This window comes from Callospermophilus lateralis, unplaced genomic scaffold (assembly GCF_048772815.1).
Source record: "Callospermophilus lateralis isolate mCalLat2 unplaced genomic scaffold, mCalLat2.hap1 Scaffold_86, whole genome shotgun sequence".
NCBI lineage: Eukaryota > Metazoa > Chordata > Mammalia > Rodentia > Sciuridae > Callospermophilus > Callospermophilus lateralis.
In genome coordinates this window covers 3,433,348-3,505,436 of record NW_027516693.1, presented here as the reverse complement: position 1 = coordinate 3,505,436, position 72,089 = coordinate 3,433,348, and the positions used below count along the sequence as shown (strand labels likewise).

At 36.7% G+C, this 72,089-nt stretch overlaps 1 protein-coding gene and 3 pseudogenes across 1 annotated transcript; 2 read left to right on the top strand and 2 right to left on the bottom strand.

Annotated features, from left to right (window-relative positions):
• LOC143641119 (A-kinase anchor protein 9-like) overlaps positions 1-4,916 on the bottom strand; it is an 18,047-nt pseudogene extending 13,131 nt beyond the window's left edge.
• Positions 4,917-12,377: 7,461 nt separating this feature from the next.
• Positions 12,378-17,453, top strand: LOC143387841 (transcription initiation factor TFIID subunit 4 pseudogene; annotated as a pseudogene).
• Positions 17,214-68,264, bottom strand: LOC143387819 (mucosa-associated lymphoid tissue lymphoma translocation protein 1-like). The gene is made up of 11 exons (XM_077108515.1): positions 68,038-68,264; positions 62,595-62,761; positions 48,870-48,991; positions 44,846-45,005; positions 44,033-44,211; positions 42,305-42,401; positions 41,551-41,583; positions 38,916-38,942; positions 35,124-35,156; positions 18,882-19,114; positions 17,214-17,327 (listed from the first exon to the last, which is right to left on the bottom strand). The coding sequence occupies exons 1-11, from the start codon at positions 68,262-68,264 to the stop codon at positions 17,214-17,216; spliced, it is 1,392 nt and encodes a 463-aa protein (XP_076964630.1).
• Positions 54,391-56,507, top strand: LOC143387825 (delta(14)-sterol reductase LBR pseudogene; annotated as a pseudogene).
• Positions 68,265-72,089: the final 3,825 nt, after the last annotated feature.

Here is a 72,089-nt window from a genome sequence, read left to right as displayed (position 1 = left end):
AAAGCCTAAAGCTTACACAATTTATAAAATATTCTGCCCCATTATTTGTAACCTTCTCTTGAGGCAGATTTTTGAGGATAAGTAAAGAATTGTCTTTTCCTGCTACCAGTCAACATCTGTCAGAGATTAAAAAAGAAAGAAAAGAAAACCCTGATTCTGCTTGGTTGACTAATAAGACAATTACCTATAAGGTATGTTTGGTTATAATTTTTTTGAATACACTCTTTTAGTTGTCAGTGGATCTTTATTTTAGTTATATACAGTGTTGAGGATGGATCCCAGTGCCTCCCACATGCTAGGCAAGCGCTCTATCACTGAGTCACAACCTCAGCCCATTCTGCTATTATTTTTCAAGTTCCTATGTGGTATATGAATAATGGCATTGAAAAAAAAGGGGAGGAAATCACTCTTAATGTTTAAAGAATATAAATGAAAAGAAAAGTGTTCCAAAGCTGAAAATACGTACGTTGTACAACTGGACTTGCTTCTGCTTTCATTGCCTCCTTCTGTCTTGACAATAATTCATTTTCTGCTTGGATTTCTTGTTGTTCTGCTTCCAATTCTTGCAGCCTATTACCTGCACATAACAACTCCTGCTCAAGGCGATCTATTATATCAGTTTTTTTCCTGAATTTGCCTTTCAAAAACAGTTTTTTCATCTACGTAGCCATCAATGATACCTGTAAGATAAAATGAACAGGAAATGGAATTACAACTCATTTAAATTTGAACATTAATATGTTTTAATATGAACAACAAAAGAGCTGTTAGCAAAACTTTAAATCATTCCAATCTATTAAGAGTCTTGAAAGAATTTGCTATTAATAGCAGCAACTTATTGACTTTTTTTTTTTAGATGAAGATGGACACAATACCTTTATTTAGTATATTTTATGTGGTGCTGGGGACTGAAGACAGTGCTTCACGTGTGCTATCAAATGGTCTAACACTGAACCATAACCCCAGCCTTTAACTTTTAATATGTACATTTGATTTAGCAGTCTTCTTTTTTGAGTACCAGGAATTTGAACCCAGGGGTGCTTTACCACTGAGTTACATCCCCAGCTCTATTTTATTTAGAAACAAGGTCTCACTAAGATGCTTAGGGCATTGCTAAATTGCTGAGGCTGGCATTGAATTCATAATCTTCCTACCTCAGTGTCCCTGGGCATGTCACTGGGATTACAGGCATGTGCAACTGTGCCTGGCCTAATGCAATCTTCTTGTTTACCAACCTGACATTAATGTGAAATTTCTCGAAACTTTCAAATACTTTGCTATACTGAAGTATCATCACTTTGTATATGCATAATTCACTTTATTAAAAAGATAAAAATAGACAAGTTCCTAGACACCTTAATGTAAATCAGATATTATAAATTGAATCACAATTCTAATAGAGTAGAGGAAAGAGAATGGGAGAGGGGAAAGAAGGGAATCATGAACTGAAATTGATTTCCATGCATGTATGAGTTTGTTGAGATGAACTTAGCTACTATGTATGACTATGAAGCTCTAACAAAACATTTTCTCTCAAGTTGGTATTTTAATTCTAGAAGGGCAAGGTCAATACCACAGCATGGGAGAAGAGGCAAAGCCCAAGGCTTTAGAGGCTTAAAGCCTATGGTCACCATTTAATAGTTAACATCTTTACCTTCAGTTTTCTCATTTTTAAATTACAGGCATATCTTAGGATGGTGGATCATGGTAACAACTCTCCACCATCCATTTCTTTATTTTCTACAATTCCTTTATATTTTCAGTAATTCTGTAAGTTCCTTTTATATTTAAATGTGTATATGCGGTTTTAAAAACTGCTTGGAAAAACTCTGAAGACAAACTACAACTACTTTCCAATGGCTGCTCTAAATTAGAGTAGATTTGTTTCTGAATTTGGCTGTACATCAAAATCTCTATTTTAAGATTGAAATTCTGCTACTCTGACTTGCCAAAGGCAAGGTACTTACCCTCAGCCTTACTGAGCTCCACTGCCAGCTGTTCTCTGGCCCTAGACTCTTCATGAAGGCGCTCTCACAGTTCTTCTTGGCATTTAAGGGACTCTGTTGCCTGTTGTTTCTGTTTGAATGACTCACGCATCAATTCTGTTTGTGTAACTTTTGCATGTTCAAGCTAAACAAGAAGGGAAAGAATACATGAAGGAAGATGAAGTGTTAGGAAAACCAGTGTCATTTTCCATTAAAGTAAGGATTTCAAATAAAAGACATATTACTGACTTACAGTCACTTAAGACAGTTCTAATGCATGTTAACATTTGTGGGTAGGATAAGTCAATAGTAGACTCCACATTTGTTTTGAACACTTTAGAATTCAGAGGCATTAAAAATACAGCCTTCTTAGAATGCTATCCTTGGCATAAACTGACTCCATTTTTAAAATAGTTTTTAAGATGGTAATACACACTTGAGGCCAAAACTCTCAATGAGGAAGTAGTTGAATCGCCATCACTTAATCATTTGTGTGAAATTACAAAAAAGCACTAACTTTGCTTTAGTTATCTGAGCTTTTATATGTCACCATCTACTTATCTTTTTTACTGAAACAACTACATGCAGAAAAAACCCAAAACTCCACAAAAAACAAAACTGAGCTCAAATGTTTCTAGTACTTAGCCCCAGAATTTTAAGAAATAATTGTATGTATTGACAACAGGCTTACAGCAAGTCTCTTAAATAAATTTTGTAAATTTACATAAGTTTGTGTATCAGAAAGACATTACTGCCATGTTTTAAGCTTAAAATGATAAAATGTAGTGGTTTCTAAGGTTTCTAATTAGACATTAATAATGTATTATAAAATTAAGATAATATTTAAAATCTTATTCCTAAAGACTTCTGCTCCTCACACCTGAGTGTTATTGCCAAACCAAATCAATTTCCAAAATATTCAGTATGCAATTATTGTTTTTTTAATTTAATTTTTAATGTTTTTTGTTAGTTGTAGATGGACACAATACCTTTGTTTTACTTATTTATTTTTATGTGGTGCTGAGGATTGGTGCCTCACACATGTTAGGCAATCACTCTTCCACTGAGCTACAACCCCAACCCCAATAATTGTTGTTTTAAAAGAATGTTTAAATTTTATTTATAACCTATTATTTTAAAAAGACTCATAATGGAAAATTAAACATAAATTTTAATTTGTAAATAATTTCCTAAAATATCTGTGAAAATATATTGTTACTTTAAAAAGGAAAAATTTTATGAACATGTTCATTTATAACTACCAAGAGTATTTTCCTTTAAATGTGGATAAATACTATATTTTAATTTTTACTATAAAAAAAGACCATGAAGTATAAAAATTGTACACAACTACTCTCCTGAATTTAGTCAATACATTTTTAAAAATACATCAATTGCTTCAATATGTACATAATTTTTTATTATATACTAATGACCTAGAAAATACTTGAAATATAGAGTTCAAAGTTATAACTAAAAAAAGATGAACTATTTTCCAAATTTACTACATAAATTCAATAGAGTATTTACAATAAAATAAATATTTGCTTTAGATAAATTTAATAAGTCTTTGCCTCTGTGCTCCATTTCATGACAAGATCTAAACCACCTTCACATACATTTATATATTTACCATGAAATCATGAAAAAAAACCTTCAGTTTTAGAAACAAAGCAAAAATCTCAAGCAATCAAATAAGTAAGCCTAATATATTTATTTACAATAGCAGTTGGGATTCACTTCATTTGGGATAAGAGTCCCCCTTAAAATTCTCATTTACATACTTTACACAATTACCTTCTATCCAGTTAAGGTATGATTTATTCCTAATATCTACAATAGTATGAATTATATAAAAATTTTAAACTCAATATTTTCAAAGTATTTAGTAAACTCACCATTATACTTAAAGTATGGATAAGCTTTAGTAAAGATTATGACACTTAAAACAAAAGTTGTAAAGGGTAACAACACTATTCTAAAAACCATCTGGTTTGTTAAATATTAGGTAGCATGTACAGTTAAAGTCACCAAAGTCATAAAAAGTGTTGAATAACTTGTAGTCAATCATTCACAACATATTTGAGAATCAAATAAACCTGGAATACTGAATATGCAGGTATCTTTATGCTAAACACCTTTAGCAATGTTTATAAGTTTTACATTAAAAACAGAAAAAAGATATTTCTCTACAGAATTAGTTGACATATAGAAAACTGAAAATAAGTTCCTTATGGTGTAAGAAAATCTAGAATCCAAGTTTGTTTTTACCTTGCCTGGAACTACTGTCAGTATGTCATGGATGTAAACAATTCATTTAGCTGGTCTAGGTATCACAATACCTATTCTCTCAAATATAATCATTCCATTTTTATTCAGGATTGGATTCATAAACACACAAAAACAAGAATTTTAAAGACAAGCAGAATATTTTTTAAACAATTCACCTGGCACTGGAGAAGTGTAATATTATCTCATTCTGCTTTCCGGAATTAAGAACACAGCCAAGTTGGGACTTTTAGATTACATTGAGCCCTTTGATACATTTAGGATGAATGGGCAGCAGTATATACCAAACAATAGCAAAATAAGGTTCTATTCTGTTAACCTTATTAACAGTACTTAAAATTTCATTTCTCATTATACTTATTTGTTAAACTAAATTAATATTTTATACTTACTGAATAAGGAGGGGTAGGCGGTGAAATTTTAGAAATTAGCTTTAATATGTGCCCATTTCTTTTATGAATCAAGTGGAAAATAGAAGTATTAATAATAACTGAGTTATTTTCATCCAAATGTTCACACAAAGGAAAAGGATACGGTAAAGGCACTCGAGATTCAACCTCATAAATATCTTCATCTTGTTCTTCCAACCAAGAGCCATCAAGTTTGACATCAAGTTGCCAAATAGGTCCTGTAAGAATCCATTCAAGAAGATGAAGGAGCCAAGCTTCTTCAATTATCAGTTTTCTACTACATTAAAAAGTTCCTTTTAATTTATCAAGATATTCCAATCTGTTTAGTGCTATCAAATACATAAAAAAAATTAATTCATACTACTGAACAATAAAAAGGGTGAAAATGTCTGGTGGGGGGGGAACCCTACAATTCTAAAAAACAAAAACAAAACAGAAAGACTCCTAAATGTCTACCAGTCTTTATCTGAAGAATCCAAAATAACACAACAAAAAACTGCACAAAAAACCAAAAGCACGCAAACAAAACACCACTGTTTTACCTAGAATAGGTAAATCCTTGAAGAATAAAAGAGTGAAAACATAAATGTGTAATATGCTGAGCAATAAAACTGCTTTTGGTATCAAATTTGTCTGTGGTAATAAGTAAGCCTTCCAAGCAGAACCTGGCAGGGAAGGTCAGGTTTTAAATCTCCATAGTAGCAGTCTTGAGAAACGGAGTTGCAACATTATTTCCCTTGGTCTTCCAGCTTCGCCCTATTCAAAAGGAAAAGCTCTTCCAAAGGGAGCTGCTCAAATAGCCTTGCAGGCTGAGCTAGAGGATTCTAGTTACTGTCCCCTGAGGAAAAGGTCAGAACAGAGGGTGTGGTTTAATGTCTTTACCTATATGTGCACTGACAGGTGGAATGTGAATTAATACGCCCACAAAAAAGCCTGCTTAACAGGATCCAAGTTCCACGTCAGATCTTTGAAAGAGTTATTTAGAGAAGTTTATAATGTGTCTAAGATAAGCTGGTATTTTTCCACCCTACTAAACATTGTTTTAGTTAAAAAATGTAAATAAAATATGTTTGAGTTTACATTACTAATCAGCTATTCAAGCGTATCAAATAATCATAATTATTTCTGGAAATTAAATTAGAATTTCTTTTTGATAATTCCTTAGATGTAATAATTTTGAGCAGCCACTGAGGCTAAATATAGATAATTCAGTTATAACTTATTTTCACATTGACTTACTTTTTAAAATATTTATTTATTTTTTTAGTTTTCAGCGGACACAACATCTTTGTTTGTAGGTGGTGCTCAGAATCAAACCCAGGCCGCACACATGCCAGGCGAGCACCATACTGCTTGAGCCACATCCCCAGCCCTCACATTGACTTTTTCATAGAGTGCATATTAAGGAAAAAAAAATCTTTTTAGAGCCACTTTGTATATTAGTTGATAATTACACCACTTAAGGTAGCCTATGAACCCTGACAGAAATGTAAAAGCAACAAATTGTCCATAATAGTTAGCTTCAGGTTTTTTCAGAAGCTTGAGCAATGCTGAATGAACCAGCCATTCATAATTTTAAAAGATAAATAACTAACTTATTACTAATAAAAGACTTTCAAGAATGAAATTGTTTTAAATAAAGGAAAAGACTTTCATTTTGGTGCCTTTTTTCCCCATCTGGTAACTGAATATCCTAAACCCACAAAGCCTTTTTAATGGAAAAAAACACACTAAAGCAAGTGACAGGCGTAAAAAGGCCTTTTATAGCTACTCTGACTACTTAAAGTAGTTTCTAAGAGCTAGTACTAAACCCTTCTCAGCAGACTAGTAACTGAGGCAGAGAAAATGAAATTTTTTTTTATACACAAGTCCCAAAGTTGCAAGGAGATGTAGTTAGGGAGGGGCAGTTGCTTCTTAAAGTTCTAAAAATTTTTGTTTATTACAGTTTCTTATATCCTGCAGTTAGTCTGTCAAGATGTCTTAACACCTATATGAGATGGAGGCCTGACCTTATGACTATTGCAGCTAAATGTGATTTTTTTTAAAGAGAGAGTGAGAGAGGGAGAGAGAGAGAGAGAGAATTTTAATATTTATATTTTAGTTATCGGCAGACACAACATCTTTGTTTGTATGTGGTGCTGAGGATCGAACCCAGGCCGCACGCATGTCAGGCGAGTGTGCTACCGCTTGAGCCATATCCGCAGTCCAAGCAGCTAAATGTGATTTTAATGAAGCTCCAGCAGATGTAAAATTATCAATACCCTAGCTGTTCACACTTTATGAACTGGTGGATCCCACACCTAGCCTATGAGATACCTCTTAAAATTCTCTTTCCCTGCTTCTTTTGCAAATTAGTTATTTTGATAATCATCCAATTTTTCTCATTTGAGGTAAAAACAAAACTGTGGGTAAGAAATAATTATTCATAAATAGCAGCATTTAAGTCAACATAAGAATTAACAACAAAGAAAGAAAAAAGAAAGAAAGAAATAACTAAGGAGAAAAATATACTCAAAGAGTAACAGATAAAGATGACCCAGAATGTGGCAAACAGTCTTTGTAATAATATATTAACTAGTGGCATACTACATTAATTGATATTCAGAAAGAATACAAAATAAAACAATAACAACAAAAAACTGCACAAAAAACAAAAACAAACAAAACACCATTGCTTTACCTACAATAGGTAAATCCTTGAAGAATGAAAGAATTGAAAACATAAATATAAATGTGTAATAAGTTGAGCAATAAAATACCTTTAAATTAAATGATATACTAATATTTGCACTCCAGTTTTGGAAACACATAGAACTTATTTCCATTAACATAAAACAAAAATCTTTATAAGTAAGGTGTGTCCTCTTATGACTAGGAACATGGGTCATGGTAAGAAACTAACTACAAACTTAACTACTGTTAAAAATGAATGAAAAAAGACTCAAAAGTAGTAAAGAAGAGTCTAGATGATGGCATATGATGATTATGACAATAATTCAAGTTATATTCAATTTTGCTTTTTCCTCTAGTTTAAAAACATACAAACCTTTCTGCAACTAAAAACTTAAAATACAATGACTTTAATTTCTAGAAACACATTTAACTGTCCAGACTAGCTCCTTATCCTCAGGTTTCAGAAGATCATGACTTTACCATATACGGGAGGCTATTAATTGACAGCATTGAGCTACATTTCCCCAATGAAAAAGGTTTACATTAATCATATAATGTCAAGCCATTTAACCTTTTTTCCCTGCAAATTATTTCCTTCAAATTGTAAAACACTTCTGTTGCTGTCTTTTGGTCTTCACTTTATTTACTTATTTCTCTAAATTAATTAATGGAGGGACGGACTAACTCATGCATACATTACCTGACCAATGCTAAGCACACTGGGGGCAATACTTGATGGCAAAATGTGTTTCACTACTTATAATTATGATTAAAACAAAAAACTTAGCCTGATCTTTAATTCTTAGATTCCCCTTTGAGAAATTATAGAAGCATGTAGCTTTGATTCCATTATTCTAAAAAATGAGAACTAGTAAACTCACAATAGTTCCTTATAATGAAAATCATTCTTAGAAAATAAATTATTCATTAATTTCTTCCAAGGAATTGTTTTTTATTTGCATTAAGTTTTATCGTTTATTGACAAATAATGATTGAATATTTTGAGGTACAAAGTGATGTTTTCTTACATGCACACACTGTGGAATAATCAAACACATCCATCACCTCAAATATTTATCATTTCTTTGTGGTTAAAATTCTCTCCTTTAGCAATTTTGAAATATATGTTAACTATTATCACTATGCTGTGTAATAGAACACCAAAAATTATTTCTCCTCTCTGAAATTCCCCCCTGCAAAGACTTCCTAAGAGAAATATTTTTTGGTAAATAATCTTCTTGGCTCTAAATAATAACCTCTGGATTCCATAAAACTTCAATTGCTGAAAGATTAATTCCCGTAAAACAGACGTTTCTATTTCCACCTAACTGAAAAGTAAAGTGTCTTTGAACTGATTCTCAAAGATAATTTTTCTGCAGAATTGGAGAAAGACCACTAAATAAACATTGTATTACAGAGATTATCTTTCTAAGGGCCTTAGAAGATTTTCTAAGCATGTTTCGTCACATTACGTTGAAAGCTATTCCAACAAATTGGAAAACTACCAAACTCCCCTGAAATTGTTCCTGTTAAGTTTGCCAACAATCTCTGTATTTCAAAATTCATTTCTCAGTTATAGTTATGATTAAAACTAAAGGATAACTAAACAAAAATCTTAGTCTGCTCTTTAATCCTCAGATTCCCAGAAGGCAGAAGTAGTAGTGGTTTAAGACCATGGATTCTGAAACTAAAGTACCTGGGTTCCCACTCTAACTCTCCTTAATTTATAAACCTGGGCAAATGACTTCTCTAACTGGTTTCTATGTTTCTGCTCTCCTTGTACTTTCACCACCCTCTACCTACTCTATTCTATTTTTAAAGATAGTCAAAGTGTTTATTTTGGAAAATACAAGTTAGATTCTCTATCTATCTAAAGATGGAAACAATCTATATGTCTTTTAAACAGTAAATGGATAAACAAACTGCTGGAATTTTCCTCACTTATTAAAAAGAAACAAACTATTATTAGACATAACAATATAGATGATTCTTAAATGCACTTTATTAAGGAAATAAAGCCTGACCCCAAAATTACATGATACATGTTTTCATTTATGACACTTCGGAAAAAGCAAAACTGTAGGAAAGGAAAGCAAGCCAGTGTTTACCACAGGCAGGAGGTGAGAGAGTGGCTGACTATAAAAGAACAGTGCTGGGAATGTTGGGGTGATGAAACTATTTTATATCATGACTGTAAGTGATGTAGATGACTCTACATACCTTTCATAACTGAAAGAACTGTCCACAGAATGATTTTTTTCATATATTAATAAGAATGAGGAACTAAATGGAATAAAAAAATCATAAATAAGTTATGACTGTTATATATATGAATAAAAATTACAAATGAGTTATGACTGTTATATATAAATATTCATGTATTATATTCACATATATTTGAATATATATGTGAATTTGTTTGTGTGTGTATGTGTGTTTGTGTATTCATATATGAAAAAAAAAAACACACCAACAGCGTGAGAGAGAAAAGAGTTAACCTAAGGTACATGAAAAACAATATTTTGACTGTATATTATAAGGCTAAAAACAAAAAGTACTACACACAAATAATGTAATCTAGTTAGAGGATTTGTTTTTCACAGGGGTGTAGGATAGCAATTCTGAAATTATATATGTATATATTATGGTTGAGCAAACAAATAAACATGCATTTGAACATAAGACTCTCCCTTTTTCACTGTTGGAGAACAAAGTTACTAAGAAAAAAGGGCAGGGCAAAACAAATGCTGTGGTACCAGAACTGGAGGGCTCAGAATGAATTTATGGATTTTTAAATTATACATGTATACAGAGAGATTTAGATATAGATAGAAGGATTAGCATACAAAGATATATTTTTAAACTATCCACTAACAGGGCTTAGAAGTAATGACATCCTAGTAACAACGAGAATATCTAGTACCTAGATCTTGGTTTCTAGACAGTATTTTCCAATAAAAGAAATATGAATTTCATGAAGAAGTGATTGATTCTAAAGTTAGGGTAGGAAAAATACAAGATGGGTTTGAAGCTTCTTGTAGTACTAATACTCAAAAAAAGCAAGTACACTTCAAAAGTATGTACCTCAAAAAGTTCTTAATGCCAAAGTTGAAACAAAACAAAGTATTAGGTTACAACTAAAAGGATAAATTAGTCATGAGTCTATACTGATATTGATTAGAAGTGAAGATATAGCTCATACAGCTAAATAAATAAATAAAACAATGAGGAAAGTAGAAAATTACCATTAGAATACCATAGTAATAATTACTGCATGCAAGATCCAACAATGGATGTAAGAATATTAGATGAAAGAAAGTTAAGGAGAAAGGTTATTTGCATAGTATCAAAGTACCTCCTCTAAGATAGTTACTCATTACAAAGGGGAAAACAGTAACATTACAGTTGAGAAACCCAGCAGATATCACAAGCAATGAAGATTAACATTACCTGTAATAATGACATATTGACTCACGTAACCAGGCATGAAGCACAAGATGGGCATAGCATTTTTGTGGTAGTATCAAAAATATACAGGCTTCATATAATCACAACAAACATCAGACAAATCCAAACTGAGGAACATTCTAAAAAATAACTGACCAAAAGACTAAAGTATTGTCAGAGATTGGTGAAACCAAAGATGACATGACAACTAAGTACACTGTGGGATCTGGGAATGAATCTTAGAACAGAAAAAACGTTATTATAGGAAAAACCAATGAAATCTAAATAGTTTATGCTTTAGTTAACAGTACTGCAACAATTTTAATTTCTTAGTTTTATAATTATATTATAGTTATGCACTATGTTGATGTTAGGGAAAGCTGAATGAGTGGTTGGTACATGGAAACTCTCATAGCTTTAGAATTTTCTGTAAGCTTAAAGTTATTTTAGAATGAAAAGTTAAAAACTGTCCCGTATGACTCCAAATATCATGGAGAGTTAAAGAGAGAAGAGGTCAGAGTATAATCTGGTTTCCAGATACACTTTGACCTTCTCTCCCATGCCTCTTTCCACTCTTCTTGCTCCAGCTCCCCTGTCCTCTGTCAAGCACACCCCCTGGCTTTTGTAATTGCTATTCCCCTGCCTAAACATTCTTTCCCATTTACCTGTGTATTAGCCTCCCACTCTTCTTTAAGGAATATGAATTCATATCACTTTATCAGAGAGGCCTTTACTTATTTTCCTCGATAAAATACTTTCTTCCTCCATTATGTTGTACTTCCCTTTATTCTTTTTCACAGCAGTTATTACAATCTATGCATCTATTTATTATTGGCCTCCACCATTAAATGATTATTATAATTTAATTATGCGAGCAGGGATTTTGTCCATTTCCCTTATCACTGTATCTCTAATATCTAGAACAATAATTGTTATATCGTAGGTATTCAAAACTTCACTGAATGAATGAATGAATGACTTATCTCAAACATCAAATCCCACAGTAAGCTTTATGGCCTGCACCTTACCCCAAACTGTCAGATGCTATTCAGAGTATCCTGTGCAGAGCTATTTGCCTGTATTTAACTGAAAGCACAAAGATATCACAGCAGTGCCAGTTTGTTATAAAAATGAAGAAAATAAATCAAGGTTAAAGGAAGAAGAAGCAAATGATAATATATTAAAGAGAAAAATGGGATACTAGTTATTTCACAAAGATGTTACACTTTATTTTGTGTCAATTTAACGATTAAATGTATTCATTTGGTTCATAATATTTTAGTTATTAACAATATTCTGAAGAAGTCATTGGATTTAACATCTATCCATGGTTAAGATTAATAATTGATCTGCAGTTAGTTTTAAAAACTGTCACCAAGCTCCTAGTCCCTTACTTTAGCACTTAACAAACTGAAACTCATTTGAAAAATACCATGACCAGGCTCTTACTGTACCTCACTAGCTAGTCACATAAACAGAGAGTTGTCATGTGTTATGTACTTGACCTAGGGAACAAAGTGTTTCAGGAAGATCCCACACACTTAACTGTTGACTGATGGCAGTTTTAATGACGATGGCGAAGTTTTCTCTAGTTGTCTGTAAGAGCAAATAATCTGTAGAAACCACTGTTCACTTGTCATTTATTTGTCATTTTCCATGGTGATTATCAAAAATAAATACTATAGTACATTAACCATAATGTGCATAATTTATACTGGCATTGAAGAGTAGCAACACTATCAACAGTGGTCAAGTTCCAGGTCAAAAGTATGTTATAAGGATCAAGAAAGAAAAAGTAGGGCTGCAATTGTAGCTCAGGGGTAGAACACTTGCCTAGCATGTGTGAGGCACTGGGTTCCATCCTCAGCACCACATTAAAAAATAAATAGGTGAATAAAATAAGGTTATTAAAAAAAGAAATAAAAAGTATTACCAGTTGTTTTCCTGGTAGAAAAAGCACAAATCATAGAATATAAACACTAATATGACTGAAATAAGCATAAACAAAACAAAAAGAAGAATTTAATACAGAATTACCTATACTACACAACTTTCATAGAATAAAAGGGATAATTAAGATGCATATGCATTCAAGCTTTAAGTACTGACTCAGCTGACTCAGTGGACCCGCATACTCTAAAAGTGGTTTATGGATAAGCATTCTAAAAGAGAGAGAATGCAGGACTTAGGCTAATTATAAAAGACTAAAAATGTAGTAAATCTTGGTAACAATGTGTATTTTTTTAATGATAACTATGGAATTTCACATTTCAACACAACATTTACAATGTCAATGTTTAAGTTTAAATAGTCTGCTCAACTTTGGGCTAAAGGAAAGGTGACTATAAAATTCTCTGATTCAAGAGTGTAAAATTAATGTCTTAATAATACAAATGAAGCTGAATTTTATGGGTACCATTTCATTTCCTTAGAAGCACTTAGGATGTTGATAATGAAAAATAAAATAACTCTTCAGAACTTTGAATATAGGACCACCACTGATTTTTTTAAAGAAAAATTAAATCATTTTTCCTACTCTTGGCAAATAACTAGCATTTGAGCTTTCAAGAATATTATGTCTTTGGTTCTCTGTGATGCTCAAGTAAATTTTTGAGTTACTGAAACAGAAGCTTTAATCATTCTGTACATGCTACAAAAGAAAGCTCTAGAGAAACAAGAATTGCTCAAGGTTAGAAATTTCATCTGCTATTTAACTACAGGCCTCAGAATTAATCTATGAAAACAAAAAAGAATTTTTTGGAACTACAAAGGACATATGTTTGCTTTAGTTTGGCCAATCAAAGTGCAAACCAGAAGATATATTTATCTAACTATTAATTCCGCATTCTTTCCCCCAGTGCTGGGGATAGAACTTAGGGCCTTGCATATACTGGACAAGTGCTCTACCACTGAGCCATATAACAGGAAATACATTTTGATGAATTTCCCTGATCAGGGGGTGGTAGATTGATATAAGAAGTTAACCAACTAATAGGGAATAAATGAATCAGTTTAAATGTCAACAATTGAAGAAACAGCTTAAGTAAATAATTTAACCCTAATAGAAATGAATCAGGTATTAAAATGCAAAATATAGGCGAGCCCCTCTGGAACCTCCTCCTGCCCAGGCGCCCTCGGCCGAGCGGCGGCGGCGGCGGCGGTGGCGAGGAGGAAAGATGGCGGCGGGCTCAGATCTGCTGGACGAGGTCTTCTTCAACAACGAGGTGGACGAGAAAGTGGGCCCTCGTCGGCGCCCGCCAAGCTGAGGCCGCTGCCCGAGGCCAGCGCGGGGCCCTGCCCGGCCGCCGCCGCCGCTGCCCCGCCCACCGGCCCCGGCCCCGGAGCCCCCAAGCCCGGCCCGCCCGGCCCCGGCCCCGGAGCCCCCAAGCCCGGCCCGCCCGGCCCGCCCGGCCCGCCCGGCCCGCCTGGCCCCGGCGCCGCGCAAACTTTGAATGGGAGCGCCGCGCCGCCCACCGCGCCGCACGCGGCACCTGCTGTCAGCCCGGTCAACAAAGGGCCCCCGCCGCCGCCCGCCGCCGGCTCCGTCATCCAGGCTGCCCCCGCGCCCGCCGTGCCTGCCCGGCGGCCCGGCCTCCCCGCTGCGCCCGTGCCCCCCTCTCCTGCCCTGGCACAGAACGGGGCCGGCGCTGCCCCCGCCCCCGCCCCCGCCCCCGCCCCGGCCGCCGGGGGCGCCGCGGGGCTCAGCGGCCAGCCGGCCCGGCGCGCCCGCGCAGGGGGCCAAGGCCAAGCCGCCCAAGACGGCGGGGCCGGCGGCGGCGGGCGCGGCGGCCAGCGTGCTGCTCGGGCCTGCGATGCAAGGGGCGCTGCCGGGGCCAGCCGGCGGCCCGCCGCCAGCCCCTGGACCCCCGGCGGGGCTGCCCAAAGGCGCGGCCGGCGCGGCGACCCCCAGCCTGCCGCGGACACCCTCGGCCGCCACCGGCGGGATCCGGGCCACCCTGACGCCCACCTGTTGGCCCCTCGCCTGCCGCAGCCTCCGCAGAAACCGACCAACATCCAGAACTTCCAGCTGCCCCCAGGAATGGTCCTTGTGCAGAGCGAGAATGGGCAGTTGTTAATGATTCCTCAGCAGGCCCTGGCCCAAATGCAGGCCCAGGCCCACGCCCAAGCCCAGCCTCAGAGCACCATGGCACCCCGCCCTGCGGCCCCCACAAGTGCCCCTCCCGTCCAGATCTCCACCGTACAGGCTCCTGGCACACCTATCATTGCACGGCAGGTGACCCCCACTACAATAATTAAGCAAGTGTCTCAGGCCCAGACGACGGTACAGCCCACTGCAACCCTGCAGAGCTCCCCTGGGGTGCAGCCTCAGCTGTTCCTGGGCGGCTCTGCCCAGGCAGCTTCACTCGGGACGGCCACAGCTGTGCAGGCAGGGGCACCTCAGCGCACGGTCCCAGGGGCGGCCAGCGCCTCCACAGCTGCCACGGAAACCATGGAAAACGTGAAGAAATGTAAAAATTTTCTGTCTACGTTAATAAAACTGGCTTCATCTGGTAAACAGTCCACAGAGACAGCAGCTAACGTGAAAGAACTGGTGCAGAACTTACTGGATGGGAAGATCGAAGCCGAAGATTTCACTAGCAGGTTATACCGAGAACTCAATTCTTCACCTCAACCTTACCTCGTGCCTTTCCTGAAGAGGAATTTACCCGCCTTGAGACAGCTGACCCCTGACTCCGCGGCCTTCATCCAGCAGAGCCAGCAGCAGCAGCCACCCGCCTCACAGGCCACCACCGCACTAATGGCTGTGGTGCTGAGCGGCTCCATGCAGTGCACGGCCGGCAAGACGGCTGCCTCCGTGAGCAGCGCCCTGCAGCCCCCTGTCATCAGCCTCACGCAGCCCACACAGGTTATCCAGCAGCCCCCGAAGCCAGGAGCCCTGATCCGGCCTCCGCAGGTGACCTTGACCCAGATGCCCATGGTCACCCTGCGGCAGCCTCACAACCGGATCATGCTCATAACTCCCCAGCAGATCCAGCTGAACCAGCTGAAGCCAGTCCCGGTGGTGAAGCCCACTGTGTTACCTGGAACCAAAGCCCTTCCTGCTGTCGCCGCGCAGGCAACAGCCGCACAGAAAAACAAGCTCAAGGAGCCTGGGGGAGGTTCGTTTCCGGACGACGATGACATTAATGATGTTGCGTCAATGGCTGGAGTAAACCTGTCGGAAGAAAGTGCAAGGATACTGTCCACAAACTCTGAGTTGGTGGGCACGCTGACGCGGTCCTGTAAGGACGACACCTTCCTCCTCCCCGCGCCATTGCAGAGAAGGATATTGGAAATAGGTAAAAAGCACGGCATAACGGAATTACATCCAGACGTAGTAAGTTATGTATCCCATGCCACACAGCAAAGACTACAGAATCTTGTAGAAAAAATATCTGAAACGGCTCAGCAAAAAAACTTCTCCTATAAGGATGATGACAGATACGAGCAGGCAAGCGATGTCCGGGCTCAGCTCAAATTTTTTGAACAGCTTGATCAGATTGAAAAGCAGAGGAAAGATGAGCAGGAGAGGGAGATCTTGATGCGGGCAGCAAAGTCTCGATCCAGACAAAAAGACCCAGAACAATTAAGACTGAAGCAGAAGGTGAAAGAGATGTAGCAGCAGGAGCTGGCACAGATGCGACAGCGGGATGCCAACCTCACAGCCCTGGCAGCCATCGGGCCCAGGAAAAAGAGGAAAGTGGACTGTGCAGAGCCGGGATCCGGAGCAGAGGGCTCAGGCCCCGGTGTGGCGGTCCCAGGCAGCTCCGGCATGGGAGCCCCCAGGCAGTTCACTCAGCAGAGAATCACACGGGTCAACCTCAGGGACCTCATATTTTGTTTAGAGAATGAGCGCGAGACAAGCCATTCACTGTTGCTCTACAAAGCACTCCTCAAGTAACACAGGCTGCCGGTGTTTCTGACGGAGACGCCTGGGGACGTTTTTATATATTTGCAGATTGCGCCTTTTTGTAACAAGCAAATGGGATATTGTTTAAAAACAGCCACCTCTTTGCAATGGAACAGTTTTATATTCCAGTTTCTAAATCAGCTCAGTGTGGAAGGAAACCTCTCCTGTAGCAGAGAACATAGGCCTGTGGATGCTCCTGAAGGTCAGCTACGCCCCCGCTCATCCTCGACTGAGTGGCCTTCTTGCCAAACAAGCCATATTAAAGACTGACGAGCCGTTCAGCGACCGCGCTGCCCTGCCAGCTCGCACAGCCCCCAAGTCCTCGTGCATTTTGGTTTAGTTCACCTAATGTACCACATAGGTGTCTGTCTACAGCCGATGACCTCATTTCACTTATTTTATTTTTGTAGCAGTCAGTTGGCTAAGCAAACTGATTTTTAGACTATTTATCTTCCTCCTCTTCCCCACTCCGCTTGAAGTTCTGCAGGAACGTGCGGTTTACCGCAGCATCGTCACCTCGAGTGGGCCCGCGGTCCCGCCTGGTGGAGGCCGGAGCCCAGCGAGCGGCCCCTTCTGAATGTGCTCAGCATCTGTACAAATGCATTTTATTTGCTACAGTTTGTGAAGCTGTAAGGTTAAAAGAAATGAGAACTTTTTCAGCATAAATATATTTTACTTGCACTGTGTTTTTTAGCTAAAAGTGAAAACTTAGATTAAATAAAATCAAAGTTGAGAAGAGTCATCAAAAGACTGTTTCTCAGTGTGAATCAAGTGTTGAAAAATGGTTGGTGTATTTTGTCAGTAATTGTACATAATCTTTGGCACATAACATGAAAATGGCTATGTAAACTATAATTATTTTGCTAAGAGACTGTATGCCAGCCGAGGGCCGACTTTACAGACCCCAGAGCAAAGCCCCTTCTTTGTACCTATTTTTTTATTACAAATATACTAATTGGTTCTTTATATTTTCAGAGGTTATTGTATTAAATTGTCTATTGATAGTACTTTTATGACTGTAAATACTTGGGCTTTCTCCGTGTGGTTCCTCACGTTAGACTTCAGTCTGCACCTGTGGACTGAAGGCTGATCAGTATTTTTTATCAGCACCTGAGAACTGTTACACCTTTTATTTTATCTTTTAGGAAAATCCCTGTCTTTCCATTTTTTCATGTAAATTTTGCACAGTTACTTGTTCATATGTAAATATTTTACTTTCAAAAATGAAGTTTTTAATTGCTATTGTTTTATATAGGATTGAAAGAAAATTAACTCCTTTATTAAAAACAAATCTATCTGTAAAAAAAAATAAAATAAAATGCAAACTATATATTTGTCAGAGTTACTATATCTAATAGTCACTGCTATTGCAGAAACATGCCATATTAAATAATTAAAGAAAAAAGTACCAAAGAAAAGCCAGTCATCAGAACAAGAGCTCAAAGGCATTCTTTTAACTTCTCAAAATTAATATTTAAAGAACAATATTTTTTTAAGAATTTTAACATTTATTTTTTAGTTTTCATCAGACACAACATCTTTGTATGTGGTGCTGAGGATCGAATCCGGGCCACATGCATGCCAGGCGAGTGCGCTACCACTTGAGCCACATCCCCAGCCTGTAAAGAACAATATTTTAAAGGAAAAACTGCTCAAACTAATTTCCTACCAAGAAATAACTTGTATGGTGAATTAATCTACTCATATTTATAAAAAGAATGTAAAAAACAAGTGAAGGAATTGCAAGTTTGATATGTAATACAATAATGGTATGTTATGACATACTACAACATATAGTTTTAGACATTTCCACTACAACATATAGTTTTAGAGATTCCTTATAGTATTAAATAACATTTTAATGGAACATTTCACACAATAGTGAAGTTAAAATCTCTTTTGATATAAAAAAAGTAATGTGTAACAATCTAGAAAATCTGGATATTAAAACATCAATAAGTTTTTGAACTGGAAGAGCTTATCATTACATTACCTTCACCACCAAAAACAGGACTATTAAAACTAATATTGGTTATCACAAATACAGCCAATTATTAAAGAGAAGTCTAAATAAATTTCTGTGGGACAGTAGAGAGAAATATTTAACTCATTTATGCCTTATGCAATATTCAGAAGGTATTAATTAGTAATAATTAAGGAGTTTACCTGACTACTAGTTTCACTTAGAGCTTCCAGTATTTTTTCAACTGCTGCTTGTAGTTGAGAACTAATATTCAGCATTAATTCTTCATTTTCAGGATCTATTTCAGTTCCAGCAAAACCAATCCTTATAAGGTGCTGCAATAATTCTGTTCCTTCCTCAGTTACTTTTGAACACATGCTATCATCAGTTCTTGGCATATCACTTCCAGAATAGGAGGGTATGGATCTGTCTATAACTAGAATAACAAAATGTTAAAGGCATACATTAATAACAATAATTTCACTTTAAATTTTTAAAATCAAGTCAAATTGAAATCATTTTTCAAAGTACATGTGTTTTAATAACAGCATTGTAAAATTGCAGAATTTAAGATTTGGGTTATTTAGTAATTTTTCTTTAATAAAAGTTTTGGGACTTCTTGGAGCCTGCTCCTGTCGGAGCATGCACCAAGTCCGGAGAGGCCGAATTCTGGCTCCCGGAACTGCTCTGGCCCAGGGATAAAGAACCTGCGGAAACTGTTTCTCGGTCCGGGTCCTGCTGAATACTGTGGAGGCCAGAGGGGCGGAGCAGAGCCGCCGCCGGAGCCCGGAACAGGCCCAGCGACCTGCCGGCGTGGTGTCGCATCGCCCCGGCTAGAGAAGGGGCCGAACAGAGCCGCCGCCCGCGCCCGGAACAGGTCCAGCAGCCTGCCGGCGTGGTTGTCAAGAAACCCCAATTGGAGTAGGGGGAAAGCAGATCCTCCACCTGCATCCGCAAGGTAGGCAGGCCTGTGACAGACTGGCAGAACAGCCCCAGCGGCCTGCCGGCGTGGTAGTCATGTCACACCACTTGGGGGAGGGGCAGAGCAGAGCCGCTCCCCGAGCCCGGATCAGGCCCCGCGGCCCGCCAGCGTGGCAGTCACATCACTCCATTTGGAGTAGGGGCAGAGCAGAGCCGCCGCCCAAGCCTGCAAGGTAGACAGACTTGCGACCGACCGGCGGAACAGGCCCAGCGGTCTACTGGTGTGGTAGACACATCACACAAATTGGAGGAGGGGCAGAGCAGAGCTGCCTTCCGAGTCCGCAAGGTAGGCAGACCCGCGTCCGACCGGCAGATCAGGCCCAGCGGCCTGCTGGTGTGGTAGACACGTCACCCGTCATCCCAATTGGAATAGGGGCAGAGCAGAGCCTTTGCCCGCGGTCGGAGCAGGCCCAGCGGCCCGACAGCGTCATAGTCACGTCAACCCAATTGGAGCAGGGACAGAGCAGAGCCGCCACCCGCGCCCAGAACAGGTCCAGCGACCTGCCGGCGTAGTAGTCAAGACACCCCAATTGGAGTAGGGGCAAAGCAGATCCTCCACCCGCGCCCGCAAGGTAGGCAGGCCTGTGACAGACTGGCGGAACAGGCCCAGCGGCCTGCCGGCGTGGTAGACACGTCACACCACTTGGGGGAGGGGCAGAGCAGAGCAGAGCCGCTCCCCGAGCCCGCATCAGGCCCAGCTGCCCGCCACTTGGGGGAGGGGCAGAGCAGAGCCGCCGCCCTCGCCTGCAAGGTAGTCAGATCTGCAACTGACCGGCAGAACAGGCCCAGGGGTTTGCGGACGTGGCAGACACGTCACCCTAACTGAAGTAGGGGCAGAGCAGAGCCGCTGCCTGCGCCTGGAACAGGCCCAGAGGCCCGCCGCCATGGTAGTTACGTCACCCCAATTGGAGTAGGGGTAGAGCAGAGCTGCCGCCCACGCCCGGAAAAGGCCCAGCGACCCGCCGGCGTGGTATCACGTCACCCCAATTGGAGAAGGGGCAGAGCAGAGCCGCCTCCCGCGCCTGGAACAGGCCCAGCAACCCGCAGGCATGGTAGTCATGACACACCAATTGGAGTAGGGGCAGAACAGAGCCGCCGCCCGCGCCTGCAAGGTAGTCAGATCCGCGACTAACTGGCAGAACAGGCCCAGGGGTTCACGGACGTGGTAGACACGTCACACCAATTGGAGGAAGGGCAGAGCACAGCCGCTGCCCACGCCTCCAAGGTAGGCTGACCTGCGACCGACCGGCAGAACAGTCCCAGCGGCCCGCCAGCGTGGTAGACAGATCACCCCAATTGGAGGAGGAGCAGAGCTGCCGCCCGCCCCTGAAAGGGAGACTTTTCAACTATACAAGAGCAATATAAATATATAGGGGGAAAATTTCAAAATCACAACAGTTTCACCAAGCAGAAAGAAACACGAGCAATATGAAAAGACAAGGAAAGAAAGGACCACAAGCAATGCAGGTCAACTCAACTTTAGAAGAGGTAATAGCTGCAGCAGATGGAATGTCACATAAAGAATTCAGGATATACATGCTGCAGATGATCTGGAGTCTCAAGGAAGACATTAGACAGCAAAATCAGACAATGAAAGATCACTTCGACCACTTCGACAATGTATTACATAAACAAATCCAAGAAGCAAAAGATCAACTATACAGGGAGATAGAGGTAATAAAAAACAAACAAACAGAAATCCTAGAAATGCAGGATGCAATAAACCAACTTAAAAACTCAATTGAGAATACTACCAGCAGAGTAGAACACTTAGAAGATAGAACATCAGACAATGAAGACAAAGTATTTCAACTTGAAAAGAACATAGACAGCTCAGCAAAACTGTTAAGAAACCATGAGCAGAACATCCAAGAAATATGGGATAATATAAAGAGACCAAACTTAAGAGTCATTGGGATACAGGAAGGTATAGAGGTCCAAACCAAAGGAATGAGCCACCTATTCAATGAAATAATACGAGAAAACTTCCCAGACTTGAAGAATGAGACAGAATCCCAAATCCTAGAAGCATACAGGACGCCGAATGTGCAAAATCATAAGAGATCCACACCTAGACACATTATAATGAAGATGCCCAACATACAGAATAAGGAGAGAATTTTAAAAGCTACAAGAGAAAGGAAGCAGATTACATTTAGGGGTAAACCAATCAGGATAACAGCTGATCTTTCAACACAGACTCTCAAAGCTAGAAGATCCTGGAATAACATATTTCAAAAACTGAAAGAAAATGGGTTCCAACCAAGAATCATGTATCCAGCGAAATTAAGCTTCAGCATGGAAGATGAAATTAAAACCTTCCATGATAAACAAAAGTTAAAAGAATTTGCAGGTAGAAAACCATGTCTTCAAAACATCCTCGGCAAAACATTACAGGAAGAGGAAATGGAAAATAACAATGAAAACCAACAGTGGGAGGTAGGACAGTAAAGGGGGGAAAAATAATCAAAAAGGAAAACAAACCATGTTTAGTAACATAAATAAACAAATATGGCTGGAAGAACAACCCATATCTCAATAATAACCCTAAATGTTAATGGCTTAAATTCACCAATCAAGAGACACAGGCTAGTAGAATGGATCACAAAACAAGACCCAACAATATGCTGCCTACAGGAGACGCATTTGATAGGAAAAGACATACATAGACTGAAGGTGAAAGGTTGGGAAAAATCATATCACTCATATGGACTTCGGAAACAAGCAGGAGTGTCCATACTAATATCAAATAAAATAGATTTCAAGCCAAAGTTAATCAAAAGGGATAAAGAGGGACACTACATACTGCTCAAGGGAACCATACACCAACAAGACATAACTATCATAAATATATATGCCCCAAACAATGGTGCAGCTATGTTCATCAAACAAACTCTTCTCAAGTTTAAGAGTCTAATAGACCAACATACAATAATCATGGGAGACTTCAACACACCTCTCTCACCACTAGACAGATTTTCCAAACAAAAGTTGAATAAGGAAACTATAGAACTCAATAACACAATTAATAACCTAGACTTAATTGATATATATAGAATATACCACCCAACATCAAGCAGTTACACTTTTTTCTCAGCAGCACATGGATCCTTCTCAAAAACAGATCATATATTATGTCACAGGGCAACTCTTAGACAATATAAAGGAGTGGAGATAATACCATGCATCTTATCTGATCATAATGGAATGAAACTGAAAATCAACGATAAAAGAAGGAAGGAAAAAACATGCATCACTTGGAGAATGAACAATTGGTTACTAAATGATCAATGGGTTATAGAAGACATCAAGGAGGAAATTAAAAAATTCTTAGAGATAAATGAAAGCACAGACACAACATATCGGAATCTATGGGACACATTAAAAGCAGTTCTAAGAGGAAAATTCATTGCTTGGAGTTCATTCCTTAAAAAAAGAAAAAAACAACAAATAAATGATCTCATACTCCATCTCAAAATCCTAGAAAAAGAAGAGCAAAACAACAGCAAAAGAAGTAGAAGGCAAGAAATTATTAAAATCAGATCTGAAATTAATGAAATCAAAACAAAAGAAACAATTGAAAAGATTGACAAAACTAAAAGTTGTTTCTTTGAAAAAATAAATAAAATTGACAGACCCTTAGCCATGCTAACGAAGAGAAGAAGAGAGAGAAATCAAATTACTAGCATGTGGGATGAAAAAGGCAATATCACAACAGACACTTCAGAAATACAGAAGATAGTCAGAAACTATTTTGAATCCTTATACTCCAATAAAATAGAAGATAGTGAAGGCATCGATAAATTTCTTAAGTCATATGACCTGCCCAGATTAAGGCAGGAGGATATAGACAACCTAAACAGACCAATATCAATTGAGGAAATAGAAGAAACCATCAAAAGACTACCAACTAAGAAAAGCCCAGGACCGGATAGGTATACAGAAGAGTTTTACAAAACCTTTAAAGAGGAACTAATACCAATACTTTTCAAGCTATTTCAGGAAATAGAAAAAGAGGGAGAACTTCCAAATTCATTCTACGAGGCCAACATCACCCTGATTCCTAAACCATACAAAGACACTTCAAAGAAAGAAAACTACAGACCAATATCTCTAATGAACCTAGATGCAAAAATCCTCAATAAAATTCTGGCAAATCGGATTAAAAAACATATCAAAAAAATTGTGCACCATGATCAAGTAGGATTCATCCCTGGGATGCAAGGCTGGTTCAATATACGGAAATCAATTAATGTTATTCACCACATCAATAGACTTAAAAATAAGAACCATATGATCATCTCGATAGATGCAGAAAAAGCATTCGACAAAGTACAGCATCCCTTTATGTTCAAAACACTAGAAAAACTAGGGATAACAGGAACTTACCTCAACATTGTAAAAGCAATCTATGCTAAGCCTCAGGCTAGCATCATTCTGAATGGAGAAAAATTGAAGGCATTCCCTCTAAAATCTGGAACAAGACAGGGATGCCCTCTCTCACCACTTCTGTTCAACATAGTTCTCGAAACACTGGCCAGAGCAATTAGACAGACGAAAGAAATTAAAGGCATAAAAATAGGAAAAGAAGAACTTAAATTATCACTATTTGCAGATGACATGATTCTATACCTAGCAGACCCAAAAGGATCTACAAAGAAACTATTAGAGCTAATAAATGAATTCAGCAAAGTGGCAGGATATAAAATCAACACGTATAAATCAAAGGCATTCCTGTATATCAGCGACAAATCCTCTGAAATGGAAATGAGGACAACCACTCCATTCACAATATCCCCCCAAAAAATAAAATACTTAGGAATCAACCTAACAAAAGAGGTGAAAGACTTATACAATGAAAACTACAGAACCCTAAAGAGAGAAATAGAAGAAGATCTTAGAAGATGGAAAAATATACCCTGTTCATGGATAGGCAGAACTAACATCATCAAAATGACGATATTACCAAAAGTTCTCTATAGGTTTAATGCAATGCCAATCAAAATCCCAATGGCATTTCTTATAGAAATAGAGAAAGCAATCATGAAATTCATATGGAAAAATAAAAGACCCAGAATAGCAAAAACAATGCTAAGCAGGAAGGGTGAATCAGGCGGTATAGCGATACCAGACATCAAACAATACTACAGAGCAATAGTAACAAAAACAGCATGGTACTGGTACCAAAACAGGCGGGTGGACCAATGGTACAGAATAGAGGACACAGAAACCAATCCACAAAACTACAACTATCTTATATTTGATAAAGGGGCTAAAAGCATGCAATGGAGGAAGGATAGCATCTTCAACAAATGGTGCTGGGAAAACTGGAAATCCATATGCAACAAAATGAAACTGAATCCCTTTCTCTCGCCATGCACAAAAGTTAACTCAAAATGGATTAAGGAGCTTGATATCAAATCAGAGACACGGCGTCTGATAGAAGAAAAAGTCGGCTACGATCTACATACTGTGGGGTCGGACTCCAAATTCCTCAATAGGACACCCATAGCACAACAGTTAATAACTAGAATCAACAAATGGGACTTACTCAAACTAAAAAGTTTTTTCTCAGCAAAAGAAACAATAAGAGAGGTAAATAGGGAGCCTACATCCTGGGAACAAATCTTTACTCCTCACACTTCAGATAGAGCCCTAATATCCAGAGTATACAAAGAACTCAAAAAATTAGACAACAAGATAACAAATAACCCAATCAACAAATGGGCCAAAGACATGAACAGACACTTCTCAGAGGAGGACATACAATCAATCAACAAGTACATGAAAAAATGCTCACCATCCCTAGCAGTCAGAGAAATGCAAATCAAAACCACCCTAAGATACCATCTCACTCCAGTAAGATTGGCAGCCATTAGGAAGTCAAACAACAACAAGTGCTGGTGAGGATGTGGGGAAAAGAGTACACTTGTTCATTGTTGGTGGGACTGCAAATTGGTGCAGCCAATCTGGAAAGCAGTATGGAGATTTCTTGGAAAGCTGGGAATGGAACCACCATTTGACCCAGCTATTCCCCTTCTCGGTCTATTCCCTAAAGACCTAAATAGAGCATGCTACAGGGACACTGCTACATCGATGTTCATAGCAGCACAATTCACAATAGCAAGACTGTGGAACCAACCTAGATGCCCTTCAATAGACGAATGGATAAAAAAAATGTGGCATTTATACACAATGGAGTATTACTCTGCATTAAGAAATGACAAAATCATAGAATTTGGAGGGAAATGGATGGCATTAGAGCAGATTATGCTAAGTGAAGCCAGCCAATCCCTAAAAAACAAATGCCAAATGTTTTCTTTGATATAAGGAGAGTAACTAAGAACAGAGTAGGGACGAAGAGCATGAGAAGAAGATTAACATTAAACAGGGACAAGAGGTGGGAGGGAGAAGGGAAATTGCATGGAAATGGAAGGAGACCCTCAGGGTTATACAAAATTACATACAAGAGGTAGCGAGGGGAAAGGGAAAAACAATACAAGGGGGAGATATGAACTGCAGTAGAGGGGGTAGAGAGAGAAGAGGGGGGGGAGGGGAGGGGAGGGGGATAGTAAAGGATAGGAAAGGCAGCAAAATACAACAGACCCTAGTATGGCAATATATAAATCAATGGAAGTGTAACTGATGTGATTCTGCAATTTGTATACGGGGTAAAAATGGGAGTTCATAACCCACTTGAATCAAAGTGTGAAATATGATATATCAAGAACTATGTAATGTTTTGAACAACCAACAATAAAAAAAAATAATAAAAGTTTTGGGTTTTTTTTTGGGGGGGGGTACTGGGGATAAAATCCAGGGTCTTGCACATAATAAGCATGTGCTGTATTGTTGAGCTATACTCCCAACCTGATAAAAACTTTTTAAGATAACTTTTAATAGATATTTATCAAATGACAAGCATGTAGAGTTTGCTAAGAAATGGGGACACTAAGGAGACAAAATCTGGTTCCTATCGTAAAGGACTTTACATTATAATGAAACAACACACATATATACATAAGGGAAAAAAAACTCTGTCGTGCAGTGGGATGTAACAGGTTATGGAAGAATAGAATAAGTGCTCCTAATTTGTTTGGAGTAACCTGACTTTTAAGCATTACATATTTGAACATTACCTGCTCTGGCTACAGATTAAAAGAAACAGATAATTTTGTAGCTTGGTATTTTTGTAAAAAGTATACTGGGAAGAAATTAGAATGATGAGCAGTGCTAATTTAACTACAGACACTGTTACCATACTATCAACATTATTGTTACACCTTACATAAGAAAATCTGGTTGACATAGGCAGATGATAAGCTTTGCAACTGAACAGAGGAGTATTAATGGAATATGTGGAGATACATAAACTGTTAGAAATTTGGGTCTGCAGAATTAGGGGTCATCTGTAAAAAGGTAAGAGTTTAAACACTGAAAGTGGTTACATCTGTTTTAGGTGTGATATTTAGTGAAAGGAGGAAACAAAGTTGGAGCCTCTGTATATCATAAGCTAACAAAAGAAGCCATATAAGAAATATCAGATAGACAGGAAAGGGATGTTCCAGAAGAGAACATTTCAAAAAGGAAAAGATTTTAGTGAAGTTATTTGCCTAGAAAGACAAACAGTCAAGGATTATGCTATGAATTTAATGACTGAAAAGTCACTGTTTTCCTCAGAAAGAAGTGTTTGTACTATAAGAACATAAACTAAAGTCAGTTAAAGCAAGAGTTAGTCTATTCTTTTTAATTTTTTATACCTTCATTTTATATATAAATTTTTTATGCAGTGCTGAGGATTGAACCCAGAGCCTCACAGGTGCTAGGCAAGCACTGAGCTATATCCCCAGCCCAGTCTCTTCTTCCTTATTCTCTTATGAAGTATACTGAAGTTTACCTTGTAGTATGTGTGTATGTAAGTTAAAAGAAACAAATAGTTATTTCATGAACATAAAATGAAATTTTATGGTACAATATGACATTTTGTGGTACAGAGAAGCAATCAATGGTGAAAAAAGACTGAAGATTCTGTGTACACATGGGAATAAATCTAAAACAAAAATTACAGAAAACACAAGCACAAGGTGAAACAAAGCCATTAATAAATGATCACTGAATGGTACCAACAACAAGAAAAATAGGCAATAAAGCACCTAGAAAAGATAAAGATGTCAATCAGCTTAATGTGTTTTTCAGGGCTGGAGATGTAGCTCAGTAGTAGAGTGCTTGTGCTTGCCTGGCCTGAGTGAGGTCCTAGGTTCAATTCCTAGCGCGTGCACACACGTGCACACACACACACCAAAAAAAAAAAAAAAATGAAGATAGAAATTATCTGAAATAATCTGAATATGTTCCATTAAATAAACAAATTTGTTTGTTCCTATGAAACAAAAGAGAAAGACAGCAAAATTATAATTACCCATAATGACTAGTCTGGGGGGAAAAAATCTGAGGACAAAAAAAAGAAGGGCTATTTTATAATATGCCAACAGAAATCAAGAACAGGCAATTTGGTGAACAGAATCACTTGAGTGGTGAACCAACCACTCAGATGTATGTTGTAAACACAGCAAATAATAGTTATTCAAGTCTTTTAGTCATATACTTTATAAATTATATCATTCATTTCCTGATGCATAATGGTAAGTTTTTCAGGTTAAAGGAGGATGAGCAATATCATAGTGTCTTCCCAGCCTCAGTGGCTCACTGAAGACCTTTATGGTTCCAATTGAAAATCATGCGAATCAAGCTTGACCCAAGTGTCTGACAGATGAAAACTGTACTAAAAGATATGGAGTGGAGACTTAAAGAAATTTGTCCAAAGTCACATTAAGGCAGAAAAAAAAATGAGGCTTTCTCATTATTAATCCAGTATTCTTTCTATAACTTCCCGCTGCTTCAAAAGTAAGCTGAAGCAAACAAACTTCAATCCATGGACTCCTACAGGAAAGATGAGCATTCTACCCCTAAACTATCACACTGCAAACCTAAAGGAAATTTTCTTTTAACAACCTACGGAACTCATTTTTATGAACTGATCTAATATCCACTCAGGTTCAAGTGATTTGACATTTGGCCAAAATTTCCTTTCAATTTCATAAACTAGTTTGCTTTTACAAGGAAGTGAATATTAGCACAATCATTTATTATTTTCAAGTGTTAACAAGTTCATACATGTTTAAAGCCTAAACAAATTCAGGCTTGAAGGCTGAAACTACATCACAAGTGATACTTTAAAAAAACAAACAAACAAACAAAAGTTGATTCACAATCAGATTAAGCCTTAATTTTTTTTGTTATGGTAAATAACACAAATCTTTCAAAGGTGCATTTTAGTTTTTACAGAAATGCTTCCATTAAGAAAGTAAAGAAATGTCAAAAGAACTTCTTACATATGGGGCATATTGTCAATATTTAAAGCCAGTATTTTCATAAAATAAATGTTTTTAATCATAAACTCTATTAATTCAATATATCCTTAAAGATGCAAACTAGGTAAGTATACCCCAATGATACTTAATTTTATTTGTAAAAGTAACATAGCCAGGCATGGTGGTACACGCCTATAATACCAGCAACTTGGACAGGAGAAGTATGGGAAGTTTAAGAGCAGCCTTAGCAACTTAAACCAGGCTCTACACAACTTAAGATTAAAAGGGCTGAGTTCCCACTTGAATCAAAGTGTGAAATATGATATATCAAGAACTATGTAATGTTTTGAACAACCAACAATAAAAATTAATTAAAAAAAATTTAAAAATAAAAGGGCTGAGTTATAGATTAGTGGTTAAGTGTCTCTGGGTTCAATTCTTGGTACCAAATCAAACCAAAGAATGATTTGTAAATATAAAAATTAAGATTGAGTTAATTAAATGGACCAGAAAAATTATCTGTGCCACAATATATTACACAATGTATTTCTTAACTTTGGATTGAATTTTTCTTCTAATGTTTTCTGAATCAACAGTTGATTTCAACAGTTAACATTTTTAAAGATCAATAATAATAATAATCAATAATAATAATCATAATCAATTCATATATGTACAAAATGGTTGTAAGTAAAATATTAAGTATGATTTAATCTTCCCTTGAACAGTAATCTCAGTGTTTCCTAGACTATGAACTACTATAAAACACAGACGGTACAGAAATTACTGAATAAGTGTTTATAGAATTGAACAGATAAAGTTGCTTATAATTAACAAACTATTGCTAGATATGTTAAAATAGACACTATCTATGGATACAGACAGTGGATAGAGGATTTGCTTTCTCCAAGAAAATGAACATGAAAATTATCCTCTGTGTTTGCTTGATCTCAATTACCAATTTGTCTTTATAACTCAGAACACTGCTCCTTAAGTAGTTGCTGTTGTTTGCTGAATATTCAGTAGCCATTTTAAGAAGTATCTATGAGAAATGCTAACAAAAAGGCAAAAAATATGTTTGCAATGTACAGAACATTCCTTAGTGTCTTTTGAATATGGAAGTCAATCTAGTACAGTTCTTACCAACAGAACAGCAAAATTCCTCCCTAGATAATTAAGTGAAACCAGTTAATTACCTTAAAATTTTTTTGGTAGTCACTTTTATAAGTTTTAGTTATTTTCAAACATTACCTAATTCTTCTTAATGCATCAACATCCATATATAGACAAAATAGTCCTTCATTGAGAACTTAACCAAAAGTAAGTTAATTTGAAAAATATATCTACCTAGTTTGAACAGAGTAAATGTGGAAGGAAGGCTTGAAAAGTCAGGATTATTTCATCTTGTATTTTACTAAAAATGGCATTGAAAATTATTTTTTAACTCACCTGAAGTGTCTTTAATTCAAATTTATTTTAAATTCCAAATCAATCTTTTCTCTGTAGTTAAAATGTACTGCTGGCTAACTAGTACTTAAGCAAACCTTCTGTAATTGGAATACTTTCTATTTTTCCCCATGAAGCTTAAAAACTAGAGTGTTTCAAAAATTGTAAAGCTCTGGCATTTCAGAATATTTCCTTCTACCTGGGCAGAAGTGGTTGGATGTGAAATGATAGTGAACTATAGGCTTGACCTTCTAATTTAAGAATCCAGGGCCTATTTCTCTGGAAGCACCTGACTAACCTTTCCCCTCTTTGATTTCCTGATATCTTCTCCAGCAAGGAAAAAGAAACAGAAAAAACAAGACAGATTGGAGGTCAGCAATGTGATGGTAAAAATTTAAAATAAGAGGTTCCAATTACAGATATAAAAAATGTGTTCTACATGTGTAATATAAATAGTAAAACATTCTGCTGTCATATATAACAAATTAAAATTTAAAAAAAAAAAGAAATTAAAAGAAGAGCCCAACCCACACAGCTACAGGAAAATGACAGAATTAGGAAAAAAGCCATCTCATAACAGGACAAAAACTGTCAAACCACTTTTCCAAAAGTAAGAAAGGACCTAACAGAGGATAGTCTTTCGTTTCTTATAATCACATTCTTCTAACTATCTCAATGAAAACTGGTGCTGTATTCCTACAAGTTCTTTATTTTAAGCTTTCCTGATTTACAGGGTGGTGATGTGGAACTTTTCCTTTATAAGTGGAGAAATGAAAGAGTCTTCTGGTTTATGTAGGCATACCAAGGTATATAATGGCAACTCTAAAACATTCACTTGCAAATGCTATACAATAATACATATAGTGCTTTGAACAGAGTGGCTCTGTGTTTGGAGGTGCATTTGTTGAAAAATACTTGAATATTCTCTCTCCTATATATTCTACACACAGAAAAAGTGCCTTGAACTCAGCAAGATGATTTGAAGATGATTATTTCACAAGCATATGAAACTAGTATTACCTCTTATGTGTTCCTCTTGGATACCTGACTTTACAGATGCCTCTGATTCTGATCTCCAAATAAGGCTGACAGATGACTGGCCTTTACTAGATCTATCTAAAATCCCAAGAACATGGCGGCCAATAGTTTCTTCAACAGCTATGGTAGTCTTTACAACTTCTAAGAGGATCTTCAGAAGTCTGTTGTTAGTTTTCTGGAGTGCAAACCTATACAGATAAAAAAAAACATTTATTAAAATATTTAATCTCTTTATAAAACATTTAATCTTAAAATATTTATTTATTAAAATATTTAATCTTTTTACAGTATAAAGCCTTTACTACTATCTCACCAAAAATACAATGCAAAATATGTGTTTGGTGAAAAGTATCATATAGATTTGCTCTATTAAAATAACACAATAGCACCTACAATGAAGTGCTTCTTACTCTTAATTTTTTTTTAAAAAAAGTGATTTGTTTAGAAAACAAATTTATAACATTTTTAAAGGTGCATTTTATTGACCTGAAAGAAATCAAATAATAATATTTTTAAGATAGTAATAAATTGGAAGAAAACTTTAAGGAGACATAAAACTTGAGTTTCAAAAAGTGTGGTAATACCAATATCTACATAATTGCATTAGTTATACTGATCGTGTTTATATACATATAAGGTTTATCTTTTTATGTGTCAGACAACAACATTTTAATAATTAAGAATCCAACTAGAAAAAAAGTGGTAGTATTTGTATAATTTCTTGGTGATAAACTAGATGTTTAAATTACAAGAACTGGCAAAGACCTGCTTTAAAAAAGGCTTTCAGTGAAACTACTCAGTCAACACCACAAAAAATATCATACGATGTTATTATACCTGCTCCAAAGACAAAAATATCTCTAGTTACACACATTGCACTCAGCCAGTAGGAAAAAAAACATATTTTCAACTAAGTAAAAATAATAGCTTGTCTTTTTAGAGATAAGAAATACATTCTAATTTTAAAATGAGAAAATATTGTTAATCAGCCTTCAAAATATCTTAGCACTATGAACATGTTAATGCCTATATTTCTAGACTTTTTTCCTCCTCTGCTTCACTCAAAAATATATACATTTTAAAAACAAAAACTGATCATACTGGACAATGTGTTTTGAAAGCTTTCTTTTTAGCTTAACATGAACATTTTACCATGTGAAAAAATGTGCTTCCATAAATGGTGATTCAAAAGATTATATGATTAATTTTATGAATAACTAAACAACTTACTCAACAGTTTAATTCAACAGAGATACTATGGTTATAAGCTTTATATTTAATACATGTAAGATATAATAAGAAACTTTCATAGTAAGGTTCCCTGGCCTAAGAGACTTCTTTCTCAACCTCACATGTTGTTTGACACATTACCAACAATCTGGTTGAAAGGGTATCTGTTTCACAGGCACATGACAGACCTATTTTAAGATCAGGTAATAAATGGAGAAGTTTTCCTTTAGTATTTGTCAAGTGAAAAAGAGAGTTCTATTTTTGTACCTAGATCAAATTCTCTGCTTACATAACAAGAATGTTTAAACCTAAAACCCCAAATAATTTAATTAGTGGGAAGTAACGGTTTTAATTCCTTAACTTTTATTTATAGAAGTTTTGTTCAAGTCCTAAATCCCAGGAGTTGGATAATGTGATTAAAACTGATATAATGGTAAAAAGAAATAAAGATGAGCAAGATGTTTATTTTATATTGGCATGGTAACTCTAATTTTCATACACTGCCTTTCTTATTTGAGTTACACACTGACTATGTTACATATTGATGATCCAATGGGGAAGCCAAAATCCTAGGGGCCAAATTCCTCCATGCAAGCTGAGGAAGTAGGTTAGGAGGACACAAAAGGGTAAGACAGTCATAGAAATTGGAAAAGGAGGAAAAAGTTAGTAGATATTAGTTCTAATTAAAATTTAAAAAATTATTTCCATTTGAACAAAATAAATTTTAGATACTGTGCTTAATATTAATGTGGGATAATGATAGTATAGTTTTGTACATTTTAATATTAACATCTACAAAATGAAAGTAAGGAACGTTTTGTTAAGATTGGGTCATTAATTTATTACTTTATAAAACTAGGATATGTATTAAAAGTTCGCACCTGTTATGCCATGAAAGCATGAAAGAAACTAAATGTTGAATATTTACAAATGCAGTAATTTTTTTCTCAACATAAACAAACCAGAGAATAGCTTACACTGAATCCATGCCCATACACTGAAGGAGGAAAAAAAAAATAAAGCTCACAGGTAGAACTGTTTTTAGTTTTTTAGGTTACAAAACAGCATTAAGAAGAATAAAATTAATCAAGAAAGGTTTGATGTTAAAACAATTCTAAACATTTAAAGTCAAGTTTATGATCAATAGCCAATTAAAATTTTTATTACATAAAAAGATTTAAAAATTTGTAATTTAATGTCTAAAAATTGATAATCTTTTATATATTACACATATATGGACATGTTTCATACATAGAAATATATCACACTAATTTGTTTTTGTTTTCACATGTTCACTTCTTTTTTTTTCTTTTAAAAGTTTTTAGTTGTAGATGGACACAATACCTTTATTTTATTTGTTTATTTTTATGTGGTGCTAGGGATCAAACTCAGTGCCTCATACATGCTAGGCAAGCACTCACCACTGAGCCCCAACACTGGCCCACATGTTCACTTCTGAATCATTCTTTATCTACATATTTTACCTACATGTGAACCGCCAGCAAAAGCTCAGTAACTGACTCATGTTAGGTGGGCGCTGTTGACATTTCACTAAAAGTAAAAATGGCTTCTTCAGTAACCAAATCCAGTGGTGAATTTTAGATATTTCCTTACCTGACTTCCATTGAAATCAATATATTGACTGTTTTTACCCTTTTAAATGTTAATCTGCTAACTTTTACATGGTATGAATCTCCTGGATATTCTCCAATTTTCTTGGTTTTCTCCCTTATATTTTCTTCTCTAAGCATTCTTTAAATGCAACTGTTCAGTTATATCTTGCCCTTCATTCTCTTCTGTTCCCACTGGAGAGGATGGGAAATCAAATGCCAAAATTTACTGCAATCCCTATGGCTTTTCTAATTTCTACTCCACCAAGAAGTCATGTTAAGCACTTCCTTTTTATGATATATTTAACAGGCACATGTTTCTCTTTGATTACATTTGTGATAAACACAGAAATCACGCCACAAAAACTGACCCCTGAAATGGAATTTGTTATCTTTTTAAAGCCTCTTTCTTTTCTAATTTTTTCTAAAAATATTAAAAATAAATGCTTGGTCCTAAATGGATTACACCTGTAATCTTAGCAACAACTTGGGAGACTAAGGCAGGAGGATTACAAATTCAAGGCCAGTTCTGGCAAGTTAGCAAGACCCTGTCTCGAAATAAAAGTAAAAATAAAAATAAAAAAGGCTGGGAAGTGGCTCAGTGGTAGAACACCCTGGGTTCAATCCCAGTACCAGGAAAAAAAAAAGGTCTCAACATTCAAATGTTTATAAAACCAAGTTAAAATATCTTAAATCCCTTCATGATCATCATAAAATAGAATTAAATTATGTTAATTATATTTTATTATGCACTTTAAACTCTACTCACCCAAAGGCTGGTCAGTTGTTTGCTCTTTATTATCTATATAAAGATAAAGAAAGCAAAACAGATGTTATTATTTAGGATACAAATATTTTCAGAGCTAAAGATGTGAGAAAAGTAATGAATGAAAACATCAGAAAAGTCATTAAAATGAAGAATATGGTAGAACAGAATTCACTGAAGGGGAGGGGAGATAGACAATGGGCACCAAAACACAGAGGAGGTGAAGGAGTTCTGTCATACTATAACCAAAGGACATAAAAACAGAATACTACAGGTACACAGCCACATCAATATTTATAGCAGCACAATTCACAATAGCTAAACTGTAGAACCAACCTAGATGCCTTTCAGTAGATGAATGGATAAAGAAAATGTGGTACATATACACAATGGAATATTATTCAGCATTAAAAGAGAATTAAATCATGGCATTTGCAGGTAAATAGATGGAGTTGGAGAATATAATGCTAAGTAAAGTTAGCCAATCCCCAAAAAACCCAAATGCCCAATGTTTTCTCTGATTTAAGGATGCTGATTCATCTTGTGGTTGGGTGAGGGTGTGGGAGAATTGGATGAACTCTGGATAGGGCAAGGGGGAGGGAGGGGGTATTTGGGTAGAAAAGGTGGAATGAGATGGACATCATTACCCTAAGTACATGTTTGAAGACGAATGATGTTACTCTACATTGTGTACAACCAGAGATATAAAAAAACTGTGCTCTATATGTGTAATATAAATTGTAATGCATTCTGCTGTCATATATAACAAATTAAAAAAAAACAAACCCGCAACTGCAGTCTACAACACATACACATTTCAAAATAATTAGAGAAGCATTTGAAGGTTCCTTACACACAGGATTGATAACATTTGAGATGAAGATGCTAATTATAGCGTGATATGATCATTACACACTGTATACATGTATCAGATTATATTGTGCTCCATAAATAAGTACAAATATTATATGTCAATTAAAATATAAAGAATTTAACCCTGGGTTCAACTGCAAGCAAAACAAAACAACAAAAACAAAGAAAGACTTTAAAAGGAAAAAAAAAGTGCAACTAGTTCCTAATAACTAATTTACTGTTTTAAAATTTTCAGATTTTTAAATTAGTGCTTTAGAGTTATGCGTTATAGATGGGTTCATCCCAACAAATTCATATATACATGGAATTCAATTTCAGATCACGATCCCCCACTTTTCCTTTCCATCCTCCCATCCCTCCCCTGTTGTCCTTCCTCTATTCCTTTCATTCATCTATTTATATTTGATTATTTTACTTATACATAAAGGTGAAATTCACACACACACACACACACACACACACACACACACACACACACGATTTTTAAAGATTTCATTCTGTATTACCCTTCCATTTCCCTTCCCTCCATTCTGCCTCTAAAATCTTCTACACTACTGATCTTCCCTTTAAGACTTTCATATTTTTAATAAAACTATATAAGGATGAGTGGAATTGGAAACAAGGTAGGGGAGTTCCTTTGATAACTGAATGACAAAACTGGGGTAATAATCCTTAATACTTTACTAGCAATAACAATCTGAAAATGGGAGTGGTGTTAAGAATAAGTACCAGCAGTAACACTGATGCTTTGGTTGGCACTGTTATAACTGCTCTCTACACAACAGATTTAATTAGACCTCACTTTACCCCATGAAGTATGTGTTATCATCAACTCCATCATACAGATAAAGAAAGAGGTTCAACTCAGTCACTTGCCCAAAGCTGTCAAGCTGGTAGTAGCAAATCTAGATTTTGACTGAAGGAGTCTCATTCTTGATCCTACACTCTTACTGTTATTCTACATAGAATGAAATTCCTCTCATCCTTGAAAGCCACCAGGAAGAGAGGGAGGGAAAGATGCAGTTCAATCCATTGTATGCCCACTTCTGTAGGGAGGGTAACTATTCACACATTTAGTAATATAAATGCTACAGGAGCCTATTACAAACACAAACTTTGCCCACGTCACTTTTTTTTTTTTTTTGTACCAGGGATTGAAACCAGGAGTGCTTAACCACTAAGCCTCATTCCCAATCCTTATAATATTTTATTTAGAAATAGGGTCTTGCTGAGTTGCTTAGGGTCTCACTAAGTTGTTGAGGCTGGCTTTGAACTTGCAATCCTTCTGCCTCAGCTTCCTGAGCCATGGGGATTACAGGCATGTGCTATGGGCCAGCCATGTGTCCCTCTTTTTAAACTCAAATTTTTTGTCTCTATGAATCTTGGGGAGTTAAGGAAGAAGACGGGCAGGAAAATTTTAGAAGTTTAGTAATGGATGTAAGCAGAAGGTTTTATGAAATAACTTCACAATGTTCATGAAAGGGCAAGAAATAATAAATTTAGGAAGAAGGATTCAATGTAGACCAAGTGAAACAACATCTGATGGTTCTCAACTGTATTCAGTTCTGAATGTTTGAAGCAAGTCGCAGGGTTCACATGAATTCGAGGATATCACAGCAAGGAAACTGATATATTTTGGTAATGATTTTTTTTTTTTTTTGCTTTATCGAGGTTGCCAATAGGCAATTAGCACAGCTCAAACAGCATTTAGAATGGTATATCTTTATTAATGAAATAGAAAACTTAATTAAATAGTTTAAACTATTAATTAAATACTTCATTTAATTAATAGCAAATAGCAAATAGGAGCTTGGGTATAGCTCAGTGGTAGAGTGCTTGCATGGCATGCACAAGGCCCTGGGTTTGATTCCTCACATTGCCAAAACCAAAAACAAAACAAACAAAAACTCCAAACAAAAAACACACAAACTAGTTATGTGTGTTAAAATAATGAGAAATAATGACTTTCTGTAGATATTAGATTATATAATTCCCTTCTTAATGTATTGCTGCATGCTTTTACTTTCAAATCTATTCACAGTCTCACACATCTATCTGCACCTTTTAGAATGCCTCATAAGCTATACTGACATCCTCTGCTTTACATTTTGATAGACCTTTTATCCTAGTTAAAGTCTTCCTTTATCTTGTTCAGAAATCTGTTCTGATTAAAATCAGCCTAGATTCTTAATACAGCCTGCATATTCCTGCCATCTGTCAGTCTCTTAATGATCACTGAGAAGCCTACTTGCATAGTGCCAGCTTTCCCCATTCACACACATCTCACCTCAGGTAAAGGTGACCTACCTAGCTACTTCAGATGCATTCTGTGTCTCCAGAATGGAGAACATGGGCTAAAGTATGACCTGTTCGGAAATGTAGCCTGTCACTTTTTTTGCAGTGCTGCGAATCAAGCATGCTAACCATGAGTTACACTGAGTTGCACTCCAGGCACTATCACTCTTTCAAACCTACTTCCCTTTTACCAAATTAAAGATCATCATATTACCCATTAACTCTTGTTTATGATATAAGGAATAATGCACAATTATAAAAAATACAATAGTATTTTATGCTGCCTCAAATACTTAGTTTTCTACCATTATTTTTGTTTCACTTGCATGAAATTCAACTTCATGTAAGTAATTTCAACTCTAAATTATATTCTTTCAACAAAAATTACTAATATTACTGTACCAAGAATTATCTATGGTGTTTTTACTGTATTCAATCACTTAAAAATTTAAAACTAGGGGCTGGGGTTGTGGGTCAGCAGTAGAGCACTTGCCTAGCATGTGAAAGGCCCTGGGTTTGATCCTCAGCACAACATAAAAATAAATAAACAAAATAAAGGTATTGTGTACAATTAAAAAAATATTTAAAAAATTTTAAACTAAAACATTTTATGTCTGTACTATTCACCAGAATGCCCAAAATCATTTAGTTCATCTGAAACAGAATAAGGGAAAATATATTACTTTAAATAATCTGCCAATTTCACACAAACAGACTAGAGAAGTAGTTTTTGAGTTCTTAAATTATGTCATAATGTTTTATTAGTTTAGAACTTTTCAAACTAAATGAAGAAGCCATGCAAATACTGCATAGGAAAGAATGCTGTTGTGGACATCATTTAGGACTATTAAGCTACTGTTGTTTTCATTAAATACTGAAAATTTAAATAAATTCATTCACAATTTGTTCAAAGTTTTAGATATTCTGGCCAATCATGGGGGGGGGGAACTCACAAGATGTCTATTTGTGGCAACTGTAAACTTCTTGAAACTAACAAAACTTTAATTTTAGAACATTATAAAATTTACAAAACTACTGAAAGAAAATTTACAAAACTACTGTACTCACTGACTTAGTGCCCCCCCACTTTTTAATCATCTTAGGTTAGTATGGTGTATCTGTCATGACTAATGAGCCATTTTATATTCTTTTTTGTTCTAGGACTCCACTTAGGAAACAATTGCTCAGACATTCCTTATTTCCAATGAATGGACAGTCTTGAGGAGAAATTGGTCAGGTATTTTGTAGAATGTCCCTTTACTTGGCTTTACCTGACGTTTTCCTTCTGGTTACTGATGTTTTCTCAAAAAGTGATTATGCTTCAGGAAAGTAGAGTGGTTTTAGAATTAGCCTGTACCCATTCTGGGTCATCTTACCACGGCTCAAGAACAGTTAAAATATTCCAAGCAAATGTCCATGTCAATATAGCCACTATTTCTAAAATTCTTCAAAAAATTTTATGAAGGTAAAAACTAACATTACCAATACATTTCAAATGTTATAATACTCATAAAGTGTTATGCAGAAATTTTATTATTATATGTGGCATAAATCAATCTAAGAGTGGTATGAAGCAGTGCATGGGCTGTGGAAAATTTCTTCTGCCTTCAGTCTACTCATTTCCAGTAGTTATGTCAGCACATTCTTAGCAAGGCTGTTTCACACGTTTGTCAAACAGTTAGGTGCTTTGGGCATATTCTGCATTCCATTGTGGGGGACCCTTGCTCTGGCCTCCTAAGTGATTGTTTAAAATCTGTACATGTGCATTACTGCTGCAGTTTTAATACAGGACAGATTTCATGCCACTCAAACCCCTAGACTTCACCTATTCAACCTCTGCCCCTTGTCCTAATCAAACATTTTAACAAAATACACAAAATGAAATAGAGGACATTATATTTTGTAGGTTAAAAAAAGATATAACATGGGATACTGTTCACAATATGTATCAATTCACCAACTATAAAATATCTCATCTTTATAGGCTCTTTAGAAAAAATTGGATCTAACTTTTCATTCTGAAATTTTTGGAGCAACTTCACCACCAGACTTTCATCTCTACATGTTCTGAATAGAGCTGTCTGAAAAAAAACAATTTTTTATATTTTTTGCCACTGAAAAAAATTACTTGAGAAATTGTGCAGGTATAGAAGCAGCATGGCAGGGTGATAATCACACGCATCACCATGAAGCCAAATGACAGTGCTCTCTTTTTATTTATTTTCACAGTGTTCAGGTATCCAATATTAGGATGTTTAAAAGAAAATATGCAATTAGGCAAAAAGGAGTTAGAGAGATGTTTGATGAGTAAATCTTCACATGGCTCTCTCACCTAGGGTTAACAGATCATGGATTAGAACTCCCTTATGTGAGAAAATTCTTATTTATTATAATGTACCAGGATAAAAACAATAGTTACAGTATTTTAAAGTGATATGATATGAAAGACAGGAGATATGAAAGACAAGAAAACCAGAAAACATGATTTAACATTATTTTCTTACTTTATCCAAGTAGAACCCAAGATTATGTAGTAGTCTGAAGAGGCAGCAAGTGAAAAAATACTTTGCTATCCACAGACATAATTTTACAAATCAATGTGACAGCACACTAAGGGAAGATATCTAAGTTTTAATATTTACTCTTTACTCATTACAATTTAAGTACAATGTTTGGCTAATTAAAATATATTAGAAGTTTGTGTTGAAATAGATTTTCCATTTTTTACATATTATGGTACAGGTGACTATAATCTATAGATTTGTAGCTTAAAAAATTCTTGTATTATTTTCAGAATATTTACTATTTGATTAAAACATGTAATAAACAACAAATCTCCTGTTCTGAAACTTTTATAGTAACTACATTTGCATTTGGGGGGCATCTTATAAAGGCTAACAGATAAAGTAATCTAAACAAATATTCATGACAATATAGCTACATATTATCTAAATTTTTGTATGATAAAATTCAACATTAAGGATTAATCACAAATGTTTATTATTTAAAACAAGTTATGCAGGAGCTTTGTTATATACAACAGAAAATCAACTTAAGACTAATAATTTCAGAATTTTGGTTTAATAGGATCTGTGGCAATTCATAAAACTTCAATGACTAACATACATTATTCTTCAATCAAAATAATTTCTTAGAGCTAGTATTTTTTCCATCACTGCACTCAGTAAGCTAGAGCACTTCACCAGTCCCCAGAGCAACCAGCATGCAAGAGCCTTGGTCTTGAACCAAAGAATTACACTACCTTCAGTGCACTCCACTGCCTCATCTGTTCTTCCTTGTTTCAGAGAAAACAAAGTTGAATATATTATAATTCATGATCTTAGGAAGGGCAGCCATCAAGCAAAGAGATAAATAGCACAAAAACATGTGGGCACACCAACCCATGCATCACCATCATCTACTACTAACAACAGGATCACACACATAGTAAGCTTCAATAGCATAAACTCCCCAATTATGCTGTTCATAGTGGGGATTGTTGAGTAATAATTATGTTTTCCTTTATGAGTCTGTGATGTTTACTTTTTAAAATGTTTTATTAAAAATCTTTCTGGGCTGGGGTTGTGGCAAAGAGGTAGAGCGCTTGCCTAGCATGCGTGAGGCATTGGGTTTAAACCTTAGTAACACATAAAGTAAAATAAAGACCTTCCACCTAGAACTAAAAAGTAAGTATTTAAAAAAATCTTTTTCTATCAAATCAAGTTTTTTTTGTATGTAAAGCTTTAAAGAATATGTTTTCTTGCCATGAATGTTTAAAATAAACTAAAACATTTCAAGAAAATTAAAATTACTTAAATGGCTTTTGTTTGGATTCATTTTGCTTTTTGTATGTGACTCTAGATATGAATTTAGTGTGCATTCTCTCAAATTATATATAAACAATATAACTCCTGACATCAAACACACTGTTAAATAGTATGGGGTTAAAAGTAGAATTTCTTTTGCATAAATGTTTCAGTTTATATAGCTTATATTATATGAGTAATATAGCTTACCTATGATGACATCTACCTTCTTGCTATCCTGACTGTCTCGATCATTATAAACATGACACCAGTAGGTTCCTTGATGTTCTAAATCCAAATAGGGCACCTGTATCAATATTAGAACACATACACATTTCACCTTAAGGTTTTAATTTAAATTGGCTTGGAGAAAAGTCATCTTGTACTAAAAAAAATTTCTAAAACATTTCAGAAGGCTTTAAATATTCTTAGATTATTTCCATTTACTAGGCTAAATAGTAGCAAGGAAATAATATGATTTCAATAGTGGTGAGTTTGGCATAATACTATTTGGAATTTTATACAGACACCAGGATTAAATTCTAATTTAAGAACCAATTAATTTAATTTATTTTTATTTTTTATTTTTTCAAAACAGAAAATAAATATTTTAATGTACTGTTACATTCATTTCCATTAGAATATATTTATGGAACTTACACCAATACCATTTTTAATCGGCTATTCTTTCTATTTACATGTAGTTATTTACCTCCCGGAGAGGTTAGCAATTTAGGAATAATTATTAAAATAATAATATACTTACATATTGGTTTTCCCCAAGTGCAGAATTAAATATCAGATACTAAATTTATAACCACATTTGTCAACACTTTATATTTTACCTTCTTATATTAACATTAGGAGGAAATCCTTGATTTTACAATGTAATGTTAGAATGTGAAAGTATTAAAAGTTCATTAGAGTAAAACTGAACCTCAAGTTATTATATGTCATAATAACCAAGGTACATAATTTTACATAGTTTTGTAACTGCAATATTATTATATACATAAATGTCCTATGTAAGTCTTACTTTGGCTTAAGATATCAATTAGCTAAAAAATTATTCATGGGCTGTGGATGTGGATCAAGTGGTAGCGCGCTTGCCTGGCATGCATGCGGCCCGGGTTCGATCCTCAGCACCACATACAAACAAAGATGTTGTGTCCGCCGAAAACTAAAAATAAATAAATAAATAAATATTAAAAAAATTACTCATTAGCAAAATAAAGCTTTATTTGAGAAAGTTATCTTATTTATGTTAAACACATTTTAATATTGTATGTAAAGTTTTAATATTTGGTAAGGAAAATTTATTCTTATCATCCCTATTTTTTTATTATTACAGGGAGAATCTTGCCCTGGATTATACAGTACAGTAGGTTATAATTATTTATGTAACTTTTATCAATTAATTAAACTTAACTTTCATGATGTACTTTTATTTATCTATAAAATAACGGCAATGAAATAATATATTACCCCTAAGATCTCTTCCAGTTCTAAAATATAATAGTAAAGTGTAAATTATATAAATTTGTACATTTATAAAAATGTATCTCTTAAAATGATTTCAAAATAGCCTTGTAAAATATGAATTTCTATGTTGCAAAACTGTCAACCACAATTTACTTTCTTACTCAGTTCTAAAATATGCTTACTTTATCAAGTCTCCTTAGAATATGTTGAAATAATGTCAATAATGAGCATTATAAACATTGTTGGTAATGATTATATAATTTTTTGGTTAACATAGATATAGCCCTCATTATGAAATGAAATAAAGTCAGCAGAACCAATTAATTTTAAATCAAAAGGGACTGGAAATAAAAATGTTGAAAACATTCAAGCACCTTGAAGAATATGAGTTTTAGTGTTCACTTTTCATTTTAATTCTACCATTTATTTCCCCAAACCCCCAAATCAACTACCTACCATGTATAGCTTTTTTGTCTCATGTGGTAATGGTGATTCATTTTTGAACCACTGGTAGTGAGGAATAGGGCTTCCAATAGCAACACACTGTAAAACCAATGTGCTGCCTAGCATTAGCTTTTGGGACTTTGGTTCAACACAAATTTGCAACCTGGATTCAGGCAAGCTATCTGGACTTCCTTAAATTAAAAGAAAAAAATCTCTAGGTTAAAAATAAAAAACACATTTTTCCTATAATTAAAAAAATACATAAGTCCAAGTTCACTATTCAGTTTTCACAATCTTTAAAAACATTTGCTAAATTAAGTTTCACAAAACTGTAGTATTATCAGAAACATTAAGAGATGTTCTGAGGATAAGCAAGTGCTATGACAAGTAAGTTTAGAAAATTCTGAATTAAGCAAAGTTAACAGGCAGGTAATGGGGAGAAAATAAGCTTGAGATGCAGATGCTGTGCATGAAGGCAGAGTAATAGGTAATGGAAACTGCAGGGTAGAGGAGCTCAGCAATAGGGACCAGACTGAGAAGATTCTGTGTTATCTTAGAAGATGGCGTGAGCATGCAAGTGTGCATATGCACAAACATGAACACACACACACACAACACACACACACACACACAACACACACACACACACACACACACACACACACATGAAAGATGATTAAAGCATATGGGGTCAAATCTTAGTGACTAGTGACAATGTATTAGACAAAGTATGTATGTGAGCTTTTGTTACTATTTTGACACTTTGAAGTTCTTTTAAAGTAAAAAGAGTTAAGGCAATTCATCAAAACATCTTTTGTCACTTACTCCAGAAGCTTTCTGTTACTTCTGTCACATCACAAACATCCAGCTGTGACCACTGGCTGAAATCAAAGGTAAGATTATTATTAACACGACAGACATAAAAGCCTGCATCTTTTACATGCACAGTGTTAAAAATAAGTTCTGATGCATTTCCATATGGAATCTGTGAAGGAATAAGGGAATATAAGTGTATATTCATCAAAAAGGCATCTTAAAATATATGACATAATTCATGATATAAATTTGGTAATTTTCCCCCTCCAAGTTCTGAGATATTAAAAAAAAAACAAATAATAGCATTTGGAGTTATTTAGGACTTGAGTTAATAGAAATCAAGAGGCTTTTTAAAAAAAAAATCATTAAAAGGAGTGAGATGTCTTCCAAATATCTTCCTGAAACTAATAGAAAAGCTGCTCTGCTATAAAAACAGTTCAAATGTTCAGTACTGAAAGGATTTGCAACTGCAACCTTTGTAAGTTAAGTAGCATATAACATGATAAACATCACTATGGTGTGGAGAAAACACAATTAGACCTGGCTATAACTTTCAGTTTAGACCAAATGAGCTGTGAATACATGGACACATTATTTCACCTCATCTACAAAATTCTGTAAGAGGATAATCTTTAACAAACCATATCCAGCTGGGCAGAAAAGGGTTATGGAAAGCATGTAAGTGATAGAAGGGATGGCCACCCAGGGTCTCCTGAGTTCTTCTGCCTGGGCTCTATCAGTGTAGTAAGGTTTCTTTCACCTTTGCTGCTCCCAGTTCACCTTTGCTGCTCCCAGCAATTCATCAACTCCACCCAACTTGGACACACTGCCAAGGGGCTTCCTCAAGTGCTGCCTCATTGTGTTACAGCAGCCCCTTGCAAGGTTATTTCAAGGAGACTGCAACTCTTCCTTTCCATACTCCAACCAACTCAACTCTCAGTACAAGAGCAAGAGCATGTCACTGAAAATGGAACTACTGGGATGAGAGGCTACTTAGCATGGCCTGACAATCCTTTTATGTTACCCTGCTAAGCCTGCTTTCCCATTAGATGATTCAGTAAACTTTCAAATCTCTTGCAATCCTACTTCTCTCAGACATTGAATACAAAGAGAAATTCTTTCCTCTTGCTGCCACTGAATCACAAACCCACCTATCAGTGCCCATGCCTATTTATAACTGCCCTCTTCCTTCCTGTTCAGATGGAAGATGCATCTTTCTAATAAAGACTGGTTGGGCTAAAGACCTGTGAAGACCCACTTGGCATCTCAAGAGTTAGTGTGAAGATTGTATTAAATGAAAGACATTTGGGATTAAACAGAAGCAGAAAAAAATCTTCTCATATGCCCCTTTTCTGACCAAAAGAAGAAAATTCTGGGAAATGAGGCTGCCATAAATTCTCTCCTAGAGTAACTTCTGCTCCTTGGAAGGTGACCAGAGTAAACCTACTATAAATCCCCTCTCCAGTTTTATGGCTATGAAGAACAGGAAAAGACTCAGCACCACTCAAAGATTATCACAAACTTTCCTACTCCCCTTATTCTTCTAGAAATTCTTTGCTGTTTTCCACATAAGTTTCTATGCAACTTAGGTATTTAATCAGTTAGCAAGTAACTTCTTTGTAGATTCCTGCATACATATGAATAACCTCCTTCTCTTGCTATTTGCAGGTTCCCATCACTGGAGGCAGAGCAAACACTTTTATTTTCCAACAATCCCATCCCCTCTGATTTTGCTCCTGTGATGCATCTATTTCTCCCATTTACTCTATCACTCTCCAAAACACACTCTAGTACCTTCTACCTTAAGTCAAAAAACAAACCTGTCTTGACTCCACATGCCTCCTCCAGGAAGTACTGAAGAAGTTGGCCACCTTTCTTCTTGAAATACTTTACTTTTTATTTTTCCTGGTTTCTTTACTGGTTCATTCTCTAATACTGAACTCTCAATGTTATTTATCTCACCAGATATCCAAACTTCCTAGCTTATTCATTTGGATGTATAATAGACATTTCAAATTTAACATGTCTAGTCAAATCCTTGATGTTTCTCCCAAAATCTATTGCAGTCTTCTCAACTCCTCAGCATAAATATGTCCCAGATGCTCAAGTGGAAAACATAGTCACCATCCTCTACCTTTCTTCCTTCTTCCTCATGTTCCACATCCTAGCTATCAGCTGACCAACTCTATCCAAATACAAGCTGAAATACCCTGGGATCCATCTCTACTCCTTTACCCAACTCCATACTAGGGTTATTTCTTTTGCAGCACAGTCAGTAGACACCTGGTCTTCTTTGATGTTCTCTGTTTCGTTCAAATGTTTTTGTGTTAAAAACATAAATCCTCCCATACTACTTATCTTTCTTAAAACCTTTTGTGGCTTCTCACTTTATGCTTATTTTCTTACCACATGCTTATTTTCTCCTATCAATGAACTCAAAGAAATGATCACATTTGCTTACCATCCCCTCCCCCTGAAATGGGCAGCAACCTTGCATTTCACTGCTCCATTGTCATTCCTTCAAATGTGACCTGGCACAAAACAGGTGCTCCACAAATACTTAAGTGGATATCTCCTAAAATAGACCGAGGAACATAAGAGTGGTCTGGTAAAACTTGACTTGTTAGAATTTTCAAATCCACTACAGGGCTGAGGATGTAGCTCAGCGGTAGAGCATTTGCTTAGCACATATGAGATCCTCGGTTTCATCCCAACAGGACACACAAAAAAGTCTTTTCTAAAATCCACTTTAGCTCTTCATATCTAAGATGTACTCCACAACCACTACATTTACACCTTTCTCCAACCAGGAAAAACCTTAATGCAGTAGGGTTTTTCTAATACTTATCTTGCAAAAGGTGTTTATTCAAATAAAAGCAACTTTGCAATAGAAAAAAAATGGTAAAAATACCTTTCACTATTATGTTCCAACAGCCAAGGCACATATTTAATTCTTATAACTCCTGATGGTAGGAGTTCATGTGGTGAATAACAGTAGTCAGCATTCCAACACAGACCTGTCTAGCTCCAAAACCTACATGTAATCTTTTTACTACATTCCATAGTTGCTCTACTTTACCTATGAAGGGATGGAAATTAAAAAAAAATGATATAAAACCACAAACTTTTTCTATGGTTTAAGGTGATTCCATGTAAGCAAAGATCATAATCTCATGGCTCTTTTACTTGGTTTCAGATTTGCAAATGGAGCCTTGGCATCAAGTTTTAAGGATGTTGAATTTACTGTGACGAACAGGTTGAAAAGAAAATGCATAGAGTTTCAAGGTGTAATGTTGGAGAAAAGTGGGTGAAGGAGAGGGAGTGAAACAGAAAAGCCCACAAAAGTGGATATATATGGGACAACCAGACAGAAATCCCTAGTGGCAGGGTGGCTCAAAAAATTTCAAGAAAAGATAATTCTAATATATGATTTTAAATTACTTATTGGAAGGTGCAGGCATCTAATCCTTCTACAAGTGGAATAAATGCCCCACTCTGTGAACCTTAATTTTACTTAAGAATGGATAGGACCAGGGGTATGGCTCAGTGACAGAGTGCTTGCCCAGCATGTGCAAAGACCTGGGTTTGATTCCCAGCAAAAAAAAGTCTATATCTTCTAAAATAACATAGTTCTGTATAATTCTTCAAATAATAACATTGCATTAGCTTTTCATCTAGCCTTCAAAGACTTTTAGCTAAGAATTGTGGTTGAAATATAATCTGTTGTAAAGAAATTGGAAGATATGTTAAAATGTATCAGTGATGGTTCCTATTTGCTAATACTTTTGCCCTGAGTAATCCCTATTTCCCACAATTTTTATAGTGAAAAACTGATTTCATCATTGTTTACATTGTCTTGGCAATTTTGGAATTATGTTACCATAATAAATATTTTTGAATACTTCATTAATAATATTAAAAATATCTATCAGACTCTTAGCCAAATTCCTAAAATTGCAGTTAGGACAAAAATATTAGTTAATTTTCAATCTTTTTCTCTTCTTGAAGAAATTAAAACACTTAAAAAAATCACCTCTTTATTCATTTTGAACCATTGGTATTGTACAAAAGGATGTCCAGTTGCCCGGCAACACAGTTTCACAAACTGTCCAGCCAAGACTGCCTTTGATTCTGGGTTTACAGTGATCTTTAATCCTTAAGAAAAAAAAGTTGTGTAAATAAAGTCACAAAAGATGGGTTCTCCTTGAATATGTCTGAAACCCAAAAAGGAAATATTTTGAAAATAACCTGTATATTAATCTTTGTCATAAATGTGTTTATTCAAATAAAAGTAACTTGCTTCTACATTAGTTTATGAGGTTGTGGGCTGTAGGCTTTGTAGAATCTTGAGGAAAAAAACTTACCTGCAAAAGACATTGATTTAATCTACTTCCACATGACTGGAGGAGAATTACATTTCTTCAATTCTTAAACATGTTTTTCCTACATTCTAATACTTCTGAAATCAGGATGCGCTTCACAGCAGACGTTTGCCAGGCAACAGTATACTGTAGTTCTCAGGGCCTGTTCATGCAAATACCTGGTCCAAAATGCTCACATGGCTGGGATTTCAACTGAATTAAGTGCACTATTAGTAAAATAAGAATTAAATTTAAATGTCTGCTGTGGGGTCTCAATGTGTCACCTAAAATTCGTGTGGTGGAAATAGTCCTCCAGACAACAGTGTTGGGAGGAGGGCCAGTGGGAGGGGTTTAGATCATGTGGGCTTCATCCTCACGAATGGATTACTACACTATAAAAAGAGCTCTCAGGAGTGGGTTCACTCTCTTGCTTTTCTGCTATGTAAAGACACAATAGCCATGCTTGCCATTCTACCTTGTGTCATGTGAAGCTAAAGCAAGAAGGCCCTCATCACATATCCATGCCTTGATCTTTTTTTTTTAAAGAGAGAGTGAGAGAAAAGAGAGAGAGAGAGAGAGAGAGAGAGAGAGAGAGAGAGAGAGAGAATTTTTTGATATTTATTTTTTAGTTTTTGGCAGACACAACATCTTTGTTTATATGTGGTGCTGAGAATCGAACCCGGGCCGCACACATGCCAGGCGAGTGCGCTACCACTTGAGCCACATGCCCAGCCCCATGCCTTGATCTTAAACTTTCAGTCTCTAGAAATGGAAAAGTAAACTTTGTTCTTTAGAAATTAACCAGTCTGGCTGGGTGTGGTGGCACATGCCTGTAATCCCAGTGCTCAGAAGGCTGAGGTAGGAGGATCACTAGTTTGAGGTCAGTCTCAGCAACTCAACAAGGCCCTAAACAACTTAGTGAGAATTTGTCTCAAAATAAAAAATAAAAAATGCTGGGGATGTGGCTCAGTGATTAAGCATCCCTGGGTTCAATCCTGGGTTAAAAAAAATGGAAAAGTAATTTCCCAGTCTGTGGCATTCTATTTAGTAGAATAAAACAGATTAAGTAAGATGATAGCATAAAAATGTCATGAAGTGACCATATTATGACTTAGCACTGATATGAAACCTAAGCTTTGGGGTAATCTATTTGCAGCAATAGATAACTGACATTACAAAACCTCCAAAGTTAGGAAGTTTTATATTTGCCAAGATTATAATCCATAAAACTTGGTTAACTTATTTTCAGGAAGAAGAAAAGATCATTAAAACTTCCTGATCCTACTTGTTTTCTCACTTATCCTGAATGTGATCTCAAAACTGTTTTTTTTCCTCTACAACCCACTAATCCAAAGTAACAAAACAAGATTACAAGTAATGAGGAGAGATAAGAAATGATAGCAATCTTAATATATCAGAGATACTAAGTTTTTATTAAAAAAATAACTGCTTAAAAGTAAAATGTGAAACCATACCAGAAATATACCAAATAAAAATAAAACTTGAGTAAATATTTATTGCATACCTAGCACAATTGATGATCTGGAGAAATCCTAGACAGTCTTTAGCAAATTAGTACAATTTCTTAAAAAAAAAAATTAAAGCTCTTGACAGGGGAGAGACTTCAGTTTCATTAATCATTTATATTGAGGATGAATGAAGTTCAGAATTTTTTTGAAATCTGTGACACATATTGGTGGGAAAGTCACAAAACTATATTTTATTTATTTATTTATTTTTTAATATTTATTTTTCAGCTTTCGGTGGACACAACATCTTTGTTTGTATGTGGTGCTGAGGATCAAACCCGGGCCGCACGCATGCCAGGTGAGCGCACTACCACTTGAGCCATGTCCCCAGCCCCAACAATACTATATTTTAATGTCTCCACATTTATCATTTATCTACTTGGGAAGTCTTACAGCACAACTTTAAAATGTAGATATTCTGATTTTCCAGGTATAGGTATGATAAGAAGGGGAGACAGTTGCAACAATGATGAAAAGGAAAAAATAAATATAAAAAATATAGCTTTGATTAAACTGGCTTTAAATATGGATGGCCTCAGTACCTCCAGACACAATCAGACTCCCCCACCAGTTCTTGCAGGTTTCCAATGGGAAAGGTTGTAGCCTACCATCATCTGACCAGTTACTCAGGATTAAAACTTGGATCAGTCATCCTTGAATGCCTCTTCCTCCTTCGTCATTCTGCACTTGCAATCTGTATGCAAGCCCTGTCCATTAAGCTTTTCCATGTTTCACCATCTTTTAGTACCTTAATCTTTTTTTTTTGTTTGTTTGTTTCAGGAGTTGAACCTAGGGGCTCAACCTAGGGACTCTTAACCTCTGAGACACATCCCAAGCCCTTTTTTCTATTTTATTTAGAGACAGGGTCTTGCTGAGTTGCTTAGGACCTTGATAATTTGCTAAAGCTGGCATAAAAGTACCTCCTCCTACCTCAGCCTCCCAAAGCACTGGGATTAAAGGCGTGTCCACCACACCTGGCTCAAGTGCCACAATCTTAATCCAAGCTGCTGTTAACTATGCAGTGATAATAAGCCTGTTCACTTATTTCCTTACTTCCAACAAACAGTCCAAATATCTATTAAAACATAAATTAATTCAAAATCACTCCTGTAATTAAAACCCTCAAGTGCCCTCCCACTATACTTGGAATAAAATTCCAACTCCTTACCACAGTTTACAAAGCCCCACATGAGCTTTTCTCAATCATTCAGGTCTCTTACTAAAATGTTAGCAGCTTCTCTGGGAAACATCTCTAAATTAGCTACCTTTCCACCCCAAGTTCCCTATTACTTGAAATACCCTTTCTTGCTGCCTGTCTAATCTATTAAAATAAAAACTCTGTGAGAGCAAGGACCATGTTTGTCTTAATCACCAGTTTACTCCACACCTAGAGTAGCGCAGCACCTGTCAAACATAGTGGTACAGTGGGGTTCAACATGCAGTTGTTAAGTGAATGTGCAGAATAATAAAAATTATTGTAGCAGTAATTTACTGGCTGTTTAATATGTACCAGCATTTTTATCATTACCCTCCAAAATAACTATAAAATGTAGATATGAATTATATCTATGTTGCAATAAAAAGAAGTTATTTGCAGAAGATCAGACAAATTATCTCTTTTTTCCTTGTAAAAAAAGGCAGAGCCAGGATGTGAATCTGAACTTTTTCCAGTGATTGTCAATGTATTCTCCACATCTTTGCCCCAATAAGCCTTTCTTACTGAAGACAGTGTCAGGCAAAGCAAGTCTGTACAATAATACTGCTTACAAATTTACCATCCACGTATTCTCTGTAATTATATAAAAAGATAAGAGACAATAACTATAGAAATTAAAAGGCTTTCTTACTAGAGAGTCTTACAATGGAATGAATGACTTTACTGGAAGAGAATCAAATGGCATAGATGTTCTAAAGGCATCTTTCCTTTGTGTGGGACACAAAACTAAATGATTTCTAAAGGAGATTTCAATTCAGTTTGTAAACTGGCCCTATACCAAAAATTTTAGTACAGTCTAGTCTTTAACAACAAATAAATATATTTGTTGTTATGTATACACACATACAGATATGTGTATACATATCTGTATGTGTGTGTATATATATAAATAAAAAACCCTATCACTTATTGCTTCAAAGACTGAGAATTTATAGGCAAATTGAGATTTGGAAACTGCCCCCAGTGAGTAGTAAAGCAAAGAAGTTGCAACACCTCCCATTTAAACCACACACATTTCCTTCCTCCCATGATTCCTTGTATAACAGGGAACCATGGTCAACCCTTAACCACCCCTGTGCAGCGCCAACTAGTCAGAAGGTGCTGAACAAAGGTAAGGAAAGAATCTGGCACCATGCTATGTAGGATGTAGCAAGGTACACAACTGAAAGTTCTATTTTAAATGGTGAATGCACAGTTTCCTGGCAAACAAGCATATTTTCAGATAACATCTGCAAAGAAGTCAAGAGAAGTTACTAGATTTCCTGTAAGCCTGGGAGAATATGACTAGGTATGATGAAACTAAGGATTGTGCTTTACAAACACACACACATATTATATTAAGCAATAAAGCAAAGTTTAAAATATTGCTAGAATTACAAAAAAAGGTAAATTAGGACGATTCTTGGTTTGAAAAAAGTATTCATCATAGGTTCACTTTATGTTATTTTCACTATTCATGTAAATATTGATGTAATTTACAAACACCCTTTCCAGAAACAGATCTATTGAATGTGTTTAAATACATCTACTTTCAGAGGCCATGAACCAAAAAAAAAAAAAACCAAACACAAAAACAAAAACAAAAAAAAAACCCATCAGCTTCCAACTAAAATGTTTTCTCAATGTTACTCTAAAAATTTCTAAGCTATCACAGCAAACTATCAATGTACCCTACAGCATTCCAGAATAAACACCCCTCCTCTTCCTGTAAGGTAACATCTCCCCTTTTATACAACCAGTGCATGCCCACAAGTATCCTTCTTACATGTCAATTTGCATCTATGAGAGTAAATCTAGTCTCCCACATCCATCCCTTGTTGTGCTGCAGGGCTTAAGACTGAACACTCCTCACCCAGAAACACATTCTTTCAGACCTCACTTAATACTCCCTTTCCATCTCTATTTTTTAATCTTATTCCTATCCATACTATCTCTGTCTTTTTTCACTTCTTGTTATTTTCTTTTTTCAGGAATAATTGCCAATTTTTTGGATCCATGAAACAAGCAAAGACCTTTATAAATAAGAAATAGCATTTAAATACTTTTAAACTTGGTAATAAGAAAAAAAAATTTGAAATCCATGGGTCAAAGAGGCACCTGAGGTAATAATCCATAACTAAGTTTCTCAAATGACCTAGAATTTTCTAGCATTTTGAAAATGGTACTTGATTCAGCAGACCTAGTTTTTAATCTTACCTTTGTCAATAACTAACTGTGACTTTGGCCAAACAATAACTTCCAGGAGTCTCATTTTCCACATAAGTATTTGCCTGTTAAGATTAAATGTTGGGACGGTCTCGCTGGGGGCGGGGCGGGGGAGGCGCGCGGCCGGCTGGGGACTGCGGGGCGCGAGAGCGCGACCCGGCAGCGTCGCGCGTGTGGAACCGCTTCCGGGTGGGTGCTGGGCGACTCTCCCGGAGCGGTTCGTGTTCCCGCCGGGCCCGGCGCAGACTAATTTTAGAAAATGCCAAGTAGGAAATTTGCCGATGGTGAAGTGGTAAGAGGTCGGTGGCCTGGGAGTTCACTTTATTATGAAGTAGAAATTCTGAGCCATGACGGCAAATCCCAGCTTTACACCGTCAAATACAAAGATGGAACTGAACTTGAATTGAAAGAGAGTGATATCAAGCCTTTAACATCCTTTAAGCAAAGGAAAAGTGGCTCAACTTCCAGTTCTCCCTCCAGACGCCGTGGGGAGCCGAGGGAGCCGGCAGCTGAGGCAGTAGATCAAGATCACGCTCCAGATCCCCTGGTGGAACACCTAAGAATTCCCGAAGATCCGCCTCTGCTTCCCACCAGCCTGACATTAAGGAAACAAGGAGGGAAATTTTGGAAGTAAAATTGACTCCACTCATATTGAAGCCATTTGGAAACAGCATCAGCATATACAATGGGGAGCCCGAACACATTGAGAGGAATGATATACCTCGTAAAAACACACAGGAAAGATTCATTTTGTCACAAGATGGTAGCTATATATCAACAGAATATAGTCTTCGTCCAAGAAGAGAAGAGATCAAATTAAAAGAAATAGATTCTAAGGAAGAAAAAGTTGCTACTAAAGGACCCACATCACCAAGAACCTTTGAAGTGACCACCCGACAGAAGAAGGACTTGGAGTTTGGAGGAGTACCTGGTGTGACCCTCATCATGCTTGGCCTGCCTGTCTTCCTCTACCTGTTGCTGTTGATGTGTAAACAGAAAGATCCCAGTCTTCTGAATTTTCCCCCTCCTTTGCCAAATTTGTACGACTTATGGGAAACCAGAGTATGTGGAATCTACCTGCTATGGTTTTTTGTTCAAGCTCTGTTCTCCTTGTTGCCAATTGGGAAGGTTGCAGAAGGAACCCCTCTTGTTGATGGAAGAAGACTCAAGTATAGATTAAATGGATTCTATGTATTTATCTTGACATCTGCATTCATCGGAACATCTCTCTTCTGGGGTGTTGAGCTTTATTATGTGTACAACCCTTTCCTTCAGTTTGCCCTTGCAGCCACTATTTTTTCAGTGATCATGAGTATTTACCTCTACGCTCGCTCTTGGAAAGCACCCAAGGATGAACTGTCTCCTGCCAGCGCTGGAAATGCTGTCTATGATTTCTTCATTGGCCGTGAATTAAATCCTCGAATTGGAGCTTTTGATCTCAAATACTTTTGTGAATTGCGTCCCGGATTGATTGGATGGGTGGTTATTAACTTAGTGATGCTTTTGGCTGAAATGAAAGTACAGAACCGTGCTGCTCCATCCTTGGCAATGATTTTGGTTAACAGTTTCCAGCTCCTGTATGTGGTGGACGCCCTCTGGAACGAGGAAGCCGTGTTGACGACCATGGACATCATCCACGATGGGTTTGGATTTATGTTGGCCTTTGGAGATTTGGTGTGGGTTCCATTTATCTATAGATTCCAAGCCTTTTACTTAGTCAATCACCCTCATGAGGTGTCTTGGCCTGTAGCTGCTGGGATTATTGCTCTGAAACTTTGTGGATATGTAATCTTCCGATGTGCAAATTCTCAGAAGAATGAATTCCGGAAAAATCCCACTAATCCAAAGCTTGCTCATTTAAAAACCATTCATACTTCTACGGGAAAAAAATCTTCTAGTTTCTGGATGGTGGGGCTTTGTTCGCCACCCCAATTATTTGGGTGATCTCATCATGGCCCTGGCATGGTCCCTGCCTTGTGGTTTTAATCACATCCTGCCTTATTTCTATGTGATTTACTTCACCATGTTGCTTGTCCACCGAGAAGCATGCGATGAGCACCAGTGTAAGAAGAAGTACGGCCTGGCATGGGAGAAATACTGCCAGCGCGTGCCCTACCGCATCTTCCTGTACATTTACTGATTCTGTTCTGGTGATTAAAAATGCTTCCATTTGTGAAAACAGGGGGAAAAAAATCCAAACTCTCATTGCACTGACAGGATCTGTAAGTTTTGAGTCAGGACTCTAGAGCCAAGTAGTATGTCTGTTAATATAGCCATGCATATTTTTATTAAATTAATAACAATGTAAGAAACTATACAAATAACAATGTTAGAATTTGCTTTTAATAGGAAATTTTCAATCCTTAAAAATTTGAAAAAAAAAGCTAGTCTTAAATGCACTGAAAAGAATACTATTGATATTTATAGTTTTTAATTCCAAATTTTGATTTTTTTCCCCTTTTGCCAGTTGGTTTTTCTGAAGTGAAAACACTGCTCAATTTAGAATACATTTGTGTTTCATTGCATTAAGAAAACAATTTCATTTGCTTCTCTTTAAATCATTTACAAGTTATGTGATTTTTAAAGGAATTCGCTGTACATGGAGAGTGATGGCAGGTTAGGAGCAGACACTGTTTAAAGAGGCCCATTGGTAGCAGTTGGCTTAACTTCAACTTCTGAAACTGCATTTGAAAATGTACATACATAGCTTATTTTTATGTAATATATGGTGACTTCAGATTTTTCTGTACAGTATTTTGAATGTGAGATAATTGTCAGGACTAAAGTAGCTTTTTAACAAAAACATTTTCAGTATTTTAAATTAAGTTTTGTAAAGTAATAAATGTGAATTAAAAATTTTGAAGCAATTAGAATTCATTTAATATTGTATAGAGGATGCTCTTAAAACATAGGAAAGGTATTTTTTCTTAATCCAAAGTTTGTGAATTTGGCTTTGCTACCTCAATTGCAGGTGTGTGTTTGCCTTTATAAACTCTTACAAATAGAAAAAATAGAATAAATATATATTTTTGGAGAAACATTACTATTTAAACATTTTTTTTACAAACATTGGTGTTCAAAAATTTGCCATTTAAGGCTACTATTTTTATATATTTTTTTGACTTTTAAAATTCAACAGTGTTTTTGCTACTCTTCATTTAAATTGAACAGTGATTTTGCTACTGTTTAGCTCATGCAGTTTATACTGTATTTTGTCCACATGTCCTTTATGTCCACAAAACCTTGAAAAGGAGTGCTATCTGAAAACAAGGCGTTAACTTAAAATTGCTTCTTTTAATAGATGTGCATAAAGGAAATTTAACCTTTAAATTCTAGTGAAGTTGATGTAGTCTCATTCATTATTAATTGTCCTATAATGGAACAGTAGCAAATTCACCAAACTTTTGTATTAAAAACTAATTGTTCTCAGTATCTTAAACATAGGGGAATGTAATACTTATAGTGTATGTTTGGGTTTTAATTCTACATTTTATATATGAGCCATTTAGATATGCATTGTTCATCCTACCCTGCAATTTGAAGTATCTATAACCTAGCTTATCTTAATGTGATCATGGAGTTGGTTTTCTCTAGCATTCTGCATCCTGTAATGTTTAAACATTGCTTTGGTGAAATTGTCAGTGTTTTATCAGTACTGATGTATGCAAGCAAATTTTTTTTGTTGCCTTTTTTTTTTTTAAAGTTATGCTTTTCTCCTGGTATTGGAAAGTGGTGTTCTAGAAGGTTCTGGACTGGATCACAGGGAGGTTTTGGGGGAGGATGGAGAACATTCAGTTCTTTTCCTGGCAAGGAAAAAGGTTTGTTATCAGATGAGTACTGCAGTGCTTGGACATCAGCTACAGTTTGGTTTAATTTTGCTTTTGACATGTTTATTTGACAAGCTTTATAATGAAGTTTTAAGTTGGAAATAAAATTTAAAATAAAAAAAAGATTAAATGTTCACACTTCACTGAGGTATGAAGATAAAATTGAAGATCAGGTATTTTGGAAACTAAAGAATACTGTTCAGTAGTCTCTGCACTTATCTTAGAGATCATTTGACAATAAAAATTGATATAAAACATAATGAGAATGCTACAAAGAATTCAAGAATAAAAGTGATATGAAATCAAAGAAAGGGGTGGGGGCAAATGGAAAAGATGCTCCTGAAATCATGTGCTGTGTCATAGTTATCTGATAGGTATCTTCAATGAAGCATCTTTTATATGAAGAAAGAAATAAAAACAGCAATATCACAAAACCAGGGTAAGAAACTTAGAATTCATCCTAACTGAACCCACATATACAATGTTAATTATCTTTAAATGTCCTCACATTTCCAGCCCCTGTTCTACCAATTGCAGGTAAGTATCTTACTTCTTTAGGTAATCATTTCATGATCTACATAAATATAACTGATAGAGCTTATAAGTCTGTGCTCAAAATGTTTTCACTTAGAATAAAAGAAGCAAAAATATCTTGAATTGCATATCTAAATTTATCTACATCTTCCAAGACTATATATGCCACTATTGTTGCTTTGGGATCAGAGTCTTTGACCCTTAAATACAATAAAGATCTGAAATAAGATCTCTGGTTAAAAACAATTTTAGCACATTTGATTACCTCCTTGTCCAATTCCCAAAGGAATAAAAATAGAGAAACACTGTGAGTGCTGGAAACCAGGAATGGATACCAGCCACACTAAAACACAGCTGGCCAACTACCTGCTGTGGAAAAGTGCAGTGAGAAAGAAAGCAGAAGGGAGGAACTTTAGTCTGGACTTCAGAAAATGTATTAGGTGCTAGAGCCTAAAGACAGCAAGAATTTCAGGATGAGTTCACACTCATCTAAGACTTTACATTAAATGGCTACTGAAGCTGGCTCCACATCACAGGGATTATTCAGTTAGAGATGGAGGAACATTCACAACTTTAGCTACTTCTGGTCTACCAAATATATAAAGGAAATTTGGCCAGTTTCTTAAAAGACATATCAAATACTACAGTTATCTCTCAGGGTTGTTTTACAGTTATCTCTCAGGGTTATTTTACATTATTGTTTCATAACAACTGGAATGGAATATAGCAAACTAAAGTTCCTTCTGTCAGAATATACCTAGAATTTCCCCTCCTCCTTGCATTTGGACTTGCAAAGACCTGTTCTAAGGCTCACAGCATCTTTGACAGAATTCATATTATTAACCCTAACCAGACCCCTATCAGAGCCCCTAACATCAGAGAAAAATCATCCGACCCCTATCAGAGAAAAATCATTAGACTTTCTGTGGAATAAGGACTAATATCATCCTGTGAAATGATATTAACTACAAAATACAGAGAAAACATTAGAATATTTCTTAGTTTTTACTAAGATTCAAGAATATAATACACTGAAAAGGAAAACTAGAGATTAGATAAACTTACTTTACATATACTTATTTTTACAGTTGACCTGGCTATGATGTTTGCCTCCCCTACTAAACTATGACCTTCAATAGGTAGAAACTATTATTTAATTCAGCTCTGAATTCACAATACTTGACGTCTGAGATAGCAAAGTATTGGAATACAGTAAATGTTTACGTAATGAATGAGCAAAGTCACAAATTGAGGTGATTCTATCAGAGCTTGCAATCTTCTCTTTTTAAAAATATTTTTGATGTTGATGGACCTTTATTTTATTCATTCATTTAAATGAGGTGCTGAGAATCAAACCCAGTGACTGACACATGCTAGGCAAGCACTCTACCACTGAGCCACAAACCCAACCTCAGAGCTTGCATTCTTAATATAATTATAATAGTTTTTATTTTTGATAGCCTTGATATTAAAATTCTTCTTTTTAAATCTTACATTTCTTTATTCTAATAACTATAGTGTAAATTTTAGATTATTGGGGAGCTATAGATATTAAACTAACAATAGTTTACTGCTTCCTAAAATTACTGAGCTTTATTAAATCCCCAAACTATTTCCTTTTAAATAAATAAATAATATTCAAGTAACAACTAATTTTATTGATACCATGTGGTTAATACAACAAAAACCTTCACAGAAACAACATACAAGTGGTAATATAAAAACTGTTTTCCTATTTCCTCCAAAAGAGCCCTATGGAATGATCTTGTAAAAACCTGTTTGCCACATATCAGAACAACCTGAACAGGGCATACTGACAGGAGAGTGCTCTTATTATTTGGAGAAAAGCACAAAGAGCAAAACTGTATTTTTAAAAGGAAGATTACTGATGTTTACTAGGGAGGCACTTTACCAGTTGCTGGCTTGTCAAAAGTCAAAATATAAAATATTATTTAAAAAATTCAGGCAGATCATTACATATCAATAAATTTATAACTCAATTTCAGTAAAGCCTTGTTTCACATACAGAAAACTTTAATTGGGAACCATAGATTTCAAGGTCAGTGACTGCACCACAAATTTAAGAGATGTGTTTGGCCCCTGTAACTGTCTAGAAACAATTCAACACATCATTACTCCATGTCACTCCTGCTCTTCTGATAGAACACTCCACTCATTTTACAGAATTGATAACCAATGGTCAGAATGATTGAAAAAGAGAAATGAGATTCAAAAGTGTTATTGAATTCCAAGAGAAGTTTCTTAAGTTTTCAGAGGCCTTATTGTTCTACAAAGTATGAGAACTTAGTGCCCTAGACTGGTGGATTTTGATCCTCACAACTACTGCGTACTCACTATTTGAGGCACTGGGCATATAAAAATTAATAAATAGTATCTTAAGAAGTTTACTGATTGGTGATGGACAGAGTTACATACTGGGGCATCTGTATTAGCAGCTAGTTATTCCTAGCTTGCAACACTTGATATGAAGAGGCAGTGGGAAACAAAAGCCAAACATTCAAAACTGTGCATATCTCAAAGGAAGCATTTACTGGTGGCTTATTTTACCATCTACTTTAGTAAATTGGGATGACTTGGGAGTCCATGTTTCTTCTCATTTGTTCATGATTTTTTGGTTATATCCCCAGCATATGTTGCTTCTGTTTTCCATTCAACAGGTTTAATTTTTGTTTGGTGATACATGTGGTTCCTGGAAAGCTGACTCAACTCAATTCACTACTGGCTTTAATCCAGGCAAATAAGCACATTCCATGTCCCTGGCTACAATGACAGGTTTAGGGACAGGGAAGTATACAAAACTAATTAATGAGAGTGAATCTTTTGATTTTTCTGGGAATGTGGGGACAAAGATACATGAGACCAGGAATGGATAGCAGACATCTTAAAAGGAAGCTTATGTCAAGAGAAGAACAACAAAGACAAAAACCAACCAGTCCCTTAGAAATAGGCTTTTCAGTCGGGACAAGCAATGTATTCCCTCTATTCTATCAGTTTGAGTTGGGGTTTCTGGTACATGTAAATCCATAGTTTACTGCTATACCTTCTGTCCCTAAATCCTTATTTAACATAACAATATATCATAACCAGGTTGGTTATATAATGAAGTGGCATACCTGAAATTTATATAAAACAGAGAGCTTCAATTCCTTAGTCTACGGCCCTTCCAAGTCTAGCTGGCCTCTTTGCTTTCAGTGGACACTTGGGAGCCTGTAGTACTGTTGCATCAGGCAACTCTGATACATGTCTTTCCTGACACTATTGCAATTGACTAACTCTAACTATAGCTACAGAGAGGAGGAACTGTTTCCTATTCCTCATTTGACTTTGGAAGTAAGATGCCTCACTCAATTTTGACATATTTAGGAAAAACTATTGTGATTTATTTAATTACACTTAAAATATCATGTTGGCAAAAAAACTTAAAACTTTAAACATCTGGCAGGTGTGGGGGCACATGCCTATAATCCCAGTAGCTCTGGAGGCTGAGTCAGGAGGATTGCAAGTTCAAAGCCAGCCTCGGCGATTTAGCGAGACCCTGTCTCTAAATAAAATATAAAAAAAGGGTTGGGGATGTGACTCAGTGGTTAAGTGGTCCATACCAAAATCAAAACAAAATAAAATAAACATCTGCCCTACTTCCTTTATCATCCATATACATACATATACAAAAATAATTGTGTGAGTTCACTTTTTTGGCTAAATGTTTCAGTGTCTGTTACCTATAACAGACAATACAGTCTTATCTATAATAAGATTATTATAATCTTACCTATAAATATTTTATCATGCATCTCCTTGGAATAGATTCCTCTATAGAACTACAATATTATTGCATGAACTCCATAATGTCAAATATGTAGGCTACATTAAAAATTTCCCAATTGTTTCAAAAACATCTCCTATAGCCGGTTCTTTGAACTATAATCAATGTTCATGCATTTTTATTTGCTTTTTATGTCTTTTTTGGTTTTGATATAGGACAAGAAAAAATTTAATGAAATTTACCTGGTAAATGAGATGGTTTTCTCTAAGTTTTACTCCACAAACTTCTACCAGAAAACCCACCTGGGGGGCTGAGAAGCTGAAGAACTTCCGTGTGTTCCATAGCCTGTAGGAAGTCACTCAATTCCGCTACCGTGCAACCTTTTTCACCCATTAGTTTTAGTAAACACAGGCTTGGGCTTCCTTCAGGCTCCAACACCTTAAGAGAACACTGCTCCAGGTCCAGACAACTGAAAATGACAAATTTATTCAAGTCAACAACCTCTTTTCAGAATGATACATCTACTAAATAGCTGAACCATTCCAGGTACTATAAGGGATTAATCACAAGTTGGTGTGTGCTGAGAAACTATTTACATTATCAGTGTTAGTGTTCTTTCCTCCTCCTTCTTTAGAATTTCCTCCTCCTCTTTATTCCCTTCACTCAATTCCCAGAGTTATTAAGGCAGGAGAATTCAAGAGAAATCTTGCAGCAGGATGTGAGAGAAATTCAACCTTGATAGTGATCAAAATTTTTGTCTTTCATTTGAAAATAAGAACTAGGAAGAACAGAAAAAATTTCTTTTTAACTTCTTCTTTGAAGATAATGAAGCTCAAGATGATCCAAAATGAAGGTGCTAAAAGGTTAAATTCTGCTGTTTTATGAAAGGAATATGCCTTCATTCCATTGGGGAACTACAATATCTGAAATAATGGCACATGAGCAAATACAAATAGTGCTAGTAGGGCTCTAGAGAAAAAGAGAAGCCAATGACTCAAAAATGTCACTAGATAAAACAATTAATGTTACAAAGTTAGCAATCAGAAAAGACTTAAAACACCCAAGTCAAGCCAAGGAACAAACATGGAAATAACATAAGGACTACTAGGCTTTTTTTTTTAACTTAAAACATAATGAATGAGCTTATATTTAATATAATACTTCTCAACATGGGATGTTACTCAATTAATACAAAGGTTGTTTTGCTTACACTGAATCTCTTCCAATGTCAATATAAAGGGTTCTTTTTAACTTTAAATCTTTTTCCATTTCAATATAATATATATTAAAATACATTTTCCAAACCTTTTTCCCCCTATAGATAAATGTTTTAATTTTGGCTATTTGATATGTAAGTACAATATTAACTTGGTATATAAAGCAAACAGATAATAAAAACATGGAGAAAAAGACTCCTTAAGGATTCAGGAGGCAGTGATAACTTGACAGTGGAGATCTGCCAGATTCTGGACAAGAGATTCTTCCTTCCTATTTCCTGTGCTTTGAGAATTCTGAAACTTTCAACTACTATTTACTTCATACCATCCCATGCTTTGGGATGGTATAAAGTAAATACAATTTATAGGCTGCAGTTTTCAGTACATTATTTGTTATAAAGAAAACATTTTTTCCATGTAACAAACATCTATTTTTTCTCATTTCATAAGAAACAACTAAGAATAAGAAACCATTACCGTTCATTGGGAAGTTTACAGACTAAACTCAGGTTTATCCTCAATAACACAAAAGTTTTCAGGGCAAAGTTTGATTCAGGAGGCCCTTAAAGGTTACATCTGTCCATTCTGCTTTTGTGCATACACACCAAGGCAAGCACAAATGCCTGTAATGCTGAGAACCACATCTAACAAGGTAGCGATTGCGTCCCGGTTTCTAGTGTTTCAACAACTAGCAGAACCAAAAGCAATGAAATGAGGACTAATAACAATTGTGTTGAAACTGAGGTTATGATATTGGGATCTTGAAGGCTGAGAAATGGTACATATAAAAATCTATCTGGCTTGAAATATTCCCTTTTTGGAGCTCTGGATGCTGAGGCTAAGAGAGCACATGTGACACCGCTTCTGGGAACCAGCCATTACAAGAATCAGGATTACTAAGTTTTTAAATAATCAGAATAAGATTATTTTTAAATAAGAATACTATATGCTAAATAAACTTGTTTTATGAGAAGTTTGCCAGGATCTAATACATGAAATTAAGACGTCATCTCATTAAATCTGATACTTTAACTGTTTACATTGATATAGAAACCCTCTGACTTTTCTTTCCCAAAAGACCAAATTGAAGTAATCAATTTCTCTTCCTATACAGAGGCAAAGAAAAAAGCAAGATTCTGAATATTCTGCATGGGTACTGGCTTTCAGCTAAGGTGATGCATGAAACATACTCAAATTTTATCTTTCCTTCCTTAGTTATATTCCTGCTTCCTGAGTCCTAATTCAGAATTTTTGAATTACATTTAAAAATTGCTTTATTACTGAAACAAATGGGCTTTGCTTTTTATAAAATCAAATGGAACATATTATAATGGCATTTTGGGGGGTATAAACCACAGAATTGCTTTTAGGTCCTTCTGCTTCTTCTCTTGGTACATTTACTCTCTGGAATCTTCATTTATTAATTCAATTTATCTATCTATCTATTTATGTAATTAGTTTTAATTTATCAGCATCAAAATTATGCCGGAACCACTTATTTATTAATCACCCAAAATAGGTAAATTTTTTCTAGGTATTGAGAATAGATCAACAAATAATATTTGCTACCTTCCTGAATTTTTCACTTTAGAGGAGGATAGATAACACACAAACCTCTCTCTCTTTTTGGTACCGGGGATTGAACCTAGGGGCACTGAACCATTGAGTCACATCTCCTGTCCCCGCTGCCTTTTTTTTTGAGTTAGAGTCTTGCTAAGTTGCTTAGGGCCTTGTAAACTTACTGAGGCTGGTTTAGAACTCTCGATCCTCTGGCCTCAATCTCCTGAGTTGCTGGGATTACATGTGTGCACTGCCATTCCCGGCACATCTCCTGATATATATCCATCTATCTAGTGTTTTGGAGAAAACTAAAGCAAAGCAAGGGGACAAGAAATACTGGAACAGATGTATGGGGTAATTCCAAATCTTATAATCCATAAAGTACTTATCCAGAGGATGGCTTTTAAGCAAACACTTGAAAAGTGGACAAGCAAATCATGTAGTTATTTGTGGAGACCACCTCATTCTGAATAAGCAGCAGGTACAAAGACGCTACTATATTCAGGGGGTATGACTAAAGTGGTGGTGGTGGAGAGAGATTGATTAACTGTAGGATGTAAAGTTCAAGTGTTAACTAGTATCTAAATAGCATTTTTACACTGAGATGGAAAAGCAACTAGAGGGTTTTGAAGAGAGGATAGACAAAATACGATTTAATGTTTTTAAAGAATCTTCTATGCTGAGAACAGACCAGAAATAGGGGCAAAGCAAAAGGAGGAAGAAGTTGAGTGGCTATTGGAATAATTCAGGTGAGAAATAATGGTAGCTTGGCCCAGTATGGTAGATGTGGAAGTTGGATTCCAGATATATACTGAGGATTTGAAGATAAAAACAATATATCTAGAAGCAGAATCAGAGAATGACTGATTTTTTTTTTGGCCTAGCAACTGGAAGGATAAAGTTGTCATTTATAGAGATGCAGAAAACTGAGAAAAAAGTTTGCGGGAGTGGACATGTTAAGATCAGACATGTTACATTTAAGATATCTAAAAGACAATCAAGAAGAGATGACAAATAGACATCTACACACACCTGGGGATTCAAAGCAGATATATTGGGAGTAATCAACTTAATGATATATAAAGTCAAATGACTGAAGAATACATCAGGAGACTAGGTTAACAAACAAAATAGAGAGATACAAAGCCTGAGCTCTAACCTACGATAAATTCAGAGACAGGAGATGGAGAGGAGGGAATCTTTGGCTAGAACTTTAACACATATTCTCATTCCTGTTATAAGCTGAGTGAAGGCAGGGTTTCTGTAGCTAAAGGAGCACCTTTTACATGCATGTATGCAATGACTGATGGTTTTTCCTTGGTGCGTGTTCCACAGTCCCATTTTTTAGCCTCATTTCTTAGCTTCTGACTGAGCAGAATTTAGGCATTTTAGAGCTCCCTCCTCACAAATCTTTGCAAATTCCTGAAGCTTATAATTTACACTATGGGCAAGACACTCAGACTCTGTGCCTATATACAGCAGTGTCCAATATTAGATCAGTTTGGAATTTAACCACGGTTGGTTTTCATGTAGGGCATTCATGGTTGTGGCAAACTAAACCATAAGTAAGCAATTATGCTGAGTCATCAACAACCGTGTGAAAATATTTACAAGTATTCCTAATTCCTGCTGGACAGCTTTGAATGGACTTTTCTTGTGGTTTATTGATTTATATTCTTAAGTAAATTCTTATCTAATTTGAGGAAAGATATAGAGTCAGGAAAAAAGTAAAGAGAGAAAAAACAACTTTCAAGATATTTGGGCCGTGAATCTAAGTAACTCTGAGGAAAACTCTTCACATTCTTTTGTGACTCATTGTTCACTTGAATCAGACTCTCACTACAAGTCTTGTCTAACACTAGAGAAAAACACTTTTAGGACCTTCAGATGCTCTTCTCCCAGCATGGTATGAAACCACTTTAACATAAGCTTTTTTTGGTCTTAAATGGACTAAGAATCACCAGCTATCCCAGACCCTTGCCTATCACTCTCCAGACCCAAGTTTCCCCTGCTAACTTTTATAATGGCAGCTTAACTCTTCTGATCTCAATAGACACAACCTTAAACATCCCAAATTCTCCAATTCTCCCCACCTCAACTAACCTACATGGAACTAATCTTCATCATCCTGGAAGACTGGTGTAACTCACCTGTCTTGTCAGGCTTCCCACCCAGAATTCCCAGATTTCACAAATGCATGCCCTTCCGTGCTTGTCACCTCTTACTAGGGGATGGCCCTCCTCTCTATATTACTCCACAGAAAAGTGGCCACAAAGCTTTCACCACACACGGGAGGGGGGGGGTGCTAGGATCCCAACCAAGGGCTTCATTCATTCTAGGATAATTCTTAGGAGTGTAAAGGAGTCCTGAGACCAAAAACTTCAAATATCATTAATAGCATGGACCCTTTCCTTATCAGGAAGTTTCACTTATCAAGTTTATGCTCATGACGAAGTCAAGAAGAAAACCTGGTAACTTGATTTGATGGAGGAAGATGGTGAGTTTAGATTCAATTTCCCTCTTTCCTTTTCTCTGCACAAAAATCTTCAGGAATCCCTGCACCCCAGTCCTTGGCTTCACTCCCTCTTCACTGCACACCTGCCTCCTGACATTCCTTGGCCCCTCAAGGGCAGGGTCCACATAACTTTTTTCTGCATTTTAAGTTCTCTGGAATTACACTCGGAGAGAATTTCATTCTCTCAATATCTTCCCGGGTCAACCTGGACTTGTGGCTTTCAACTCCAGGGTCAGAGGGCAGGAAGAGGGTGCAGCGGCCGCGGGCCACTTCAGCCTCTCCCCTTCCCCAACGGGATCCCACCCCGCACCCCTCGCATTCCCAGGACTTTGTGGTTCCGGGTCTCGGAGACTCTGGGGAGGCTCTCGGTAGCAGTCCCCACCTGCGCTCTCTCCTCACCCCAGCGACGCGCTCCATCCCCCCGCCCCAGCCCACACACCCGCCCAGGCTCACCTGAGCCGGAGGCGCCCCGGACTGCCGGCCAGCTCGGCCAGCCGCCTCCAGCCCTGGCCAACGGGTGCGTGGTCCAAGGTCTCGACGAGCCTCCGCAGCAGCGGCTCCCCAAGGCGGAGGAGGGTCCCGCTGGCCAGGGAGGCTAGCGACTGCCCCAAGGGCGCGCCCCGAGGCGGCTGCAGGGCCGGGGACGGCGAGGCCTGCAGCGGCTCCCCCCTCGGCGACATGGCCCTCGCGGGCCGCGGCTCCGGTGCCCTTCCGCTAGCCCCTAGGCTCGCCTAGGAGTCCTGACACAGCGGCGGAAGGAGAATTCGGGCAGCGCAGCGAAGCCCTCAAGAAGGAAGCTCTGCTCCCCGCCCCGCCAGACAGGTTCTCCCGGGGACCCGCCCGGCGGGCTAAGGGGCGGGGCCTCTGCTGCGCGCGTGCGTGCGGCCGCGCCTCCCCGCCCTCCCCCACAGTCTCTGGGCTGCGCAGCGCCCGGCGCCCACGGCGAACCCTTGGAGAGCGATGGCGCGGGTGGCTGGTGCTGCAGGAGGAAGCTGTGTAGGAACTGCGCCTCGGCCGCTCCTCCCCGGCGAGGAAGCATGCCGGGGAGGGGAGCACTCGACTCCCAGACTCCGGCCCCAACTCAATTTCAACTTTGGAATAGAGGCCAAGAGTCACACTAGTATTCCACACCCTACTTTAAGGATGAATCATCCAGACCTAAATACTTGATGTTGACCATGGCAAAGACCATATTTACTTGTCTAACTGTATTATTTCATTAAATTATTAACAGATATGTACTGCGTGTGCCTACTTTGTGCCAGGCTGAAGGCCAAATGATGTTAAAGGATGGTTTTGAAAAAGAAAGTTAAAATCATGATTCCCAAGAAGTACACAATGAACACGTTAGAGGCTTTAATTCATTGAGTTACAACCACTTCAGAGGAGAACCCAAAGATTTATTAAATATGTAATTTTGTCAAAAATGCCAAAGTATGTTTGATTCATAGATACAAAAGTGGCTTCTTTCTCATCAGAGGAGGGAGAGCAATTGGACTGCCACTTTACAATTATTTATAAACAAGAATGATACGTACTACTAACAGTTTTCTACAAGTCAGTTTCTATTTCACTGAATTGTTAAACAGCCTAGTCAAACACAACGCAAGGGAAAGATCAGCAGGTCTTCTGACCAAATGAGCTGGTCAAGATGCCCAGTATATTTCAGCCTTCTAGCAGTGTTTTGTTTGAGTCCAATGTTGACAAAATCCAAGGACAGGGAGTGGAGAGCACTCTGCTGATGGCAAAGGAAGTGTAAAAATGCTGAGGAGGGTCCTTCCATCCACATGAGCAAATGAGAATAGATGCGTGGAGAGAAGGACTGGAAAGAAGAGCTATATAATGATCACAAAACATCATGGCAAGTTGGTGACCTGCAGTTGGTTCATGAGAGCTGGCAACACACATGAGAAAAGGGCAAGGACCAAAACCAAGAAGGCAGTGAAGATCCAATTGGGTCAGGCCAAAGGACCAGGTTTTTACATTATAGGTCTGTGCCTTCCAGAGGATCATTTGTGCCTCTTTGGTGATACAATATACTTTGGAATAGCACATGGATGTTTTTGTCTTCATAGTTATACACTTATTTAATACAGAAAAGAAAAAAAATCTGCCAAAGTTGCCATTTCTCTGATAGTATTGATTAGGATGAGGCCAACTTTAAGTTAAAATGTGATTTCATTTAAAGGAAAAGGAATCTATTAAATTTCCAAGACTATAGGTGAAACCTGAATATGTCAAAACTTACAAAGCAGGTAAATGTTTAAAGTTTGAGAAATTCTGCTTTAAGTATGTGATGGGGAGTAATGGAAAATTTTTAAAACTCACTTTAGCAGCATTGTAGGGAGGGACAAGTCTGGAGATTCAAGAAGTATTACAATATAGTATAGATGAGAAATAATGGCCTCTGCCAAGAGTCTTGATTCTGGGCATGAAAAGAGGGGACAGAGTGAAGAAATGTTGGGGATTACTTTTGCCAGTCCAGAGTAGTATTAGGCTTTATGAATCACTATGCTTTAAAGAATGTTTAGTTTAAACTTTCATAGTTTATTTTAACCAGCAGGAAATGAAACAAAACATTTCTAGTGTGTAGAATGTTGTAAAAGTACAATAGAGAGGGCAAAGGTATTAGAAGGTCCTGTCCTGTTGTTTTCCATTTTATTTATTAACTTCCTTTTTTCCCATGCTGGAGATTGAATCTAGGGCCTCACACATGTTAGGCAAGTTCTCTACCACAGTGCTACACTCCAGCCCTAGCCCTGTTGTTGAATGAAGAAACTGGGAAAGGTAGAGAAGATGAATTATTCCCAAGAGGAGAATTGTGTAAAAATGTATCATCAGCAGGTTCTGTGTGATAATAAGATTGAATACAGTGGGATTTAAATAACTGGTTATTTGTAAGTATTTAATAAGTAATCAGCAAATGCTTTCTGTAGGCAGAGTTTAGAGTTGAATCTTGAAGGCAGGGATGAAAATGTTCCATGTGGGGAAATAAAGGCCAGAGGGATGAAGGTGGACTTCAGCATTCAAGGGTTGGAATATACATTGTCTTGGAGAGAGAAGTGGATAGTAAAGGGAAATGAGAGCTGTGAAGGGCTGTGGTTGACAGTAGGTTTTGGATACCAAGAGGAGTGAGTAGGGTTTGAAGGGCCAGGCATACAATGGAGCACTGGAGTCAGAAGCAGCTACTTCTCTGGCTCTAGGGCAACATTTGCTAGGGATTATTTAGGTTTCAGTGCCTTTACTACTTGAAATCAGCTGTGACATTACTAGTTCCTCAGTATGCTCAGGGGATTGATTCCAGGCTACCCTTCCCCACTGCTACCAAAATCCTCAGTTGCTCAAGTCCCTTATACAAAGTGGTGTATTTGCTTATATACTATGCAAATACATTTGTATACTTGTATATATCCTATGTACATCCTCCTGTGTACATAATAATCTCTAGATTTACTTATGATACCACATGCAAATGTTGTGTAAATATTTGTTACACTGTATTATTTAGAGAAGCATGACAAGAAAAAAGCCATACATGTTCAGAACAGATGCAAGTTTTTCCCAAATATTTTCAATCCTTGATTTGTAGAATCAGTGAATGTGGAACCTACACATAAGGAAAGCTGGCTGTCCAGCATTTCTCCAAACGTATCTGCTTATTGGGCCTAGTTTTACTAAACATATCCCAAAACTAGTGTTCTAGAGATATCCACAAGAACCTAGAACCATTCTAGAACCACCCAGATCTGAAGACACACAGCTGCTACATCTCCTCTCAACTGAGTGTCCAGGGAGCACTGAAGTGCCACTGCTCCTCCTGCCCCACTCAATGACCACAGTGGATGACCTGGAACACTGTCCTTAACCTCACATTCAGTAGTGGTTTTCCAAATTCAAAAACGTTTTCAAAAATGATAAAACAAGACTCCTCTATCCCCAAAAAAGTGAGAGATTAATTTATTTGAGAATGGCAAGTCTTGAGGCCTTCACTCATTATTCCTTAGACCTGTTGTCCACATTTTCTTTCTCAAAGTTCACTGTGGGATTTCTGTTTTTACCCATGTTATGCATATATACATTCTTATGGACTTGTAACCTGTATACATTGAAGTCTGGGATTAAAAACTACAGGGAACCTACATGTATTTCCATCTCCCGCCATCCTTCTCTGTCTCCGCATTCAGAATCCCAGTTGATTCCTTCATGGAAACAGAACCTGCAAATTCAGAGAAATAGTCCAATCTGCAGACAGGGTAACAAAGCATTCCAAAAGGTAGTTGATATTTCAGAATAGACACCTGTTGGGGAGGAAGGACATATAATTGTGTAGTAAAGTATCCTTGCGTTTCATTTTTTAGGTACACATTTTTGTGCCTGATAGAAAAGAATAATTTAGCAATGCTTTATGAGATGGAAGACATGCACAGGAGCAACATCCCTCCAAGGATATTACCATCTTATCGTTCCTCTTTAAAATAACTTATCTGAGCATGAGTTTTATGACA

Excerpts from the sequence above, each read along its gene's own strand:
- LOC143387819 (XM_077108515.1), bottom strand. The coding sequence starts at position 68,264 with ATGTCGCCGAGGGGGGAGCCGCTGCAGGCCTCGCCGTCCCCGGCCCTG. Across the intron at positions 62,762-68,037 it reads CCGGGGCGCCTCCGGCTCAG|TTGTCTGGACCTGGAGCAGT; the intron begins GTGAGCCTGGGC and ends TGTCATTTTCAG. Across the intron at positions 19,115-35,123 it reads AACAACTGACCAGCCTTTGG|TTATAGACAGATCCATACCC; the intron begins GTGAGTAGAGTT and ends TTGTTATTCTAG.